Genomic DNA, 72,089 nt, shown 5'->3' on the forward strand with positions numbered 1-72,089 from the left:
GTGGAAGCATAAAAGGACGTAGGTATCTCCTGAGTCAAGTTTATTTTGCCTACATAAGCCAATAGCAAATGCACATGACCGACATGTCTACGGAATGGTTTATAGCAAAAAAAAATAATCCCAGCAGACACACTTAAGAGTGCTTACGTGGGGAAATGTGAAAGCATCATAACCCCTTTGTCGAAATGCCTTTGATTGATGTTTTCGACAACGGATAAAGTCCTTTCGGTGGATTCCCTTTGTGTGGTTGCGTATACGTTGGCATAAGCCCGGAATCATTCGGATCATTTTGATGCAGAACGATTAATTTTATTTCAAGCTATGTGATTCGGTATTTATAACGTCTGTAGTTTTGTCATCTCCTGTTGTTACAATATCTTTTTAATCATAAGAATATTTGACTGGCGTGTAATTGTGCACCCGCCACACAGCTGCGGCTGAGGTACACACGTCACGGATCATCCCGTATCGACAGCACTGATGAAATACGAAGCGCAAGTGACGCGGGAAGCAGCTTGCTCATTTTACACCCTCATGACGTGGCACATGACGTGGATCGATCTTTTTATTGCATTGTGGCCATTTTTAAAAGGTACCTAATGCCTTCGTAGAAGTATCCTGTATAGTGTGCTTCGAAGCACTCCTTTGATAAGTTTTCTAGGCAAGGCATCAATTTCACTCCACTTGACTAATTATACAGATGACTGGGCTTGACTACATCGCTCGCATTCCACGACGTCATTTTTCTCACCTTTAAGTCTTACGAACTGCCCTATTCCAGACAGCGAATGTTCGGAGGTCTGTAATTCATTCTTCAGCTCTGTATTTACACAGGGAACACTTCAAATATACCTTTTGTTTCATAATTAAGCTACCAATACATGGAACCAATTGAAGTCCCCTTGGAGGGCTTCTCTTATCTCATAACTAACCTTAAGATGTCTTCTTCATGTGGCATAGATGGTATAAACTCAACGATTTTAAAGAATACGGTAGAAATATCAAGCAAAATTATTTTTCACATATTCAGAGAGTCACTTGCGACTGGCCACCTTCCCACAGATTGGAAGATGGCGAAAGTTATTCCTGTATTTAAAAATGGCAACAGGAACTCCTGTGAGAATTAGCGTCCCATTTCACTGACATGCATTCCCTGCAAGTTGCTTGCACACATTATCGCTTCGCAGATTTACAGACATCTTGAGACTAACAAATGTCTTTTTAATAATCAGCATGGCTTTAGGAAGGGCCTTTCGTGTGAGTCACAGTTATCTGAATTTACAACAGACCTACACACTAACTTAAATTATAACTTACAAATTTATTTCTTGTTCCTTGATTTTTCTAAGGCATTTGACCGTGTCGCCCATTGTCACCTAATATCAAAACTCTCCGCCCTTAAATTGTGCTGTCGTACCTTGTCATGGCTCCGAAATTTCCCGTCTAATCGTCAGCAGTTTACTATTGCAAATAGCTACTCTTCCTCTGTAACAGACGTTTCTTCTGGTATACCATAGGGTAGCGTCCTCGGTCCCTTGCTTTTTCTTATTTTTATTAACGACTTACCTCAAAATTTTTCCTCAACCATCAGAATATTCGCTGACGACTGCATAATTTATTGCCCAATTAAAAATTCAGATGATGATCTCGTTCTTCAGGAAGACCTTCAACAAATCATTAGCTGGTGTATTAAATGGCTTATGACTTTAAATACCAGAAAATGCAAAGTAAAGTAGTTTACCCGGAAGTCGGCAACCTCACCGTATCTATCCATATTAACAATTACACTGTTACAACAGCTACACAATATAAGTATTTAGGAGTTCTATTCACATCGAATCTTTCTTGGACAGTGCATATCACGTCCATTTCAGCTAATGCCTCCCAATTGCTGTGTTACTTGCGACGCAACTTAAATGTCCCTTCAAATGTTCGCAACCTAGCTTACCTAACTCTCGTTCGTCCCAAGCTAGACTATGCAGCTCCCATTTCGTCCCCTAACAAGAAATACCTCATTGAAAAGCTAGAACGGATCCAGAACAGAGCAAGCCACTTCATCATAAACGATTACAGCTACCAGTCTAGTGTAACAGAAATAAAGCTTAAGCTTTCATTACAATTCTTGAACGTTCGCCGAGACATTGCCCTTTTATCACTGTTTCACAAATTCCTTCACTCCACTCGAACACCGGCATGCTTGAAACGACCCTACTCCACGTAGCATAGGCTTCATAATCATTTCAGCTACGCCCACCTTTACGGGTCTACAAAAGCATTCCATTACTCCGGTCTTCCTCGTGCTATCAGAATATGGAATTCACTCCCGGACAGCATTGCATGCCAGTCCAACTACGATTCGTTCCGTGATGCCTTGACTGAATGCATGACTAAAGAAATGGGAAGTTTTACATTTGTTGAACAATGCTTTCAATAATTGCACTACCTTTTACAGCTTATTGTCGCATTATTACCGTTATGTCGCTATGTTTACCGTTCCGTTGGAATGTCGCGTCCATAACTTTTCTGTAATTTTTTTGTTTCATTATACCTGTTTAACACTGTGATCTTGTTAATTACACGACTTCATTGAAAGCAATCTGTCCGATTTATTCCTCGTTATTATATTATGTTTTCTTCTTTTGCCTAGTGAATCGTGAACTAAATAATTCTTTTTTTTTATCTTGGTTGCACTTGCGGTTGTAGGTTGTAAAGAGATACGGTTTATAGATGTCTTGTATTCTATCTATTTTCTATGTACTGCCCCCCTTACTCAATGCCTCACTTTGAGGCCTGTAAGGTATTCTTAAATTAAAATAAAATAAAAATGTCAGCCATCTGCTATTAGGATCTTACGCTTTCTGTTCTTCCTTTTAAATGGACTGTTTGTAGTGTTCCTACGTCTCTGTAGTTCTCGGCACTATTTTGCTAAATGGGTGAATCACCCATTAACACAAGGCTTCGTATTAATTAGACGACTGGAGGAGTCTATCTTTGCCGCAAACTATCATAATATTGGAAATCAAGAACGTGATCTTGAGCATGCAAGGCACACGCATGCCAGAAGAGCGTAGCTTTGCTTGCGCGTCGTGTGCAGGGGCTATGCGTATTATGCAGGTAAATAAACGACGTCGTTTTCGGCAGTGCTAAAACAACATTTATTCTTTACACATGTTGCGCTTAGCAGGGCTGCAGACTGAAGTACGTTGCCCAGTTCTGCATTGGTGCAGGTATTTCGATCCACCATGAATGGTACTGCTTTAGCGTCCCTTTCCATCTGCAAAATGAGTTCAGCAAACTGTAATATTTCATCCCTAGATACTGCAAAACTCAGCATATACTAAATACCTTTTCTACAACATCAAAGATGCGACTGGAACTTTTCAGCGTGAAATAAGTCACATCGCTCTTTCGTAAAATAGATCACGCAATGCACAACGAACATGCTATGTTTTTCTCATTACGCAAACAATTGCGCACTACACAACTGCTGATCATTACGAAATTAGTGAAGGCCAAAGCCGACATCGGCAAAAACACACATGCAGAAGAATAGGAGTGCTCATGGAAAACGCAAAGCGAACTGGATAGTGTTATTAAGTTTTCTAGTCAATCATGATTGTTCAGTAGCAAATCTTGCACTGTTACAACGAGAAAAGTAACTAAATCCAGAAAGGAGCCAAAAAAAGGCAGGCGGTGGGACAGCGCGTAAGTTTCCCTGCCAAATTGCGGTGACATCACAGACTCTTACACTCACCTTGAAAACTATATTTGTTTAGCTATAAAAAAAGAAAGTATACCACTTTATTTTCATTGAAACAAATTGTCAACCTTTGAAGTTTGAACAAGGTTTCTTCGGCCAGAATGACTAAAATAGGAGTAAACTAGAATAAAAGGAGCCGAGGGTCCCGACTTTTATTATCCATATCACAACGAGCCAACAAAAAAGAAGGTAAATAATAGAATTGAAAGTAGTTTAAAATTATTCTGGCCACCGGTGGGATCCGAACGCACGTCTTCGCATTACACGTGCGGTGCTCTTGTCAAATGAGGTGCCACTGCTCCGTTTTCCCATCCACTAACTGGGGTATTTATGTTTCACTGCTAGAACTAACCCCGCGAGTTTTAGCCAGCACCGAGGGTATCGAATTCCAAGCATAACAAGGTTCCAGAATCCGGCAACATTTATGCCTTGAGGGAGCATTTGTGCGTTTATTGACCAGTTGCCGGTAGGGAAAGTAGGTCACGCACTCACGATGCCTGCGGCAGAAAGAATGTTCCACAACCACGTACTGCCAAGGTTTGCGAGTGGTGGTGCTGGCTAACTTCCCTATGGTACGTTTTATTAGTAAAACATAAATATACTTGAAAGTTGATAGGAAAACTGCCCTGCGGTAGCTTATTTAATAAGACCATCGCACGTGTAAGGCGAAGATGTGGTTTCGTATACCACCTGCAGCCAGTTGTTTTTTGCTGTTTTTGCTCCACATTCAATTGAATTGATTTATCATTTTTAACTCAATCATTAGGTAGAAGTAATTTCCTTTATTTTGTCCTTGGTGCCTTTGTTTGTAGGCCTCTTATATGTAAAATAGGAGAAGGCACTGAAGCACGCGGCATCCCTGTGACTATCAGTGCGGAGTACCTACGATGCGACTGAACAAAAATGCAGCTTATGTGTAATGCTCATGAGTGAAAATTGCGCCTTATTTGGACATATGATTGACAGAATTGTTACAAAAATACTAGCCCTGGCCGTCGAAACTGGCTAAACGTTGTTGTTTATCGCCCATGTAATACAAAAGGAAATTTCTCTACTGACTTGGTTCCATATAAAGAAGTAAAGATCGATAGCTTTTGTTGTCAAAACAATGTCTAATACTAGTATTTAGGGTTCGGAAACCCAGCGCGGGTGAACAGCCATGGTCAGTTTTCTGGCATTTTTCTTTTAATTTGCTCTATTCTCAATTATTAGACCTTTCATTGCTTGGCGTCTGTCTGTCAAGCGCACGTATAAACAATTACCAACGTGAAATAACTCACAAATGCCAACGAAACACTGCAAAGGCAAGGGAAATGAGAAGTAGCCCTGCTTGTCTACTTCACGGCAAGGAGTGATAACTCCCAAATGGGGAATTATTTCTTTTCTGCAGGAAACATATCTGCTTGCCCCTAATCGTGTTCACTGTAATATATACTGACAATATTATGCGAGAAGACTGCTCTCATTGCAGATCATTTGCCATCCCTATACCACAAGCGAAAATAGCAATTGGAAAACTGCAAACGTTTGAAAGCCTATTGTGTTGCTGATAGAAAAGCCATCACCATAGTAAAAAATGTTTAGTGAAGCCCATAAGAGGAAGCTAAAAGTAAGGCACTAAAAAGCCGCGCATCTACACTGCTCTCCCATAAACGGCTGAACAAATATCGACATGAACAAACAAACGTCATGAACAAATATAACAATCATAATCATCTTGGTAATTCAGGCAGGGTTCAACACTGCAGGTCACAAAGATGTGCTCACCATCATTTTACAGATCAGTAAAGTGGTCGGTCACAGGGAAGGATTTCAAAAATTTTAGGCGCAGAAAACTTACGAATGTGGAGAATACAAGCATCACATTACCACGCTGAGCACCTCACTGGTCTGTGTTCTCAGTCCGTTTAATCATATTTAGTAACGATAGCCTAGAACAAGGTGTTAGAAGTACAGGTGGAACGACGGAAAGCCGCCGCCGTGCACTCGCTGCGTTGAACTTCGGCACCTCCGCTCCATCACGCCACCAGATGGCAGGAGCGGTCATGGGGCCGACAAATCGGGCGAGCCGGCTCCTATTGCGCATTTGTGGACGAGCGGTCCCCGTCAAGTCGAAGCAGTTGGTGCCACGTTGCGCCCTTGTTTTCATTCTTTTTGTGCGATGACAAGCTATGCTATTCGTGTGAGCAAGCCGTGAAATTAGTATTAGTGTTGCGAAAGGTTTAGAGTTGTATTCTAACGAAGGTACACCGGGCCTTGAAAATGTCAAAGGCACTGTCGATTTCACAGTCCGAATTAACAACCTTTTTGTTGCCATGAATGAGATTAGGCGGAAAGGATTTTGAAGTACTGGAATCCTCTCTAGAGTGGCTTAATGATTGGGAGGAAGAGGTCAAGGCAGGACGAATTCTCCCTCAAAGTTTTGTCTTACAAACTACAGCTGAGGGATTGCGAGTGACTATTCTGTCGACAATTTAGCTCTCAAACTAATTGTTAAAGAAGTGAGCAAAACGTGAACAAGGTGAATACAGGAGCCAACGTTTCGACAAGTGGACTTGTCTTCTTCAAGGCACTTGTCAAGGCACTTGACAAGTCCATTTGTCGAAACGTTGGCTCCTGCATTCACCTTGTTCACGTTTTGATCATCGTCTTGAATTTCCATCTCCCGCATTCCCCGTCTTTTCTTTTGTTAAAGAAATGTGATTTCAAATATGTGTTAACTGTTAAATTTAACCAAGACATTCTGGAAAAGATTTTTGGTGTCATACGCCAAGCTGGGGGCCAAAATTAACATCCCTGCTTGGCGACGTTTTTGCTATTATACAGCATGCTATCCATTTACAGTCTCGTAAAGCCACCCAAGTACGGAAATTGCCAGTTACTGCCCAGTGAAGAGCCACGTCTCCTTAGCTTGTCTGATTTGACGTGAGCTTTTTAGGAGGATGTGCTCAGTCAATCACGGCTGGATGAGCTGAAGAGTAGGCTTGACGGATTCGTGCAAGATGGCATTGAGTGTGATGATGTACTTGACTCTGTACCTGCATCAGACAGCATCACCGACTGCATCATTTATTATCTATGTGGGTTTCTGTGCAGGAAAGTCCTAAAAAACAGAAATTGCTCACTGTGTAAGCTTGGATTGACTGCAACAGGTGATCTGTCAAGAGCTGAAGCAGCTCTTGTAGTTTTGCATACAAGAGGAGGACTGACACACCCAAATGCTGCCCTATTTCATCTTTTGAAAGAAACTGAAAGAAAATTTCAGAAGTACGCTGGCGATAAGCAAGCGTATGACTTAACTAGTGTTAGATAATTACAACCTGTAATTTTCATGTCAGGAACATAAAGTGGACATCATGGCACAAGTTCTTCACTACTATGTAGGAGTGCGGATGCGGCAATATTGCAAGCAACTCAAAAAGATTGAGAGCAACAAATCTCAAAAGTTGTGCAAGCTTTCGAAACTAGTCCAGTAATGTTGCTGCCTCAAAGTTGAAGTCATAGTTTTTGTTTTTCACCTGTGTTTTCAATACTACTCATATTTCTCACGTGTGATTTTCACGTGTGTTTCCATACTACTCACTTCGCTAAAATTTATTGTTTTAAGTGCAGCAAGCTAGCGTTAACAAAGGTTGTATTCATCACACATGTTTTATGCGTAATCAACGACCGCTTCGAATGCTTCGAATGTCCGAGACAGCAATCGACAGTACGTTTTGCTGCTGTAATACAGCGGCTAAAGCGTTCTTTTTGTCTAACTAGGTAAACATTAATTCGACAAACAAAACTAACTTCTGTCATATTTCAACGCGACTTATTCACTGTCATATTCCTAAATGCACGATTTCACATGTCCGAATGCGAAGACGTCCCCCTATCGCGAACATTCGAGGTGGTGAATTGACGTATTCAACAGATATGTATGGATATATCACCAAAATCACGTATTTGTTCAAAGTTTTTACCTTATTGCGCTCGTCATAGCGTGAAGGCTTAGTTCTTTTATTTGTTTCGAGTGGTGTTCACGGCCCCGAAGCGACCACGCATGACACCTCGCATCGGCCACGAGTACTGTGGCGCCATCTCGGGCCTTCTGCACAAGACGCGGACCGAAGTTCCCCCATTCCGGAGGCGCCGTTCGTCCACCTAAAATACTTCTAACACCGTGGCCTAGAACAAGTATTGCTATCTGGCTGGAAACAATAACTGAAAGCAAATAATGTCTGCAACGGGCTCACAGTATAAGTGAAATTCAATCAGCATCGCAAAAAAAAGTATTGACGTTAGCAGCAGCTTCTTAAATGGGCCGGGGCCCGTCAAGCGCATGTACATGTATTGTCTAAATTTAAAGCTTGAGGGACGAACAGTGATTTCCGTGAAAGAATATCATTTCTTCATGGTCGGTCGCAGAATTCTGAGAACCGACTTTAACATTTAGTGTGTGTAGGAGATACGGTTTATTATAGCTTCCCCCAAGCAATCCGATTGTTTCCGTATACAATGAGGCCCTTTCGTTATCACTTCAGAACAATGAGATGACGCAGAAAATTATTTTTTTACATAATATACCATACTACAGAAACGAAAAAAAGGGGATTAACCAATGGGCCCGATTTTTATTAGTCATATCATAAGAAGCCAACAAACACTTACACCAAGGACAACATATGGGAAATTACGCGTGCTTAATAAGCGAAATAAAGAAACGATAAATCGATGGAAATTAAAGTCGATGAAGAAACAGCTTGCCCAAGGTGGGAACCGAACCCACAACCTTCGAATTTCGCGCGCAATGCCCTACCAAATGAGCTATTGCGGCGCCATTTCCCTATCCACTTTCTTGGGTACTTATGGTTCCTAGTAAAGAACCCTGTGAGTGTTAGCCAGCGCCACCACTCACAGACCTTGGTGGTGGACATGGAACGTCCTTTTTGCCGCAGGCGTCACGAGAACGTGATCTTTTTGGGTGAACACAACTGCTCAATAAACCCACACATGCATCGTGAAGGCGTCAATGATGCCGGATTCAAGACCCTCGTTATGTAATAACGAGAAAAAAGGGGGTTAGCCGAGGGGCCCGATTTTTATTAATCATATCATGATAAGCCAACAAACACTGACACGATGGACAACATAGGGGAAATTACGCGTGCCTAATAAATGAAACAAAGAAACGATAAATATAACGGCAATTAAAGTGGATGAAAAAACAGCTTGCCGCAGGTGGGAACCGAACCCACAACCTTCGCATGTCGCGTGCGATGCTCTACCAATTGAGCTATCGCACACACGCACACACACGCACGTATATATATATATATATATATATATATATATATATATATATATTGTGTGTAAGTGCTTCAGATTACTTCACAGAATAGTAGACATTACTTACTGTGAAAGGGAGGTCCATAGGTGTAACGTGTTGTAGGTCTTGGAGTAGATGGAGGTGCAGGACGGTGACAGTTTATACCACTTTTTCCACGACAACGCGCTCCAAAAGCATATTGCCGGCTTTGTCCAGGCATCGGTAATAGCAGAAGGAAAATTGCGGCAAGAACAAGAAACATTTTTGCTCGAAGATATGGTTATACGGAAATGCCGTTCAAGTTGCAAAGTCGACCCGTCTATATGCCCCTTGGAACACAATGAACAAAGAAGATTTTCTAAGAAGTATTCCTCACTAATTTAACTTTTGTTTTCTTTGGGGATTTTCGACGTGGCACGCTTAGTTTCTTTGTCCTGCGGCGAACAGTATTACTTTAAAAAGAGCACGAGAAGATCACTTTCCAGAGCCGCACTTGGTCCGCATTGTCTTTAACCGAAAAACGCACGCGCAGCGAAGGTTCGTGATAAAATGAAATATTCTTTTTACCTGCAAGAAAGAGCCAGTTTCGGCCGAGCACGAGAAGATCACTTTCCAAAGCCGCACGTGGTCCGCATTGTGTTTAACCGAAAATGCACTCGCAGCGAATGTTCGTGATGAAATGAAATGTTCTTTTTACCTGCAAGAAAGAGCCAGTTTCGCCCGAAAGGACAGGCATTGATTGCGATAGCAAATTAGCAGATAGCTATACTAAGTAAATATAGTAGTCTTATCGGTCGTATGAACTAATAAATATTCGCCTACTAACTAAATTAACAGACAAGGTTGTACGCGCACAAAAGAAAACCTCAACACTTCTCACTCGAGGACCGAGCACAGTCTCTGAGAAAATGCTGGCGTCAGAAAGTGGGGCAGTAGCAGCAGTCGAATTGACCTTCGTGCTGCCTTTCACTTCAAAACGAACTGGGCAGCGAGAATACATTGCACGCGAAGCTATCAGCGCCACCACGCTCTGTGCCTATCACAGAGTGGTTTCAACATAGGGCCCTTGCGTCCGCGCGGTACGCATCGGCCGCTAGAGTAAAACTTTGTCTCTCTCTCTCAGAATGCCTAGCAAGCCAATAAAGACGGCGCATTACCTCCTGTCTTTTGTCCCTTGTGCACGCGAGATTGAGCTGCCACCTGAGTATTACGACTCCCGCATTCCTTCCCTCCTCCATATACGTGGCGCACGATGGAAGGCGGCGCGTTTCCTTTCCACTTTCATATCTTGCATGTTGGAGATAGAGACACCATTGTTGGCTCACTCCTGCTTGCTTTCATTCATGCGTACAGCACACGGCGAGCGTCCACGATGTTATTTATTACCCTTGGGCTTTTTACTGAAGATCACGGTGACGGGATTGCATAAATGCACTCGGAGACTGTAAATTTTTTACTGCAATAAAGTACTTGCAACATTTCAAAGTGATAGCCATAACAGCAAATCCTAAACGCTCGAGTTGTATAAGGCGTGTGCTGCAGCGACAATACTCTTTCTAGATTCCTTAAGAACTCTCGCCACCTCCTTGCGCCGCCCTCGCGAATTCGGGGCGTCGCATCCAAAATGCAAACTGGACCTGTGCGTGCGAGCTATGCGAAACGCGTCATGATGCGAACAGACTGCTCTCTTGCGCTTGTTTCTTGACACGACGCGCCATCTGGTTACACTACTGTGAAGTTTCACTACATGAGAGACACACGTGGTGAGCAGGTGCTTGCGAACGCTCGGAATAGTTCGCTGGATTGCGACACACTCAGTATCGCTGACTCTGTGACCGAAGTTGGAGAGATGTTAATAGAAGAGCGGCATCTTGGCAGTACATTTTTGAGCTACCTGTTGAACTGTCGGCTTGTCAGTGAAGAAACCTTGTGACATGGGTATGGTTCCGCTCTGCCTCATTAATATTCGAGGCATCATTTTCATCTTTACAGAGCAGTGCATTCCCTGTGCACATAACTAGCTACTCAAGTTAGTGCCTAAGACTTTCATTAAAAAGCGACGCACGCCTACTGGCACCATACCCAGTGACCCAAGTTGGCATCAAAGTGGTTCAGTAAAAAACTGCTGAGACCGAGTGGCTCATATCCAGTGCTCCTGCTTGGTGTGAGGGTTTCTTCGAGTAACGGGTACCAACCCAGTAGTGCAGCTGCAGTGGCCCCCATGTAGGCGTGAGGTAGGTAGTTGAAGCGTGGCACTCGTGTACACACTGCCGCATAATCCTTGTCCCACGTTCGTCCCATGATTGGTTTCTAACCCTGTTCCCTCAGAACTGTTCCCCCCTGTTCCTCCACGACACATTTTCATGAAATTGTGTCGACGCAGTCAAATTCATATTTACTTAGTCACGCACAACTCCGATTCCGGCATTACTTCGGAAGAAGTGGCAATAAAAGAAGAACAACAAGAAAGTAAAGTGTAAATCCATGACCTATATGCAAACAAAACATGCAAACATTTTAGAAATTTGTTTCAGTTATTATTATGATTATTATTATTTTATTATTTTCAATACTGCCAATCCCATCAGGGACCATAGCAGGCAGGCATACAAAAATGAAATACATGGTAATGAAGGTCCGCGTACAAATCGCGTGTCAATAAGCCAAACAAGAAATGCAAGAGAACAAGGTAACAATACACTGCAAAAAAATTGTCTTAGTTTACAGGAAATCTGCTGATAATGTGTGACGGAACGTTTTTCCATAAATAAGGAACTGCCATTTTCGTGGAACGGACCGCTGTAACTGAGAGACCGTAATACAAGACACGAGTGTTCTTGTTTCAAGAAAACAGAAGACTCTGTATGCTGAACCTGTACTATAACCGTTAAAATGCAGGTGTTTCCCGTATTCAGAACACAAATGACTTTGCATGCTGAATCTGTACTATATCCGTTAAAGTACAGGTGCTTCGCGTATTTCGTCTTGCAGAGCATATCCATTGTTTGGAGAATATACCATTGGGGAAGAAATTGCCCAAGACGCGCATGAGTCGACCGAATTTTAATAATGCGCTATTCGCTGGGAACAGTCGTGGTAACATCTGCGTTCGAAATGTGCATACGTGACCCACTAAGATGCAACTTGGTCGACGCTCACACTTCCAGGGTACTTTTGTGCACGATAGTACATCTCCTTTAATGCAAATGTCATGAAGGCAGCTCATAGCTGAAGCAGCAGGTCACCATTGATAAAATTGTCTTGGTAACACACTGGTATAGCTGCAGAGATAAAACCCTTCGCACTTTTTGATAAGAATGCATTGCAGAGCATAAATACTAAAAGGGGCAAAATTTCAGCTATCAAGTTTTTAGATCTCGTTGCAACTGTATTTTCTTCAATCACTCGTCTTGCACATTTTCCTGGTGAAAGTTGTGCTTGACCACATACGCCTTGCAAGGATGAATTTCTGCTGTTGCGAAAAACATAGTATTCGTGAATTTTCATCGTAGAGAAAGCGGCAAAAAAAGCATAATCACAGAACACAACAAACCAGTACCTTCTGTGTTAGAAAAAACATATACGTAGACCAACATTGTTCGAACAAGGAATGTGGCTGTAGCCGGCATTTCCACATAGCTGAAAGCAGGTGCAGGTAGTCAAACGAGCGTCCAGGGTGTGCGACTGCTTTTCCGTGCGAAAAAGATTTGTCCCATGTTGTGCCCAGCAATGGGTGGGCGAGGTGGAGACCCGACCATATTTGAGGCCATCCCGGCCCACTGTTATGGTGTATGGTGCCAGTCGACGCTGTCGTTCTGCTCAATGCCTTCTGCCTCTCAACAGATGGACGGGAACTCAATAGGCACGTCTAAACAGCATGAGGACGTCGCACCACACAACCTTACAAAATAGGGCACGTAAATCTCAAGGAAAGGTGACCACTTCTGCGTTTAGAGCGCAGGGCAATGCTATTTCCTTCTTTCACAACGAAAGGCGCTCATCAGAACCTTTTAATAAGCAAACACGCGACAAATAAGTATCTCGTAAAAGATTTTGTCTCATCCTATATAGCTGCTAGACAGCGGAACACAAATTAGCAAGAGAATACGCACCGGAGTTTCTGTTACACAACAGCTGCTTTGACGAAACAGTAGACCATGCTAAGGCCTCCATATTCTGCATGGTTTTTAGTTGGACGCGCCGGCTAACTGCAGTGGTAAGCGCAACTAAACTTCTGAAAGTTATGTCGGCATTGGCCTGACTCTTCAGTCTTTCTCCAAGTTTGAAGGCAACGCAATAAAATCAGAGAACGATGCCCACTTGAGCAGAAACGCACGCGCTGTACTTTCTACGCGCCTACATTGTCCCACCTAACGAATATACCGCAAACACAGTTCGAAGAACATACGAATATGGAAACCCTTTGATGGAGCTGCGGTGCTCCCTACATGCTAGGTGCGATTTCTCCCCGTCTTCTAAGCGGAAGCGCAAGAAGAGGATGTCAAAGCAAGCTGAATGTAACACGAGACCCGACCCAACTTTTGTTCCTCGTGCATGTGCTGCTACGTTCTACATTCTCATTTCATGTGAACAAAAATACCTCCAACAAACAGGCTCGTGTCTAAACATCGAGCTTAAAGAGCACCACAGCTCCTTCAGAGGGCCACCATTTTCGCATCTTGCCGTACACTGCAGAGAATGCAGATGCCAACTTGTTCTGCGAGCACATCAGCCTTTTTCCGGCACTGAAATAGGATGACTAGGGAGGTTGTAAAGGCTTTTTACATTTAGAAAAAATGATTTCACGTGCCAGCTAGCCCTCCACAAACCTTCACGCAAGTAGAATACCCTATCTCCATCCGTCCTCTTTTGCAGCCAATCCAACGCTATCAGTGGCATCATAATTAGGATCCGAATCAGAGCTAATTTCTATAAGCCTTGTGCTTTAGGAGCTTTCGTTTTGTGTGTATCTTTTTTATGAGCACAGCCGTGTCACAATTACTTCTTGTAACATCCCTAAAATGTTTGGTGGTTTGGAGGGTGCTTGTGTAATGATGTACTTTGCTTTTGATCGGCGTCGAATAATGAATAGACGTAGCTTTCCTAGATTAAGCTGTAGTTCGAAGTAGTGCTCTTCCTGTGTGGCTTTCTTTCGTATCCTCTTCTTTTTATAGTTTAAGGCAACCATGGATTCTTATCTCGTCCACATTTCAGTTCTTTCAGGAAATATAATTATTGTCATTTACGAAACGACGAAAAGGATCATTTATTGTGATATTTTTTTTTATTTACGAATACTGTTGGCCTGTCGGCCGTTACAGGGTGGGTCAAAGCAACACTTGGACAATCAGTACAATACATGGTATTACAATTATACATATAGCAACAAAACAAAAAACAAAAAAACCAAGTTAGTAGCAGTATTTCGGCAATTGGTACCGTACATGAAGTCAGTACATGAATAGTGTTTTAATATGAGAACATAAGTGAACAAAGAAGATACATAAGCGAAATATAATGCATATACTCCGATAAATATGACTATAAACGCAGTGTTAATAAACGAGGTCATACACTCCCCCCCCCCCCCAAAAAAAAAAAACGAATACGTGCGAGCTTCTTTCAATGTTGCCTTAAGTTTTTCTCGAATTCTTCCGCACTGAGGCTTTCTCGCGTTAACACCGGTAACTCATTCCATTCTTTAATGGTTCTTGGGAAGAAGGAAAATGCGTAGGCGTTAATGTGTATCTGAGGTATTTGAAAAGTATTATGTTTGCTTTTCCGTAGTGTTCTACCTTGTCGTGCTATCAAATACTGTTCGCTATTAATGTTGAATGTGTTTTTAGTGAGAAGAAAAAAGAACTTTAACCTAGCTATGCGCCTGCGTTCAGCGAGCGTAGGCAAGTGCAGCAATCCGAGCATTTCGGAGACTGAATCTGTGCGAGAATAGCGCGATAGGATAAACCTTGCTGCTCGACGTTGAACTCTTTCCAGTCTCTCAATTAGCCCTGACTGATAAGGGTCCCAGATTATGCTGGCGTATTCTAACGTGGGTCGAACGTACGTTAAATAAGCTGTTAGTTTTACTGACTGTGAGGCTAACTGCAATTTCCGTCGTAAGAACCAAAGCTTCCTTTCCGCAGTTTGGCATATTTTAGTAACATGGTTGGACCAGCTTAAATTCGCGGATATATGTATGCCTAAGTATTTGAGCACGTCAACCGTGGAAAGCACCGAAGAATTCACTGTGTAATTAAAATCAAAAATATGATTTACTTTATTCGTTATGCGCAATACAACAGTTTTACTCTCATTTATTTTCATTTTCCATTTGTCACACCATTTTTCTATAGCACTAAGAGCGTCACTGAGTAATTTCTGATCTTCTGTGCTATTAATTTCTTTGTATAGTAAGCAATCGTCGGCGAAAAGTCGCACCGTGATACCTTCGTCAATTGCTGAGGAAATGTCATTAATATATACTAAAAATAGTACAGGGCCTAACACAGACCCCTGAGGGACACCAGACGTTACGTTCAACGGCTTTGATTTAGTGCGTTCCACTTCTACGTATTGGGTTCTGCCCCGGAGGTACGCGGTTATCCATTTTACTATTTTCGCGTTTATTCCCATATTAGTCAGTTTCACAATCAATTCTGCATGTACCACTCTGTCGAATGCTTTCGAGAGATCAAGACAGATGGCATCTATCTGTTTCCTATTGTTTAATGCACTGGCAAAGTCATGGATTGTTCCAAGAAGCTGTGTTGTTGTGGAAAGGCGCTGTCGGAATCCGTGTTGGTTGGGAAAAAATGAGTTCGCATTTTCGATGTACGTGTAAATTGACTTGGCTACAACATGTTCTAGGAGCTTGCAGCAAACGCAGGTCAGCGATATTGGACGATAATTTTCAATTATCTGTCTATCTCCAGATTTGTGCACCGGTACAACCTTTGCCGTAAGCCAGTCATCAGGGACTCGGCCTTCCGCAAGTGACACGTCAAACATAATTTTTAAGTAATGCGCAACCCATTCCGCATACCTGCGCAGAAATGCGTTGGGTATGTCATCGGGGCCTACCGATTTTTTGACGTCAATGTTTAGTAGAAGCACTACAATTCCATCATACGAGACTTCAACGTCTGACATCTCTTCCGAGCGAAGCGATGGGGAGAGTATGGATTCAGTACTGGATTCTGATGGAGCAGAAAACACCGACTGGAAGAACTCATTGTAAGAAGAAGCAATGACTCCAGGATCAGTAACTACAGTGTTATCAATTACAATGCTATGCGACTCGTTGTCCTTTTTCGACATGTGACGCCAAAATTTATCGGGAGACGACCTCATGAAATCTGTCAATGTTTCTTTGTAATATTTACTTTTGGCTTCAGTAATCATAGAACGCATTTGTGCAGACAACTCAGTTATTTTTGCGTGGTCTTTGGTTACTTTCCGTCTCTGGCGGCTTATTCGACGTTTTAGTTGGATGATTTCCCTGTTGATCCAAGGGTTCCGTTTAGTTTTCTTTCTTTTACGAATCGGCACAAATTTGCTAATACAATGGAAAATAATATCCTTGAATGACAGCCACATGGTGTTGATATCACTTTGAGAATCAAAATTGTCCAGTGCAAATGACAAGTAGTCAATGATACTTGTGTCATCAGCTTCCGAAAAATTTGGCCCAAATGTAACTGCCTCTTTATACTTTGACTTTGTCTCGTTATGTGGTATCTGAACGAAGACAACTTCATGGTCTGAGATACCCTCCTCAACCGACACTTCAAACTGGTCAAAGCGCCCGTCAAGAAATACCAGATCCAGGATAGATGGACATTCCCCTGAATTTCGCGTACTTTGACGAACAATTTGTGAAAGGTCGTAAGTGAATGCAATGTCAAGGAGCAAATCGCAGTGTGCCTGTTCCCGCAATTCTGTTGCGAATGTATCCCAGTTAATTGCAGGTAAATTGAAGTCCCCGGTTAGGAGTAGTCGGCCGTGGCGCTTTTTGTTTGCTTCTAAGTAACTCTGTATCGACTCTAAGAATGAAAGAGGCGAGTTTGGGGGTCGGTAAATTGTACCCAGAAGGACTCGTGACGTTCCAATATTCATTTCACACCAAAGACTTTCGTGTTCTGGGATACCATTTAGTGTTTTGAAGTCAATATTTTCTTTCACTATTATTGCAACGCCGCCTCCTCGAGACTGTCGATCGCGACGTACTATCTTGTATCCGGGAGGTATTATCTCATTATCTTGAATTTCTGAACGCAACCATGTCTCTGTGATCGTAACAACGTCCGGATCATAATTCACTAAAATGTACTCTAAGCCTGCAGTCTTATTCACGATACTTCTAGCGTTAAAGTTGACTAGGCGAAATTCATGATGTCCTCTCTGTTTCGGTCAGTCCTCGCTTACAGCTGATAGAGTACTCTTATTACGCCTGAGCTTGACTCGACGGTTTTTTTCGCCGTCCCAACTGTACAAATCACCATCAATGAACATTTTGTCATAGTCAAGACGCACGCGCTTTCCTTGTTTTCGTTCATCCTGCGCAGATTTCCAAAGAAGCTTGCGTTTGGTAACTGTTTCCTTGCTGTAAATGTTCCATCGTCACGTCTTGCTGAATCACTCATAATCGATAGTATAAACAAGATATTTATGAGCAACGATGGAAATTTTGACCTCATTTATGTGAAGTCACTTCATATTGTACAGTAAATACTACAGCTGTAACAAGAACGACATTTTTAAGTTCTAAGCATACTGTCCGTTTCGCCACCGATGAACTTATTTTTTCCTTTGTTTCGTCGGTGAGGATGCCTATAGTTGGTACAATGAAATTACCCCCCAGTACAAGTGGAAGAATATCTAGAATTTAACTGCCAAAAGAAAATAGACATCATGTTTGGTCCGCATTGTAGGTATAATGTAATGTTCATGTTGGTAAGAAGTTTGGATGTATATTTATTATTTTGATTCAGTTTATTGTTTTCTTTTGTTTTGCATTTGTTTATCACTTTTTATTTGGCGAATATAACATATTTTTCACACGGCTGAGGTAAGCATAGTCCGCAAGGGACACATTATTTTGTTGCTATCACCACGAGAGACCTGTACAAAGAAAGCGTGAAGCGTAACTATAAATATTTACACCACATACACTGAACAAAATAAGCAGGGTTGGGGTTGTCTTCACTTGCCGCTAACGCTAAAAAAGTAGATTTATCTTATCTTAAACGGCAGACAGTCCCGGGAAAAGTGCTTTCATCGAAATACTCTGCTACATAGACCGCTGATGTATACAATAAAAGCTCTGAATAAATAGGATGTATTATTCCTCATCCTATTAACAATGACAATACGCAGAAAACATCTATGCTTTATGCGCATTCTACGTCTTTATCCACTGCGTATGGCAGAAATGCGCCTGGGTCCTAAGAGGACTTTGAGCGAAGTGAATTCAGTGTAGCACCTTTTTTGCCTTAAATCTGACGCACAGCACCTTTGTAATACAGTTTTGAAGCAACCCAATAAAATATGCCAAAAAATATTTACTTACCTGAAGCATCAGCGTTTCCAGTAGCATTGGAATGGTTACAAGAACTGGGTCTCTTTTGGTTTTTACGTATATAAGCCAATAGCATTGCTGACGACCAAGCTATCTACGGAATGGGTTATAGTAAAAAGAATCGGCAGACACACTTAAGACTTGTTAGATGTGGGAATGCAAAACCATTATAGTCGCTTTGGTGAAATGTCTTCGATTGATATTTTCGACATGCGTTCAAGTTGTTTTGGCGGATTCGGTTTGCGTGGTTGCTTGTACGTTGGCTCCAGTCCTGAAGCAGCCGCATCAGTTTGATGTAGAACGATTATCTTTATTTCAAGCTATGCGATCCCGTATTTTATGGAAGGTCTGTAGTTGCGCCCGCCTTACATCCACCAGACAATCGTGCACCCGCCAGACAGCTGTGGCTGAGGTAGACGCTTCAGGGTTCATCGCAGTGGAGACTGCACCGATGAAATCAGAAGTGCAAGTGATGTGCGCGAGGCAGCTCGCTTAGTTCATACTCATGACGTGGCACCCCCCCCCTTTTTTTTTGCTGTGATTTCACGCGCCCACTGACGCACATACTATGCACACCTTTGGTCAGCCAGAACTGTGGAGCCTTCTGGCCTTGGGGAAGCCTCCTCGTGTCGTATCCATACCGAAAAGTAGAAAGGTTTCTTTGCAAAGCCAATAATTTGCTTTGCTTAACGGAACCTGTATGACAAATTTGACGTCTGTCTGAACATTTGTGACGTCCTTTTACTACTTGCGCCATCGGATATTTTTAGTACCATCTGTCGGCCACGCCGCCGACGGGGAGCCGGACTTTCGCGTGATGAGGCATCTAGTGCTTTCGCACAAAAAACAACCAAAACCACAAAAACGCCGCAACTTCCAATTTGAAAATTTTTCTCACAGTAGAGAGGCTCATAAACAAAATATCCTGCTTGGTTAATAACACTTTTACATCCCTGTCTGTACACAATGCATATTGAATAAAAATATGCTTGCTTCTGCCCTAGCGCTGAAATTTGAATTTTCATGTTTATATACATGTTCTTCCGCCGATTTACGGCTTTCTTCCCCATAGAATGTTTCATGTCCTATGTCTTCTTGTTATTATGTGGTGAAATAAGCAACGTCATGCATTTTAAGTCGTTGAGGTTGCAGAGAACACTTGGGAAGACAAACGTTGCAAGGGTGAACAGCAATCGTACAACAGCACCTGGTAGGTACCTAAGTGCTCTGGCTTTATAACTTACTTTTCATAATCGGAGCGTTAACTAAAAAAACCACAGTGCAGAACAACCACACAAAATGGATGCAACTAGAAATGGTCTAATTCATGCCGCTTCCTTTTTCATCAACGCATTTTCTTGACATCACGCTACCGGCGTGAATGCAACCTGTAGCAATTAGTTGGGATTCATACCTTTGCAACAGGTATATGTTTCATGCGGTGACGCTTCAATATACAGGCGTTACTTCCGTGATAAAATTATAGTGCAAATTTATAAAAAACAATTCTTTTATAACTATTCGATCAATTAAAATATATTTGGCCACATAGTGCTACACTCATGTAGCACTGAATTTGGAAAGTATACAAAAAGTTGACCCTCAGATCGCAGCTCTCGAAGCTAGGCAGTGTTATAACTGGTGGCTACATACCGCCATAGTAGATAGTTTTCCAGACTGTTTGCGCTTAAAGTTTTAAGTGAACTCATGTAGTACTTTTTCGTAACATTTTGATCGAAACTATTTGGCGATGTTGCTTAAGAACAAGATGTAGGTGACACTGCTAGGTGTGATTCTAACAAAATGAGGCTGGACTGTGGTTCCAAAATGCGACGTATCAATTTGCATGCTGAAGCATGTAAAGCTTCCGCGTCTCTGGCAAGCTCACGAAAAAAAAAAACATTTTACTTTACCAACGATGTTGCACAATCCATGCACCACAGGTATTTGTATTATCACTTTTAGTTGTGTGTTTATTGTGCTGAATAGGTGCCTCCATTTGGCTGCTTCGGACTACAATTTCACCGCCTTCCTTCAGTGCCCACACGGCGTCCCGGAAGATAGATCGCAAAACTGTATTTAGCCTAGCATGGTTCGCTTTTGGGAAAATATTACTAGAAACACATGTAAATCTTCAGTGACTTTCACCGTAATTTGTTCTAGCTGTATTCAAAAGACACCACTTCGCAATCTATCGTTTCTACCGTTAACGTATTGAATTCCGCGTTCAAGCCCATTCTTCTTGCTCCCAAAGTCGATGTGGCTTATATGAAGAGCACGCTTGAATGTCCCAGTTACGATGAGACCGTTGAAGCTACATGTTTGGACTAAATTTATCCACTTGGTTTAATAAGCGAGAATAATTAGATGAATGATCACGTATAACCCACACCCTATCGGGTGCCACCATTGGCGGCCTAGGAGCCATGGTTTAACTTAAATGTGGCTATTTTTAAATATTGACACGTGCACTTATTATCTTTTTCGAGTAACTGCTTTTCACCGTCGACCACGTGTCATCCCCTAGCGCGCGACGCGCTTGCATGTATCGGACATTTCACGAGTGTTATTGATGGTTTTTTCTGTTGTCTGTTGGTACTGGAGCTCGTGTAATCTGCTTGAGTGTGCGACGCGAATTGTGTGATGATTTGTGGAAGACACGCAGGCACCAATGATTACTCTGCAACCTTCCAAGCCTCATTTATAAAAGCCGACGCACTTGATCAGCAAATCAGATTTCGACAATCACCGACCGTGTTCGCCGCTATCGCTGTGTTTTCAGTGACACTTGCTAATGTGGGCACAAGTTGGCCCAATAAAAAGTTAGTTTCGTCATTCACAGTTTCGCCAGTGTATTATTCACCGTCCCTACTAGGGGACAATATTAGTCTTCGTAGGAACACACCGCATAGAGTGCTTCGAAGCACGGCTTTTAAATATTTTCCAGGCCATGCGTCATATTCACTCCGCTTGTTTTATTTATACAAGTGATTGTGTTTGACTACATCACTCGCGTTGTATTCCGCTATTTTTGCCACCTTTAATTCTTGCAAGGTGGCCAACTAACCAATTGCTATTTGAGATCTTACGCCTTCTGATTTCCCTTTTATATGGACTGTTTCCTACTGTTCTTACGTCTCTGTAGTTCTCAACTGTATTTTGGTAAATGCGGTGAATCACCAATTAAGCCAATGCTTCGTATTAATTAGACGACGGGAGGACTGTATATTTGCCGCAAAATATCATAATATTGGAAATTATACAGGTGATCTTGAGCATGCAAGGGATACGCATGCCACAAACTACGTTTGCTACGTACTATGCAGGTAACTAAACGTGATCATTTTTAAGACGTGCTGAAACAATATTTATTTTTTATTCATGTTATGCTTAGCAGGCCTGCAGACTGAAGTATATTGTCGACTTCTCCATTCGTGCAGGTATTTCGATCCACCATGAATGCTTCTGGTTTACCCTTTGTAGCCATCTGCAAAATGAGTTCAGCAGACTGTAATATTTCATCCCTAGACACTGCAAAACTGAAAATATACTAAGCACCTCTTTTACAATATCATAAATGTAACTATAACTTCGAAATCTGGAATAAATCACGTGGCTCCTTCAGAAAATACAGCAGGTAGTGCCCAACGAACATGTCATGTTTTCGTCATTAGGCAAGAAATTGTGCACTACACCACTGCTGGTCATTACGTGATTAGCCAAGGCCAAAACCGACAACAGGAAAACACAAATGCAGAACAATGATAATTTCCACTGAAAACGCAAAGGGAACTGCGAGAAGTGTTACTAAGCTTTACTAGTGAATCATGATTCTGCAGTAGCACACCTGGCTGGGTTACAACGAGAAAAGCCACGAAATCACGAAAAGAGCCAAAAAAGGCAGGGGGCAGCACATGTAAATTTCCCCTCCCAATTGCGGTGACGCCGCAGATTCTTACAGTGCGTAGTTACAGCTATCTTGTTTACCTGTAAAAGAAGAAGGTATAAGGCTTTTTTGCTGAAACAAATGTTTAACCTTTAAAGTTTCAGCTGTTTATTCCGCTGAAATTAGCTAGATAAAGGAGTAAACGAGAAGAAAGGGAACTGAGGGGCCAGGGCTTTATTAATCATTCACAAGGAGCCAACTAACCAAGGACGGCATACGTTAAAATATTTGTACTACCAATTGAGTTAAAGAAATGATAAATAATGGAAATGAAATTAGATGAAAAATCAATTGGGCGCCGATATGGGATACAAACCTACGTCTTCACATTACGCGTGCAGTGCTCTGACCAATTGAGCTGCTGCGGCGCAGTTTTCCCATTCACTTTATGGGGTGTTTATTTTTCGCTACTAGAACTAGCCCCGACAGTTTTAGCCAACGACGAGGGTCTCGAATCCCGAGCACAACAAAGGTCCATAATCCGGCAGCATTAATGCCTCAAGGTGGCATGTGTGGGATTATTGACCACTTGCTATCACCGAAAGTAGGTCACGTACTCAAGACTGCTACCACAGCCAGAATGTACCACAACCACCGCCAAGGTTTGTGAGTGGTGGCGCTGGCTAACACTCCGTGGGTTACTTCTAGCAGTAAAACATAAATACCCTAGAAAGTGGATGGGAAAGCGGCGCCACGGCAGCTCAGTTAATAAGACCATGGCATGCGTAATGCGAAGGCGTGCTTTCGTATCCCACCGGCAGCCATTTGTTTATTCATCCCCTGTCATTTCCATTAACTTATAATTTATTTAACTCAATTAGTACGTACAAGTAATAATCCTTATTTTGCCCTTGGCACCTTTGTTTGTAGGCCGTTATATGTGAAAAAGGAGCAGGCGCTGCAGTGCACGGCATCACTGTGACCATGAGTGCAGACTATCTAGGATGCGACTCAACCGAAATGCAGCTTTATGTTTCATGCTCCTGAGTGAAAGCTCAGCCTTATTCAATTCAGCCATAATCGACACCACGTTTACATAAATACTGGCCTTAGCAGTCGAAGCTGGCTAAGAGTCGTTGTTAATCATCTATGTAATACAAACGATAATTTCTGTACTACTTGGTTTCATTTAAAGAAGTAAATATAGAGAGCTTTTGTTGTCAGAAGATTCTCTAAGATTAGCCTTTAGGGTTCGCAAAGCAAGTATCGTTGAAAAGCCACCGTAAATTTCTGGATTATTTTTTTAATTGCTGTGTTCCCAATTAGAAGACGTCTTATTGGTTGGCGTGAGCCTTTCCAACGCATATGTAAAAAAATACCAACGTGAAATAACAGAAGTGCAGACGGAACGCTTTAAAGGCAAGGGAAATGAGAAGTAGCCCTGCATGTCGACTGCACTGAAAGGAGTTTCACCTTCCAAATGAGGGATAATTTCTTCTCTGCAGAAAACATCTATGCGCGCCCCTATTCTTCCCTACTGTAATCTATGCTGAAATTACTGTGCCAGATGACTGCTCTTATTGCAGGTCATCTACCGCAACCATAGCAGTAGCGAAAATAGCACTTAGAGAACTGCAAACATTTCAGAGCCCCTTGTGTTGCTGATTGAAAAACCACCACCATGGCGAAAAATTTTTAGTGAAGCCTACAGTAGCAAGGTAAATTGTGTCGTACCAAACTGGCACGTATCTATATGGCTCTCTCACACACGGTGACGACATGAACTAATATAATAATCATAATAATTTTGGAAATTCAGGAAGGGTTCAAAGCTGTAGGTCGCAAATGCGTCCTCACCAGCATTTTAGAGTCTGCAAGTTAGCCAGCCACAGGGAAGAATTTTAAAAATTGTTTGAGATAAAGAATTTGCGAATGAGGAAAGTACAAGCACCACATTATCACGCAGAGCATTCCACAGGTCCATGTTCTCTCCATTCATTTTTGTTTAGTAATGGCACCTTGGCGCAAATACTGCTATCTAGCTGGAAACAATAACGGAAAGCAAATAACGCCTGCCTACAGGCTCAAAACTTCATTATAAGAGAGGTTCAATAAGCATTAAAGAAAAGCAGTGACGTTATCAGCACCTTCTTAAAAGGAGCCTGTGTCTGTCAAGCGCATGTACATGTATTGTCCAAATTTAAAGCTTCAGGGACAACCACTGATTTCCCTGACAGAACATAATTCTTCATGGCCTGTCGCAGAATTCTGAGAACCAACTTTTACGTTTAGCGTCTATAGGATTTATGGTGTGTTCCGGCTTCCCCCAAGCAATCTCGAGTGTTCAAGTTAACAATGAAGTCCTTTCACTATAGCTTGAGAAAAGTGAGATTATGCAGGAAACTATCTCTTTCTCATGAAAATCAAATACCACAGAAAAAAATATACCGCCAAAAAGCTATACCAGTGTCATGGAACGCAGCAAGCACGACAACCAATATAAACCATTCGAAGGCAAACCCCTGCTTGTGCATGTTCATTTTAGTATATGCATATTTTGAGTTCTACGTGACATCATCATTCAAAGAAATGTTCTGATGCGCCACTCCAGCTATGGATGATACTGGTTAATGCTCTACGAGCTGGATCTTGTAACCTCCATATATGATAGACGATAAATAATAGCAAATCTACATAATCCGGAATGTACGCCCCACAAATCCGGAGTGTTTAGCGTCAGCTACTATTTTCGACAAGTTCTTGTTTTGTGCAGTTTCATTTCCCTCAATCATACGAGTTCTACAATTGCGTTGAAAAGCAACAAAGTTTCCAGAATGCTTTAAGTGCCGCAGGAGGAGGAGAAACATTTATACAAAAGAAAGGACAAGCAGGTGTCTTTCTGCTTGTACGGGAGGCGGCCTTAGTCCAGGGCTCCTGCGCCTCTTGCTGTCTCCCAGGCCCACCGCACCAGTTGCTGCTGGTTACGAGGGTCCGAACTAGTCAGCACGGCCTCCCACTGCTCGGGTGTGGGGTTGGGTATTTGTGGGGCCGCCTTGACCTTGGGGCAAGCCCATGTGGTGTGATATAGGGAGGCGTAATCATTACAAAGGGGACATTTGTATGAATATAGTGTAGGGTGTATTGCGTGTAGTCTGCTTAAATGGGGGTATGTGTTGGTTTGTAGTTGTCGCCTTGTTACGGCGTCTTCACGTGAGAGGGTCTTGTGTGGAGGCGGGTATTGTCGTCTGTTCAATCTGTGGTGTTGTAGTATGGCGTTGTATTGTAAAGGTACGGACTCCATGGATGCGGCTGTATCCCTCTCTTGTGGCGCCCGGGAGGCATGAGCTCGGGCTACAGCGCGCGCATGCTGATTTCCACGGAGTGACTCGTGCCCTGGGTTCCACACTATTTCAACGTCCGTGAATTGGGAGGCTTGTTTGAGGAGTCGGTGGGCGATTGAAGATATTCTGCCTCTCGCGTAGCTACGGCAAGCTGCCTGGGAGTCAGTAATAATTGTGACGTACTCGTTGTTACCACCTCTTGTAGGTTATAGTCGACAACGCTGGCCGTCATGGCTGCTTTTTTGGGGTACTACGCGGCATCTGTGTATAGTGTGGTGGGGAGACTGCCATATTTTGTCTGTGAAGTTTTTGCGCGAGCTTGGCGACGATCAGCATGATGTTCCGCGTGCATGCTTCTGGGGATTGGGGCTACCTTGATGTGTTCCCAAAAGTTGGGGGCCAGATGAATTGCTTGTTCGTGGCCTTTGCCGTGTGTGGGGTAGCCTAGGCGCGCTAGGACTATTCTTCTTGTTGGTATGTGGGCGTCTATAATTTCTCTTGTAGTATTATGGACTCCTAGGGCTTCATGCTTGAGTGTCGCTGTTCCTGGTGGTAGGCCGAGCGCTTGCTTGTAGGCTTTCCGAAGAAGTACGTCTAGTTGATCTAGTTCTTTGGCAGTGAGGGGCAAGTTCGGGACAGCGTCGGCAATGCGTATGATAATCAGGGCCTGGACGAGCTGTATTATGTCATCTTCTTTCAGTCCGTATTGTTTGGTGGTGATGCGGCTGACCATTCGCATGATTTGGAAGGTGGTCTGCTTGAGACGTTGGATGGTGTATGCGCCTCCACCGTCCTGTTGTATGTGGAGTCCGAGAATGCGGACGCGGTTTACTGTGGGTATTTCTTTGTCGTCGAGGGTGAGTGTGATGTGGGGTAGTTCATTGAGTTTTCTTCGTGATTTCTGTCGAACGACTAATAGTTCTGACTTCTCGGGGGAGCACCGAAGACCACTTGTTTTTGCATATTGCTGGACGACGTCGGTGGCTTGTTGAAGGGCGTCTTGTTTCTCTCCTTCGGAACCAGTGGTGGTCCAGATAGTGATGTCATCGGCGTATATTGCATGCCTGATTCCTGGTATTGCGTTGAGTTTGTCAGGTAATTTCATCATAGCAGTATTGAAAAGGGTGGGTGATAGAACAGCACCTTGTGGTGTTCCTTAGTTGCGAGTAAGTAACGTCGGGGTTCTGAGTGAGCCAATGCCTATTGTGGCTGTGCGGTTGCTTAGAAACGCGCGTATATAATTGGAAGTATTACGACCACAGCTCGTGAGGCTTAGGTTTGTAAGGATGGTATGGTGAGCCACATTGTCGAAAGCGCCTTTGAGATCGAGTGCTAAAATCGCTCCGGTGTTGTGCGTTGAGATGTGTTCAAGGACTTGTTCCTTCAGCTGAAGAAGGATGTCGTGGGTAGAAAGGTGGGGCCGGAATCCGAACATTGTTTCGGGAAAGTGGTCGATGGATTCTAGGTAAGGTTGAAGGTGGTTCATAATGACATGTTCCAGAAGCTCGCCTAGGGATGAAGTCAGTGAGATTGGTCTCATATTTTCTAAGCTGGAGAGTTTGCCTGGCTTCGGAATGAGTATGATGTCCCCGTGCTTCCAGTCTGCTGGTAGCGTACCTGCTTCCCAGTGATGATTAAAGAGGTCAGTAAGAGATTCAATGGTGCCATCATCCAGATTGCGCAGGAGCTTGTTATTTATTTTGTCCTTGCCTGGGGTGGTGTTTCGTCTGAGTGCATGGAGTGCTTGTTGCACCTCAGTGATAGTGATCGGCTTGTCGAGGTCGTAATTGTCGCTCCCGCTGTTGGTTGGAGGTTGTCCTTGTGCGGGTTTGAAATCGCCTATGTACCGCACCCGCAACTCCTCCAGGATTTTGTCATCAGAACCCGGATGGTTGTGGAGGATACGTTGAATTGTTTGCTGGCTAATTGTCTTGCTTTGTGTGGGGTCAAGAAGATGGCGTAGAAGCGACCATGTTTTGGCCGTGCTAAGATTACCCTGAGTCTTGTTTCATAGTTGTCGCCAGTTGTGACGGGTGAGCTCCCCAGCATAACATTCCGCGGTTGCCGTGAGTTTCGCTATATGTAGTTTCAATTTACGATTATGTTTTTGGCGCTTCCATCTCCTAACAAGGCCTCGACGTGCTTCCCAGAGGTGAAGAAGGTGCGGGTCTACGGCCCGTATGTCTGTGGTGAGTGTGATCTGTTTTGAATGTCTGGCTACGTCTTATTGGAGCTCTAGTACCCACTGCTCGAGATCCGTAATACCGGTTGAGGAGTCATCCACTCGCTCTTTGCGAAAAGCTGCCCAATCTGTGAGTGTTGTCTTTTTTATCGGGTGGCGTGCATGCGTAGCGTTCAATGTGGTGGCATGTATGCAGTGGTCACTGCCCAGAGTTTCCTCCGTGTTGTGCCACACAGCTTGCTGTATCCCTTTAGTGAGGGTGAGGTCAGGGCTCGTATCTGAGGAGACGCTGTTTCCTAGACGTGTGGGGCATGCGGGGTCTGTGAGGATGGTGAGACGGTGCTGCTGTATCGTGTACTGGAGTGCAGTGCCTTTTGATGTGGCTGTCGTGTAGCCCCATGCCTCGTGAGCCGCGTTGAAGTCGCCTACAACCAGCAGACTATTATTTTTGGCTATGCCAATCGCTTTAGTCATCAAGTAGTCGAACTCGGTTTGCTTCTGCTTGGGTGGGCTGTATATATTCAGTATGAAAAGGCTCTTTCGGCCTCGTTGGAGCGGCAGGATCTCAATTAGGTTATTATCGACATCACTGCCGTCTATTGTGTGTTGTGTGGTTGTGAGCGTTTTAGATGTAAGTGTGGCCACACGGCTTTCAGGCGTGGTGGTATGTGTGTTGTAGCCAGTTTGAGTTGGGTGTGTGCCTGTTTCCTGTAGTGCGATTACGCTTGGTGTCGTTTTGGCGTTACTTATCTACTGTCTCAGTGACCCTTGCTTGCGTTTGTAGCTGCGACAATTCCTTTGCCAGATTATGAGTGTGTTTTCGTTACTGTGGTTGGTTTTGCTATTCGTCCTGGCTAATGGGTGGATCGGCAGGGTGCCCCTGCTCTTCTTCCTGTTGTACTAGTGTTCTTCCTTGCGTCGCTGATCTTTTGCGAGCCGTGTTTCTTCAATAACACTTGCCAGTTGCTGGATGCATTGTTGCATTGCTAGGAGCTGCCGTTGCAGTACATCAACTTTCTCCTCGACTTGTGCGATTTCTGTCGTTTGTGCTGATTCCGCGAAAATCATCGGTTCAGAACGTTCCGAAGATGATGGCATTGAGGGTGCGATAATTGATGTGGAATGCTGAGTGGCAGTACGAGTGGCGTATAGTTCTGCAATCTGCGTGCGAAGTTTGTTGTTTTCTTCATGAAGGCGTTTCTTTTCATCTCTGATGGCTTTAGCACAGCTAGAATTTGCAGTTGAACATCAGTATTGTTTATGGGTGAAGAATTGTGTGAGGTGGGTGCTGTATGTAGACGCGATGACAGGGTGTTGTCTTGGTGGGCTGTGTGAGAGGGGAAAGCCGTGCTGACGAGCTCACCGCTTTTGATCCCGGTACAGCAGGTCCGCTGAGGTTCCGGATCCGTCCTTGTTGGTTCCGCGAGAAGGAGCGAGACCTGGAGCGGGAACGCCTCCGTTGCTGGTCTGTACGTGACCGAAGCTTCGACCGTGAGTAGTCCCGGCGGCTGGTCCTTTGGGATGCTGAAGATTCCTTCTTCAGTCGATCAGGGCACTCCTTGGAAGCCCTAAGATGAGGCCCCTGGCATAAGGCGCACCGGGGGTGGCAGGAGTGGTCCTGAGTGGGGTTCCGTGTACCACACTGGGGGCATACGTTTGCTTCTAGAGTTTGGTATACATCGGTCCGGTGGCCGACTTGGTGGGAGATGCGGCAGAAATGCGTGGTTGGTCGGTATGGTTTGCATCGCACTTCACCGCTGTAGTATCGCACGTAGAAGGGTACAGCCTTGCCAGTGAATGTGATCACTGCCGCAGCGGTTTGTCCGAGCATACTGGCATGTAAAATTTCTCGGCCAGGTGCATAGAGTCCGTTAAGGAGAACTTCTGTGGGAGTTCCTGCGGGAATGCCGTGAATGACCCCTTTGACGGAGCTGTCGGGTACCGCCACGTATGCCGTGACTGCAAATTCTCGGCCGGCCAGGTGAATCGTAGTGATGCGACGGATGCTCATAGCTGGCTCTTCGTTTGGTGTGCTAGCAATAGCGATGTTTTGTACTGGGTCCATTCTTACAGTAAGGGTCCGTACGTGCTCAGTAGTGGGGTGCTCACATGCCAGCTTGATGCCTTCAGCAACAGGTGGCGTGGTCCAGGTGGCAAGGTTGAGTCCTTCTTGGGGGCGGATGATTACCTTGAGGTCACTTCGGGGTAGCGGTGGGAGTCGGGCTTGTCGGGGAACCGATGGGTGTCGGGGTTGGAGGGGTGGATTGGTGGGAGTCGATGTTTTCTTCCGACCGTACTTAACAGTGAGCCAGTCTCCGCCGGCAGGTTCATCAGGAAGTGGGATTTGTGCGTGCTCGAGATTCATCTCGGTGCCATCATTGGTGGCCATTGGTGCGCCGAACTGGGCCAAGGTCTTCGGCTAGACCGTACTCGTCGTTAGGCTCAGCTAGGCGGACGCCTCTTGCGAATTTCAGAGTCCGGTAATTCGTCAAGCAAGCGACTCACAGTATAGCTTTGGGTGTCCCCGTGTTCCGCTCGACGTAAGGAGTCGAGTGAGGCTGGTTGTGGTGGCGCTGACGTCAATTATCCAGGGTTTAGCGATGTAAAGGCGGAACCCATGTGCGGTGCAATCGTGCGCAGCCTCTTCTTCTTCTTCCTCCTCTCCTAATTGCCGCAATTTTTCTTCACGGGGCTGTGATAGAAATAAAATTGGTCTTCTTTTTCTCCTTCTTCATAGCAAGTGTGCATCCTTTGGAATGTTTATTGACATCGGGTAGTATACGAAGGATTACTTTTCACCAGGGTAGGCTCCTGAAGTTCACGTGCAGGACATCAGAGGTAAGAAGGATTTTCTATTTCCACTGCCATGGCTTTATTTGGCACCAGCCTAAAAATTTAATTATAGGGTTTTACGTTCCGAAACCACTTTCAGATTATGAGGCACCCAGTTGTGGAGGGCTCCCGAAATTTTGACAATTTGGGGTTCTTTGTCGTGCACCTAAGTCTAAGTACACGGGTGTCTATTTAGCTAGCGTAACATAGCTAGCGTAAAGCTAGCGTAACATCAATGAAGGACAATCTATCTCTTCCATCACTTGCATCTCGTAGAACAATAGCACGTTTGACACTGTTTCACAAATTTCATTACCATCCCTCCCTTCACAGTAACTTCATTTCTCAGCCTCATTACCTATCGAGCCGCATCGATCATCGCCATAAGGTCGGACTTCAAACAGGCAACACTAACACTTTCTTTCAATCTTTCTTTCCCAGATCATCACGGCAGTGGAACCACCTTCCCTGTGAAACTGTATCTATTGTCGACAACAAACTGTTTCGTAAGGCTTTAGCTAACATTGTATAATTAGGAATTAAAAACATGTTATTTCATTTACTTGCCGTACTTACAAGCGACTAAGGACGACACTGGTTAAGAATGTACTACCAGGAATTATCAAAATGCTACTTTGTTTACATTGTCTGTCGTACTTACAAATATTGGGCAAGATATTACATAGTATTGTATAATTAGTAATTACTAACACACTTCATTGTTTATTTTCCGTACTTTATTGTTATACTTCCCGTTTTCCCACTCCCCTCTGTAATGCCTTCTGGCCTTGAGGGTACCATAAATAAAAAAATAAAAAAATAAATAACTTATATTCATCTTCGGGAAGGATGGAAATTCAGTGACTTGACTAAACATCAGCCTAGTGTCGTTGTCGCTGTCAAATACCGATTTAAAATATTTATTAAAAGCTTCAGAGATAACAGGTGGTTTAGAACATCGTTTACCGTTAACAACAAAAGATGAAGAACAACGACCAGACGGAGTAATTGTTTTGCAGAATTTGTGTGGGTTGGCTTTCATGAATGCTGTCAGTGTGTTCTCATAATAAAATTACCTAGCATCATGCATTTTGGTTCATAGAGCAGTTTTCAAGGAAACTAGAAGCGCACCATAACTTCTATGTTGCGACATTCATCGCTTGCGAAGTCTCTTTATGCGGCGGATAAGTTGGATAATTTCCCTGCTGTACGAGATGTGTTTCGGATTTCTTTTAGCACACTTCTTGGGCACAAAGTTACACAGACAGTCATGCACAACTTTATAAAATCACTCGACCAACATGTCAATATTACAGTGTTCACTACAAAATAAAAAATCATCAAAATCTGACGCCAAAGCACTTAGTATCGTGACATCACCAGCACGAGGGAAGTCAGTAATCATCCTGTATTCTGGTCTTTTGCGTTAAGGTGCAATATTCAATTTAAGAACGAATGCTTTGTGATCAGACAGCCCATCACCAACCTCACATTCGAACCCACATTTAACCAACTGCTCATTTAAAAGCACAAGATCCAGCAAAGTCACCACGCGTAGGAGAGTGGACAACTTGTGAGAAATCGAAAGAAACTGCTATCTCAATGAGCAAGTCACACGGTACCTTGTCGCTACCAGTCGATACGAGTGAAGCCCAATTTATGCATGGCAAATTGAAGTCACCAAACAGAACCATTTTGGAGTTATGTAATCTATGTGATGCGATATAATCATTCAGAGCAGGAAACACATTGTGATCGGCATTTGGAGGACGATTTATAGCGCCTAGCTATAACTAACGTTGAGAAGAAAATACTAATTTTGCACTAAACTGATTCAGTTTCTGGAAGCTCGGGTAGCAAAGAATAGTCGATGCCGTCTTTAATAAATAAGGCCACACCGCTAACGCGACCGGACGATCTATCTTTTCTCAAGACGCAATAACCAGATGGTACGAATTCTTCATCTAAGTTTGAGTTATTGAGCCAAATTTTTGTCACACAAATTATATAACGGTGGTGAGTTTCTATAAGCCAGTTGAAATTAACCATTTTGTTCAGTAAACTGCAAGAAATCACTTTTAAAAGCGTGAGGCAAGGTATTTCACTTCGAGCATTTTCGCTAAGTAATCTGGTCTCACACTGGTCACATCATTCCCGGTGGAGCGATTCACCATCTTGGTTGTTTGCAAGCCTAACACGAGCGTTATACTGCGAATCCCTCGTATAAGCGGCACGATCGATAAAAAGTTTATCGCGCACCAGCTTTTTCTTCGCCCCATTGCGCTTTTCTTCTTGCGCTGATCGCCAAAGCAATGTCCTTTTTTGCGCAGTTTCCCTAGAGTAGTCGTCAGAGACACTGTAATTGGTCCCTTTCAGTTTGCTACATTGTTTGAATATGGCTGCTTTTTCATTGTAGGCATATAAATTCATATTTACTGGTCTGTGTCCCTCTTTTTTCCTATGACCAATCCTGTGAATGAGCTCCACCGATGAAACCGCCACCGCGTGACTGGAGAATCAGGCCCAAGACTCTAATTTTCTCTACTATTGGTACCTCTTTACCCGCCACTTTAATTTTGATCTCCGACAGTGCCTTGCACTTTAAGTGTTTCGGATTGTATATAAACAATTCTGATTTCTGCGGCGAGCATGCTAGGCCTCTCTCGGCCGCGTTATCGACTATGATGTCGGTGGCGGCTTGGAGCAGGCTTTCGACGGCTGAATCACTTCGCCGGTTGGCCCAGAGGGTGATATCATCCGCATATATACTAAATTTTAATCCCTCGAGCTTTGCCAATTGCTCGGGGAGCTCTCTCATAGCCACGTTGAAGAGTAGGGGAGACAGCACTGATCCTTGGGGCGTACCCTTACTCCCTAGCTCAATTGTGGGGAATTCCAGCATTTGGAACCTCCAATGAGTCATGTCTGAAAGCGGACGCCCTTTACCCGCATATAACATTCCCGACAATCGCCTTCTTTTTTCGCCCTATCGTTCGGTTTCAGCGTTACTTGTTTAGCTGAGCCTAAGTGCGCCCAATAAGTAGTTCAATTTGTGACTCAAATTTAGGCGCTGCCTTATTGAAAAAATGGCTGTGGCTTAGCTAAGGTTAAGCCCAGGATGCGAAGCATACTAGCCTTTATTTTAGTTGTTGAACCACTGTTTAGCCTGGTGAACTGGTGTTGCTTGGCTATATTTGGTTCGGCTAGATGAAGAAACAACTCATGCGTTACTCTGCTTCGCCTTCAAGAGTGGAACGCGACAGCGTTCCCGTCGACACGCCAAGGGGTGTAAGACAATGGGCTACAGGGCAACGACTACGCGCCCCGCATTGGACGCGGTGAGCGTCGAGCAAAGCAGCGTTCGGCGCGGCAACGAAATGTGCGCCTGAGCAAGCGACGCACGCCTGAGCCTCAGAAACAGCTCGTTTCTAAGGCAACACCGCATTCACTAGAGGCGCTTTTGTACCGCTTTGAAGCATCGTACTCGTGGCTCAGTGGTAGCGTCTGCGTCTCACACTCCGGAGACCCTGGTTCGATTCCCACTCAGCCCATCTTGCAAGAGTTGAGCCAAAGCCACCTAGAAACAAGCGCAGCTGCTTATATACCGCCGCCACGCCGCGAGCGACGGCGCGAGTTGGAGCCCCGTTTCTCCTCTGTTGTGACGTCACGGTGTCACGTGGTATGGAATGGGGTCAAAGGTCATTGAAGGCGACACCGCCACGCCTGAGGAGCTGGGTTGAGCTCTCGTAATATGCTTCGCATAAAAGTTATGGGGTTTTAGGTGCCAAAACCAAGATCTCATAAAGAGGCACACCTTAGCAGGGACCTCCGTAAATTTGGACCCCATCAGGTGTGCCTAAACGTGTGCCTAAATCTAAGTACACCGGTGTTTTCACTTTTCGCCCCATCAAAATCCGGCCACCGTGGCCACGTGTCGATTCCGCGACCTTGTGCTTAGCAGCCTAGCATCGTAGCCACTGAGTAAACACAGCATGGGACGTCACTTCATTCGTCATCGGCACTCCAACGTGACCATATATATATATATATATATATATATATATATATATATATATATATATATATGTTTTAGAATATTTCAGAGAATATTAGACACTACTTTGAAATCGAGGGTTAACGGTGTAACGTGTGGTAGTGCTTCGAGTAGTTGGAGGTGTAGGACGGTGATAGTTTCTGCCAAATTTCGAACGACAATTCACTGCGAAAGCAGATTGCCGGCTTTCTCCAGGCATCGCTGATAGTAGAAGAAAAATTGAGACAAGAACAAAAAACATTTTTGCTCGAACATATGGTTATACGTAAACGCCGTTGACGTTACAAAGTTGCCCTACCTATATACCCCTTGGAACACAATGGACAAAGACCTTTTTGTCGGATGTAATCCTCACTGTAGTTTTTCTGGTTTGTGTGGAGACCTTTGACGTGGCACTGGCGTTTTCTTTGCTGTACGGTGGACGCGACTGTTTTAAAAAGGGTACGAGAACAAAACTTTGCAGAACCGCACTTGGTCGGAATTGGCTTTGTTCGAAAAATGCACTGGTAGCGAATGTTCGTGATAACATGAAATAGCTTTTTACCTGCAAAAAAGTCCCAGCTTCGCCCGAAAGGACAAGCATCGATTGCGATAGCAAATTATCAGACAGTTACACAACATAGGTAGAGTAGTCTTATCGGTCGTATAAACTCATAAATATTCGCCTATTAACTAACTTAATACGTATCGTCTTACGCGTACACAAGAAAACCTCAACACTTCTCACTTGATGACCATGCGCACTCTATGTGTAAATGCTGGAGAAGGAGACTGCGGCAGTATCAGCAATCGAATCGACCTTGGTGCAGCCTCTCACTTCAACACGGGCTAAGCATCGAGAACACAGCGCACACAAAGCTATCAGCCCTACCACACTCTGTGCCAATCGCAGGTCGGTTTCACCATAGGGCCATAGGGCTAGCATTAAAGGGCCTCCCCCTCTCTCCCACTCCCCACGTGCCTAGCGCACCAAGAAAAACGGCCCATTTGCTCCTGAGTTTAGTCCTTTGTGCACACGAGATTGAGCCACCGACTGAGTATAACGAGCCCGCATTCCTCCCCTCGTCCATATACCTTGAGCACCATGAAAGGCGGCGCGTTTCCTCCCTGCTTTCCTCCGTTGCCTGTGCGAGATTGGGCAACCGATAACATTCTCGACGTGTGCCGTATGCTGTACGTGCGAGTTAAAGCGCGCCAGAGTGAGCCACCATTGTTGGCTCACTTTGTCGCGCTTTCACTCGCACTTACAGCACACGGCGCTTTGACGGCGTTATTGCCCTTGGGCTTCGTACGGAACATCACGGCGACGGCGACTGCAGAAATGCACCCGGAGGGTTTCTATATTTGCTACCACAACAAAGCAATTTCATCATTGGCAAGCTATAGCCACAACAGCAATAAATACATCTGCTAAATCCAATAGGGGTGATCAGACCACCAATATTGGTAGGTCTATTCTGGTTCGCTGAAACTAACCTTTTTTTAAATGTTTTAGTGCTTTATATGATAATTTCTATAGTAAATAAAAGCAGAAATCACATGTACACTTGTATGGTAATTCCTAAAAACGCGGGGCTCTCTTTGTGTTTGACATGCCATTGGTTTTGTCCGCATGTTCCATCATGAAACCTATTCAAAATTAGGTATCTGCTTCTCATTTCGCAATGACGTTTCAGTATAAAATTTGCCTGTTTAGGTGTTACAAGGCTGTAGGTACCTGTTTACTTCTATTGACTCGAATATGAGTCAATCCTGCGCGTCGCGTCCAAAATGCAAAGTGGGCCTGTGCGTGCCAGCGCTGCGAAACGCGTCAATATGCGAACGTACTTGCATTGCAGTGGGACTGCTGTGAAGGGGCACTAGATGATAAAGAAGCGTGGTGGGCGTTTGCTTGCGAATGCTCATAATTGTTCCTTAGATTGCGACACACTCAGCATCATTGAATCAAGTGACCGAAGTTGGCGAGAGGTTCATTGAAGAACAGCTTACCGAATAGTTCATGTCCCAATCGGTGGATCCTTGGCATAAAAGGCGTTCATTTAAGAGCGGCATCTTCGCAGAGCCTTTTTGAACCTGCGTGCTGAAGTAACGGCGTGTCCGTGAGGAAACCTTGTGCCATGGGTTTGGTTCCGCTCTGCATCGATAAAAATCAAGGAATCATTTTCGTCTTTATAGAGCAGCACAGTCCCAATAGCAGTTAACCAGTTATCAAGTTAGTGCCTAAGACGTTCATTGAAAAGCGGCGCACGCCCACCAGCACATACCCAGTCACCCAAGTTGGCATCAAAGGGGTCCATTAGAGACAAGCAGAGACCGAGTGGCGCATACCCAGTGCTCCCAGTCGGCGTAAGAGTTCTTTCGAGTAGTGGGTGGCTGTTCTTTCCTGCATCCACAGTGGACTCCATGTAAGCGTGCAAGCGGTAGTTGAAACGTGGCACTCGTGTACCCATTGGCGCATAATAATTGACCCAAGTTCATCCCATATTGGTTTTCTAACCCTGTTCCATCAGCCCTCCAGTCAGAAGCGCTACCTGTTCCACCAAATACTACCCATTTACCCAAGGTGGCAGACTAACGATTAGATAGAAGCATACAACGCTACAAACGTAGACGTAATGCTAGATTCATAGCCCCCGTTAAATGCTTGAGGTACTGTAATAATGCTATCTCATTAAAACACAGTAAGGTTTTACAGGACGAGATTAGCCCTCACTACCTGTCTGTTTCAGTTGCTTGCTTCCAGGGTGCTTGCTGCCAAGGACAAAACTCGCGTCTCTTCTTGTCAAAAAGAGTTGAACTGGAGGATCCGAGCCAGTGATCAAGCCACCGCACAATATTTTACAAGTAATACTCCTTTCAGCAGAGTTTACATACTTCAGGGATATTTCTTGCGACATCTTGCTGTAAGTGTATCAAGAGGATATGATTCCACACCGAAAATATATCTCGCTCCATAGAGGGGCCCACCGAATGGCAGGGTAAGCATCAGGGAAAATACAATCGAAACGGGTGAAAGAGCGTAGTTACCCGATTAGCTTAGAACATAGATGGCGGCTTCTCATTTCAGCGGCTGTACCATGCGCACATATTGCAGCATCGCAAAACTGTATGCCGTTTTGCGAGAATCCCCTCATTGGCTCTATACCATGTTGTGCCGTGGCTGTTCCTTTGGTGGAGCGCTTTACGAAGTCTCGCAGTCTACTTAATAGACAGCGAAAGCGACGAGCCTTGTCAGTCAATAAAAATTCCCCCCCCCCCCCCGCAGTTATACAGACTGCGGAAAGCGTTACGTTGACAAAAGAAACTCGACAGTTTCTTAACCTAATACTAGAGTGCAGCACTCATGCGCATATAATGCCTTATCCAAACAGAGGTGAAAAAATATGCAGAACGCACCACACGATACTATGCACAGTGTTGAGCTTCGCATATAACTTACATAGCGATTCAACGTATTGCCACCACTAAAAAAAAGATGTCCTACGATTACGTACTCCCTAATGCAAAACTTGTGCGCAGCTTTATAGGTGTTTTCATTTCGCCATATATTGAGGCGAATAATTCGCGACCGAAATTACTGCACTGACTGGTACTGGGCCAGTGCCGTCAGTGCCTTCCCAGAGGCATAGGCACTACGGGATCACTGACATGGGCATAGGCACAGGAGCCAGCAGTGGAAGAAGGCAACAAAAGACGTGCCAGCAGTAGCACACGCGCGTTCGACTTGTTACACCCACGCCGACTCGAACGCTTCTAGAGGTACACTCTAAAACAAGTTACATATGAGGCACTTACTGCAGCGGCACTCATGTTTCGTGCTTTCCGAAAAGCATTCGGCATCATCTAGAGGCACCACATCAAACCACGCACCTGGCCTCCGAATCCAATGAAAACAGGTGTGTGCAAACCACAGATCAAAAAACAAAAACGAAATTGAAGAGGCCCTGGCGTGATGATTCTCTAGCCAAAAGTGTGGCCATCGCGGTGTGTTATTCTCCCACTGCATATACAATAAATTTGCCGGAGAAAATGGGCGCGAACTTCGAACTTATTTTAATGCGCTATCCGCCTGCAGTACGCGATGCTCACACGCGTTATTGCGAAACCTACGTAGCTTCTGTAAGAGTTTTGATAAAGTAAACGTGCCCCCTGCCTTTTTCCCTCGTAGATTCAACCCGACAAAGAACTGTGCCGTTATTGCGTGAGAGCCTTTCTTTCTTGATAACAGTCTAGCGCCTTTCAAGAGTTATCGCCCTTGAGAATAAACCTCTTTATACCGTGAAAAACTGGGCTTCTTGCTTCTGGTTAACTGGATATCACTACAGCGAGAAAATAACACAGAAGAGAGATTGTATGTTTCTGTTAGAGCAATGCCCACTCTTTACGAAACTACGGAGCGCCAGCTTCGTGTTTGGTTTCGTCTCTAGTCCACAAGTGGGTGCCAACTGCAACTAGTGGCTATGGAAGCGCGATGCCAAGCTGTTGCGTACATGGATGTAGATAGCGCAAGAAAGTCAAAAAGCCGAACATCATTTTCTACAATCAAATACTTCAAATTTGTCACTTAATAAAGAAAAAAACTCGCAGTTTCATCCAAAAGAGGAAGCAGCGATTGCGATAGCAAATGGGGAAACAGCCACACCATGTAAGGATAGTACATTTATCGCCCGTATCAACATGTACACATTTGCTTGTTAACTAAATTAACAAGCATGGTGTCAGCCAGCATAGCAAACATGGACACATCACACTCCATGAGTGCATGCAGTCGCTCTCAAAAGAATGGCGGGTGGAAACGGGCCAGCAGCAGCGAGCGAAGTGACCTTCGTGGTGTCTATCCCTTCAACGCAAACAAGACGCCGAAAACAGACAGCACGCATAAATCCACGAGCCGCTGACGCACCTAGAGTGCCGCAAACGCAGATCGCTCTCACGATATTGCTGCTTGCCCGCGCGAAGCTATCACACGCGCAGTTGCTGCCACAGTGGAGCGCCGGGCCCTACCTCGCTCACGTTGCCCCGGTGCCTCGCAACGTTGGGGTCCTCGAGCGCGACAGCAGGCAGCGCGCTTCCTCCCCTGTTTCCTTCCTTACGCGCGTGCGAAAATGAGCTGCGATCGTCGGCTCTCCAAGTACGCGTTCACCTGTACGTAAAGCGTAAGGCGCGCAGATATGGTGTTAGCACCCCTGAAATTTATAAGGAGCATCAGGGTGACGGCGCCTCCGATGCCGACGGCAGAAATTCGCCTGGAGCGTCCATATAATTGCTACCGCAATAAAATGAAATATTATGGATGCATAAGCTGGAAAATGTAGGCGACGGTTGTAGACGTCGTCTGCATGCCTAACACGTATTATCTCGTACGTATCCCCTTTTATACCCCATTTTTTCTTACAATAACGTATTTGCGCTTGAGGTTTCCCAGGGATTCGCAACGGCGCTAAGGGTTTACTGATGGAATACAATATTCGGAAATAGTTTGTAAGCTACTGGAGTTTGCCTGTGTATTTTCCAAGCACTTCGAGCAGCAGCACTTGCGGGGAACTTCACCTTGCCTAGTTCGACTACGAAAAGATACAGTCCCTGCTCTTTGAGTGGGTAATATATGTAATGTCACTGACGTAACAGAATGCAGTGATTGAAATGACACTTGTTTTGTGCCATTCCTTAATATAACATGAGCACAGATAATCAAAACGCTCCATAAGCGATCGGGTAAGCTAGTGCACGATGTCCTTGCCAATGGGTGCCAAGACAAAAATAACAGCAGAAATGAGTAACGAGCAAAACATAAAATTTATTACTCGTCATTATTGTTAAATGTGTGCTCAAGGGAGGCTGACATCATAGGTGATGTACACAACAATAAATGTGACCTACTTATTACATAGAAAGCATTCACGATTTCAATTATTTTTACTAGTGAACGAGAAAAACACGTGAGAGCAGCTACGCATAGTACTATCTCTGCAAATATTCTAGTATCGCACATTGCCGTCAATAGTAATCTAGAAATCAGCTGAGTGTCTCTAATAGTTAGGCACCAAAAATACCCATTCGCGTTGGTTACCATCCGCCCAGGTACACTAATACCTTTGTCGCGGAACTTCAAGACAGTATAAATCATGTTATCGCTCGTTTTCCTTTAACCCCCATGTTCTTATTCAGTGACTTTACCTTTCCTAACATAATGTAGAACACAGAACCAGCTGTGACGTCACCATTTCCCTCTCAATCTCACGATTTTTTAGAACTATGCTTTACGTTTTCTTCATCGCATTTAACCACTCAAGCTACCAGAATCACGCCCTCTCGACCAACATCCTTAATCTAATACTTACAACTAGAGCTGACCTTGTTTCTAGTATTTCTTATTTGTGATGTATAAGTGATCATACGTTACTCTCCTGTTTCATTATTGCGCAAATTCCAAAAAAAAACGAGCAAAATGCGCAAAATAATTCGCGACTGTGCTACAGCCAACTTCGAGGCAATCAACAGTGACATATATGATTACACTAACGCATTTTTCACTAACTTTGACGAGCGTCCTCTTCAACATAACTGAGACATGCTTTCAACTATAGTAAAGTATTTAATTGAAAACTACATCCCTGCTCGCATTATCACGTCTAATATTCCAACACAGTAGTATAACACCCATATCAAATGGCTTTCTAACTATAAAAGCATCTATGTCACTCGGCCAAATTATCATCCTGAAATTGGCGATGGACAACCAAGAAATCGGCATCTGATAAGTAGGTCGCCGCATTTAATACCTTACCTTCACTTCAAGCATGTAATGTTTGAAAATTTTGGCGTATAATTAACGTCAATTATAATAACTCCACTGCTTTGATAGACGCAGTTGACAACTCCATTTTTCCTACTATTCTAAATGACACTTTTCGAGTAATTTCTCCGTGGTTGAAAATACACATCTTTCAGACATTTTTCATTAGCTATCCATTCATGCCTCATATTTTCGTTAACACGGCTGCAATTGCGAAACACATCAACAATATAGAGCACCATTCGTCCCCTGGCTATGATTGTACTTATCGCAATTTTTTGAAAAATACTTGTGTGTACAAATTATACATACTAACAAATATATTTCAGCAATCACTTGACAAGTGAACCCCTGCAGCTCAACGGAAAATTGGGAATGTGATACCAATATTTAGGTCGGGCAATAATTAAAAGTTCACCATTTAATTATCGGCTCATTTCTATTATTACTACATGCTGCAAACTCTAAGAGCACATTATATTCTCGAATCTTGTCACCTTTCTTGAATCTAACTCATTTTTCTCAACAGCTCAATATGGGTTTTGGAAATAATTTCGTGCGAAATACAGCTAGTATCTGTTACTCATAAACTACACCATATTCTTGATCGTTCTTCTGTAGCTGACTGCTTTAGATTCTTCCAAAGCGTTCGACATGGTCTCTCATATACTTCTATTTAATAAAGTTAGTTAACTTCATATTGATCATAATAATATTCTTGTTGATCGATAGTTTCCTTTCAAATCATTCACAATTAGTTGTAGCAGCAATGAACATTCTCCTGACCAATGTCCTGTTCAGTCTGGTGTCTCACGATGGTCTGTATTAGGCCCTTTGTTTTCATTATTTACATTACCGACCCTCCTTTTCTAATTTCTCCTGATATTTATCTTTTCGCTGACGCTTGCGTAATTCTTCAAGAAATAGTTACTGATAATGATGCTCACATTCTTCCGTCCGTGCTAAATTCTATACCTAACTGGTGCAATACTTGGCTAATAGAAATAAATCATAACAAGGGCAACGTGATGCGTCTCTCTCGCACAACAAGTAGCCCTTTTACCTATTACCTGAACAACACTAACTTAGTTACAGTTTCCTCCTTTAAATATTTAGTTGTTCATATCACATCTAATTTAAGTTGGTTTTTGGATGTTGAAAAGATAATGAAGAACCCTAATCGTACGTCAGTTTACTTATGCCGTAATTATTCTACAGCTCCTTCATATTTAAAACTCTTTATATATAGTACACTCATGCGATCTAAATTGGAATACTCCACTCAAGTATGGGATCCACGCACTAACAATTTGCTTACTTCACTAGAAGTGGTACAAAATTTTTCTACTCGCTTCATCCCTGCATGTCATAACCGCACTGCCAGTGTAACTTCCATGAAATTGGTTATCTCTGTTCCGTCATTAGCATCCTGCCGAAAAAATGTTTGCTCGAGCTTTTTATAGGCTTCACAATCAAACCACCCTCCACGGCGATTTAATTACTCAGTCACATTATCTATCGGGCCGTATTGACAATCGCTTTAAGGTTGCTGTCTAGGCATGTCGTACTCAGACCTTTGCTTACTCTTTTTTAACTTTTACTTCACAAGATTGGAATGAGCTTGCTTTGGACATTGCTTCCATTTATAACAATACCCGATTAAAATATGATTTAGCTAACATAGTATTATTAGGAGTTCCCTTACCTTACTATGCTTTGTAGCGTTCCTAGTTAAAGGACACAATAGACGTAAAGCATTGCTGTGAAACTGGCGTCCATCTTGTCTACCTTTATTCTAACCTTATTCTCCTCTTCTCCTCTGTCGCAGTTCCTGCGCTTCTTATTTTCTATTCGAAGGCTCATACCGCTTCATGTTTGATATATTATTCTGCACTATGCTTATTGTCTACCCACTCCCCTCTGTAATGCATTGGCCATGAGGTTAAATAAATAAAATAAATAAATAAATTTGCTTTCGTAAGAGATCTTGCTGGAAATGATGGAACTGTTATAGTGGTATCACGGACACCAGCACTACTGTGAAACCTCGAAACCACAAGTTTGTCTACTTTCACAATTACAGTTATTCGACCCGGTTTTTCACCCAATACAGCATTCAGATCAACCGAGCCACATACGTTTACGTTGCCAGAGACTTTCTCACAAACTTCCTTTTTATCTTTGCACGGCTCGTTATTCTTTTCAAAGCCACTCCTGGCGCACAAACTGAACATGACACATACTTTTAAATCCTATAGCACCTGTGTCCGATATTTGGGCCGTCTAGGCGGCCATGACTGGCAAGCACAGCGGAAGCGTCAAGAAGGGGCACTCACACAGCGGGGACGCACTTCACATTGGGCCACTGGGTACACCACACTAGATATGCACGGTAGTATGCGCAAATACTGCACTTACCATGGGGGCATCCATGGCGACAGCCCCTTTGATAGACACCTCTGATACCAGCTTCTTGTCCCAGTGAAGAACAGTTGATGAGTTCCTTCTTGCTTAATAACGGATAAAAGTTCTCAGAGAAGACATGCGCCCGTTGCAAGCTTGAGCCGGACTGTTTATCGTGACCGCATCCGCATTGGGTACTTGATAGCTCAATCAACGATGTCGAGCTACGCGCAAAATGGGCAATAGCAAAATTTGGCCTGTTTATACCGCCGACTTAAGTAATATAATGCCTGTTTGTTAGGTTTCGCAACCCACGAAATTGTTAGGAATCACTGGCAGCCTTTATGGAACGACATGTGTGAGAGTGTTAAGTAGTGCCGCATGGCGTTTATCGTAACTAAAGAGACGTCAAACAGGGGGCGCCGGGAGGGGGGGGGGCAAACTTTATGAGGAGGCACATCACACGTGTTTGAGTTTTCCGTTTGAACAAGATTTAAAGTTCACTTGGGCTCTTGCAAATACGTATAAGATCAGTTCATGATTCACCACAGTTATTTCTGCATTCATGGTTTAATACAGTGAAGCTCGCATACAAGCCTATTTTAATCAGTAAGCTAAGAGCATACTCCCAATTGTGGGGCAGTAATAATGAGTAACAAAGGCCCAGTCTAGCAGCTGGCCGTATCACCCACCTTCTCGCAATATGGCTATGAATCTTTCGTAATAAAGGCAGAGGTAAATTCTAGTGTCTGAGAATGATCTGAGCAAAAATACTATCTTTGGAAGAAATTAGCAAAAATTTATTTTACTATTAAATCGCAGAAGGCGCCGCTGAGCAACAAAATGTTTGAAGGCGTAAAGGTTCTCATCCGTGGTATTATCGAGATAAAAAAAAATACCATTCTTGCTGCATGTTGCTCCTCAGCCCCCTGCAAAATACGATAAAATAAGTGTAATGATTAAAGTCGGAAGTATTACACAAGAAGAGCGATAATTAGAATCGGAAAGAAGATCAATTATTGGTATTTTGTAACTCATAAGCAGAAAAGAAGAAAGACTTGCCACATGCACTCCAAGTATGATGGCTTCAACGGAGACGCCAATTAGGTTGTTTATCAAGAATAAAGTATGAGTGACGGCCCTAGTTATCTGCAATTGAATATGCTATTGCAGAGTGGTCTGCCGAAAGTTTGCTCACTGAACGTGTAGCTTTTGCTTCAAAACAAGCACGATAAGTATGCTGAAACGTACATAGGGCGAATCTCGGAAGGTGTGTACTTGCACAAAAAAAGATAAACATATTGTGAAATGACTTTCAACTTTCGTGAATTCTTTCAATTAAAATTACAATGATGGTACCAAAACAATTCCTTCACTGAAATGTCGTGCACAATCACGAAAAACATTTTACCTTTTACCTTCTGTTGCAGGTAAGCCAAAAGAGTGTGGCAATTACACATGCTATGCTGGCACTGATTCAAGAGTATTTTTATGCCTTCTGGTTTAAGAGCAGAAAGGCTGATGTCAAGTAAACGGAGAGCACGTCCTCCAGATATCTCGCAGCAGTTATATGTTGTATAATTCGGAAGCCGCGGCTCTGAATATATAAATGAATCCTGGGAATACATGAAAGTTTGGCGTGCACCATTGACGAAATACAAGTGTAAGTTTAACTTGTCATCAAACGATGTAACCACTCTCAGCCTAGTGAGATTGCCTAGGTGTAGTGATCCATGCGATTCCGAGCAATTCACGCGACTACCACCAACAAATAAGATAGCTTTCTTCAAAAGCGCCTCTAGGAATCTATAAAAATACATTTCGGCTCGTGCAGGTAAGTGATAAATACTGCAGCCATTCAAGAATGGGCCATGTTCGACACTTTGCATGACCCGCAAGGAGTACAGCACGAAATATTGCGAGCTGAAGAAGGAAGTATTGTCAACCAGGCATTGCTGTCGGTGTTGAAACCTTGTTGCCTACTGTAGCACGTGGGCACTAAGGTGAGGCACATTCGGGAGACAGCAGCTAATGGATTTAAAGAAGCAGTAGTTGCCACATACAGAACCAAGAACTAGAAACTCCAGCCACAAACTCATTTCTGCAACAGCTAAAACTTCTGTCAGTGTTCGCGTGATTCGTCTAATTTGCTGCGCCTCGTGAGTGAAGATTTTTTACTGCCGCAGCCTTAGTTGTTTTATACGTAATCGCAATTCTGCTGAGACAGCTGAGACGCGCAGTGGAATGAAGCGACCTAGGTAGTGATGGAGAGTGGAACCTGCATGCTGATAATTCTTCAGTACAGAAATTTAGAGGCTATATATAGTGATGATGCTGAAATAACGTTTAAAAATTTTAAAGAGATACATTTCTCTTCCTCTTTCGCGTGGTGTCGTGGTCGTTCCTCGTCTGAGCGCACATGTAAAACCCTATTGGATGGCAGGCGTCGCAACGAAGACGAAATGTAGAGGGGGCATCGCGGAGGCATAAAAAGGTGATGCAAGGACAGTGTATAAAATGAAGCTTTTAAGTGCCTTCGAAATGATTCCAGAAACAACCGTAAAATATTTTCCAGAAAACATCGATGATCATTGTCAATGAAAGTGCAAAGTTGGCAGTCACTTTAGGTATCGCTAATGAGGATGACGAAGGAAGCCCGGGCGCTTGCGGTACATTCATTAAATTAGATTACTTTGACACTCTCATTCCAATGCGTTGTTACTTCCCATTGCTTGTTTTGTGTGTACTTCGCGCAGCTTCATTAAATGATTTGTTGTTTATTTTATTACTTTCATAGATGATTGTAGCTACATGAACTTGTATATGTTGTCCCTCCTACTTTTTTGTCACGCAGGGAGTACGAGAGGGACGCGGAAAGGGGAAATTATAGAAACATAAAGCACTAACGTTAAACAGCAAATTTATTTCCAGTTCTCCAGGCTTACTTGCACTATTCAAAACGTCATACGACACGTGTACATCGCTCCTAATATATGAACAAAACGGGGAAAACAACACCCAGACACTTTTGTGGCCCCACTGATCATCTATAGGGGTGTCCGTTCATTTCGAACAGAGGGAATGGAGCTGTAATAGTGATAAAGAAACAGATGGCTTACTGGCGCATGCGCTTGTATTTCGGTGCCATAACGCCGGGCGGTCGTCAGATTTTTTTACTCATGTGCCATATAAGGCTATCGCCTTAACAACTGAGCGTTTCTAGCAGGCCATTTGCATTATTTGCTGGTTGCAATATTTGCAGTTCGGTTTAAAAGCTATTCAATATGCGCTTGACATTATATAATTATTACACTGATGATATTCACGTAGCGTTTGTTGTTTCAGTGCATATTGACATAGAGAACAAATTCGTTAGAGTATAGAAAGGGTGCTCCACCTAATCACCTAAACATCCATACATTTCGAAGCTCTCGCGCGTCAGCACATCGATCTGAAATAGGTGCAAAAGTTTGCGTTTGATGACGAACAAGCCCCGTCAAAATGTTTCTCGAATGCACCAGACCTCTTTACAAGTAGTTAGGTTTGTTCAGTAACAACACCTCCCTCCAAGCTCACACAAACAGGCGAAGGAACTAAATAAAGCTATTTACATAAAAATAAACACGTATTCCCTTAAGGAGCCTATCTAATAAGGTGTAGGTAAGTTATCAGCAAAATAATAATACCAATATCTTTGTGCACACTCAAGTATTGCAGAAAGCAAGTGCTGCCACCATTGTTGCGTGCCTTTCGTCAAATACATATTGAAATTTACCACAGAAGTGGTTTGTCTCAATATGGACCACTGACTTTCGTTTCACAGAAACGACGTTATTGTCTCAACACAGGGCATCAAACATGTATGATGAGTCGGTGCATACGTACAGCCATTGGTACTGTACATATGGAAGGGCCAGTTGCAAAATTACGGACACAAACTATAAGCGCCACATAGATATCCTCACTGATTGCAATACACCATTTCAAGAGCACGGATCGTTTAACGCATGTGCTGTTGTGCGAGAGCTTTGTGGCCTCACGGCCGCCCTGGAAAGCTTGCAGTGGTGGCATCCGAAAGTGTAGGTGTGATCAGCGGTGCGCTCTACCAGACGTCTTCACCGCCGCTAAATGTTTTCTGCCTTTTGGTTCATGCTTTCAAAATGTAGTCTTCTTCCATGGGTAATAAAAATTTTAACATCGTACGCTTTGGAAGAATTTTTGTGACAACATTCAAGCTTCATATGCGAATCATCCACCGCACCTTCATCGGTAACCATGGGTGGGTACAGAAATGAAATACCAATAATATTTTAGAGCACTGCTCCTATGCGCCCGTTACTGCGTTGAGCTTTGGTGTGCGTCATCCTCCGATGGCCTAACACAGCGAACAAATGCAGCGGCGGATGAAAGACGGCGAGAGCAAATAGAGCACGAGAAGGAAAGTGGACGAGGGTGCAGCGGAAGCATGAGGAGGTAAGTGGAGGAAGCCGTCAGCGAAGGAAGCGGAGGAAGCCGATGCGCGCTCACGTACGTGCATCCGCGGCAGCGGCTACATCACGGGGGAAAAGAAATTGAAATAACCAGAAAGCTCACCTTCGTGAATATCGCTTGCCGCAAGCTTTTCCCCGTAAAAAATTACGGATGCATAGACTGAATTCGCCGGGAAACGGCAACTGTGCGGCCGGTCTATACAGACCGCCACGCGTCGCAGCTCTGCCAGTCGGTGCCGTGATGGGTGTGATGCCTCAATATATCGCGAAATGAAAACACATATAGAGCAACGCTAAAGTTTCGCATTAGGGAGTATTGTAATCGTCGGTGAAATCTTTTTGGTATGTATATGGAGTTGCTTAATTTCTTCATCCTTTTGTTGAGGCCGACTTCCGTGTATTTTTGACTCTCGTGGTTATCTGTGCATTTAGGAACACCAGTTTTGTTGCTCACTAGCGAGTTCGCAGTCTAGCGCGTGACTTTGCCAACTAGTTAAGAGTAATTAAAGCGAAAAAGTACTTACAGGAAGGTCTCGGTCGAGGAGGATTTCGTGGAGGGGTTGGTCGAGGAGTTGTAGCAAATGGCGTAGTAAGGCCACGGCTAACGCGTCCTGGCTTTTTTCCAGCGCTGATTACGGCAGCAACAGCAAATGTGCTCGGTCCTTGTATCGTGACTATAATAGTCAGAAGTGTGAGAAACACGAGAAAAATGGTAGACGTGAAGAGCTTCATCACTGTTGAGTGCCAAACAAGCATGAATGTTTCGGCTAGCATCCACAGGTGATTTTATACGTTTGCGAAGAGAAAAAAATAAAGAAAGGCATACTTCCTTTTTATTACAATTTTTGTCCTTCAACAACTGTGCTGATGTAACCATGCTGCGCAACGAAATACAGTCGCTCATTTTTTTCTTTATACGAGTATGAAAATCTTTTCGTGTCAAGAACCGCATAATAACTTTTTTTTTTATGACGGGCTGCTCTAGGGTGAACGAAGCATTCGGAGACAAATGCGCTCACATTAAAAAAAGAAATAACTGCTTTAAGGCGTGCTAGTTTACAATGCCATAACACTGCAGACCCTCAATCATTGCTTTGATCCAGATGGCGAGGCTGGCTTCTCGTCGAATTCGTAAATTGGGAATGATAAAAGTGTAATAATTGTTCAAACTGACCTACCTTATGCTAGTGTTGTTCACTGCCAGGAGATGCAACCTGAGCTAGCGATCACTTGTCATTTTAATACATTTAGGCAATAATACGTTGCACAGACGTGCCCTATATGAACACACTATAGAAAACCAATTGCTAACAAACCCTACAAAACGAGTACACAGATAAGACAACTAAGCATGAAAGTATTTTCTTGCTTCAATAATGGAATCAAGTTTAGTTCTAAAAGCTTGCCCTCATGTAAAGAGAATGTGAGCGCTGTATAATTTCGAGAAGTCGCGATATCGGTCAGTGTATGCGCAAGTGCACAAAACACATTGTATTTCGAGTGCAATTTTTTATACTGCTTGTTTTAATAATGCAACTGGCCTTCATTTGTTGTCCGGGAGGCACCATCGCTCAACATCTTAAGTACCCATGCTGACGTATTTGCAATCATGTTTTCTTTGTGTGTGGGAGAACGTCTCACCTGTGCTCATAAATCGTATTCTTTATTCTTTTGTGTAAAGGTTGTAAATAGGAATACGGTGACTCACAAAGGCTTGCCAACGGCTCGATAGGAGGATCTACCTACGTCAAAGGCGGCCATGTCATACTCGACAGGTTAGCTTTACCATGTTAGTAGAGTGACGTCACGTGCTGTTGTTGTCGGTCGCGGCTGGATGTGAAGGGAGAGACTAAAAAAAAGCCTTGTCGCTTCAAGCCTGTAGGCGTGGTTTCCTAGACGAGAGTACAAGATCGGGTGAGTGGGATGATAGCCTCATAAGTTCGGCGTAGGCGTCGTCATGGCAGTATACAGAAGTGGCGCGAGACGTATACAGAAGTGGTGGAGACGCCGACGAAGGTATTCTGGCGTGTGGGACATTGTGGTTTGAAACCACCTTCTTATTATGAGGCATGCAGTTGGGGGGGTCTACGAAAGTTTGCACCACCTTGGTTTCTTTAACGTGCAGCTCAATATAAGCACAAGGATATTTTTGGTTTTTTGCCCCCATTGAAATGCGGCTGTCGTAGCCAGGTTTGGTCCCACGACCTTCTGCTTAGCAGCTCAACAGCATAGCCACTAGGCAACCAAAGCGGGTCAAAAAAGGAAGAAAGAAGGAAAGAAAGCAACAGAAATTCTGAGAATTGTTCACTAACGCGTAAGCATTCTTTCGCTACGCTGCTAGTTCACTTTTGCCTTATTGTTTGCCTAGCCTATGCATGTCTGCTCATCGCTGCCTATCATCTATTATAGCACTACTATAAGAATTATTGTGTGTTCACTTGACCAATTGACTTGACAAAGCGTGCAGCTAAGGGCAGCTCAAGCTGCCTCACTGCAACTTTTATCTTACACTCCGCCATTGTATTTTTAGCAATGGAAATAAATAAATAAAGATAAAAAAGTTCTCAATCGGTGGCGTCAGCGTCTGTCCGGCTCATGACGTCAGTCCAGAGTGCACGCCCATTGGCGGAGGCTCATGTGCAGCCGTCTTTGAGAGGCAAATGCCGCTGCCGTCTAACTGATTACACGACTATAGCTGACGCCAACTGGAGTAACTGGGCATGTGCCATGACGCATGTTCCGCAATGCAATGTCAACGAAATTTCTTGAAAATTCCTCCGGCAGCTGGCGGAATGAAAAGCGCGCCACGCGCCCACTTCGCGGCAGCGCCCCTAGTTGGCGCAGCGTGTGCGCTGGGAAGCATGTCTGTAGGCCCTCACAGCATACACGTCTCGTCGTAGGCAGTACTCTAAGTCGCTATATTGCATCGATGCGAAATGCAGTAACCTCGAAGTTCATCGTGAGACGCGTTCTGCCAGATTTATAAAGCCCAGTTGTGGGACTTCTTGCAGTTTCGCTGCGGTTGACCGGTCGGTTAATCCAAGGGATTCTCCTTCTTACCTCAAAAGCTAGAAAGGTGGTGGGCTTCAAGCACCTAGTTCGTAGAGACGACAACGGCGTGTTGATAATGGTTACAATTTTGAATTAATATTGTTTTATCCCACGCAAACAAGGATCAAGACTCCGCCAGGCTACAAGAAGCATTACGCAGCACGGACCTGGCGAAGCAGCTCTAGGCCGTCCAGCGAGCCCACGATGCGGCCAGGTAGTTACAACTCTCGGTCCCAACGTGGGAGTAGCCCGCTCTATGGGACCTTGCGTCCCGTAGCTCGCAGGACCTCTCATTAAAGTTATTCAATCCAAAAAAATTTTGTTGAATTTACTTACAATACATTATTATTATTCGGATTTATTATTGGATCGGTCATGCAGAGGCTGATGTTTTAAATACGTAAGAAGAAATGAAAAACTGCTAATAAAAATTGACTCTCCATCCTGGCCCTGCGAAAGCGGATGCCTAGCGAAGGTGTTGCAAACCCACACTACAATTTATGAGGGTGGTATGCAATGCTGCAATCAGGCATGCAATATACGCCGATGACATCACTATCTGGGCCACCACTGGTTCCGAAGGAGAGAAACAAGACGCCCTTCAACAAGCGACCGACGTCGTCCAGCAATATGCAAAAACAATTGGTCTCCTGTGCTCCCCCGAGAAGTCAGAACTATTAGTCGTTCGTTCGCGCGTCGAAGTCGGCGGAACTCTGGGACTACAATGCATTGCGCGCGAAGAAAAAGGCGCCAACACAACTCCGCAGACGGCTTTTGCGGACGGCGCGCGACTTGGCGAACCTTCTGCGCATGCTCCGAAGATAGCAGCCTACGGCGCGCGCGTTGAAGTATAGAGGGGATGGCATCTCGGCTGGCGCAGCGCAACCGACGTAGCGTGACTGACCGCGAACGACGCTCGCCCGCGCGCCGATAACGTCGGACTATAAACGGGCCTTTACTGCTTTTGGCGACTAAATTGGTGCGGGTTACTTCTTGTAGTTTCTACGTTAGCATGTTGACTGTAGGGCGGGAACGTTTAAACGCGATATTATTAAATGCCCCGTGTCGCAAAAAATTCGGCGTGGGCATCCGTCGTTGAGCATCCTTTAGGTGAAAAGCATTCCGAACCATGCATACCGAACCACGCAGGCCCTCCACGTAGCGTAAGTTAATTACTGAACTAACTGAATTTCCGAAAGTAAAATACTTCAGTAAAATTGTAAGGTACAAATTCCACGCAGCCACAAGACAAGAGAGTGCCGGATACACGACACGTAATCTTGATACACGAGAAAACGTTTCTGTTAAGCAGAAACTGAAACACAAACCCATTTATTGGCGCTTCTCAAATTCATAAAGCGGTCATGGCCACCGATATCTGCGCGCGCTGGCAAGCTCAAATCGCTAAGGCCGTAAAGGGGCGAGCCCGATTCCTTGCAACACCTTTAGAAGGCGCTCGCGTCCACCGCATCATGGCCCACGGAAGAGGCTTCGTTTCAGCAAGAAATATCGCCTTCCTGCATATTTTTCGCCACCAGCTTTTCTCAGTAAACATTACGGTTACATAGCCTGCAATTACCTAAAAAATTGAGAAGCAGTGTGAGATATTTGAATGCTATCGTGTTCCTCTCTAAAGGCGAAACCTACGTTTCCTCCCAATTTTTTGATGATTTCGCTGTGAAATTAAGAACGTCGCATGCCACCGACGCCCTGCGCAACAAGAGTCCGAGCAAGCCGCAGCAGCACCGAATGGGGCATTTTTGGCTCGCACGAAATTGTGCATCGATGAGTCCCAAATAAGGTGCATGATAAACCTTGGGGATTCCTCAAACGCATATTTCGCTCTTTGAGGATGCCTGAGTGAACGACTTTTATCCCACTATATGGCGGTCAATCGAAAATAACTTTGAAATGCGTAAGGCGGAAGGGCGTGGGATGCTTGACTGCCTTCGAATACCTATTATACGTGCATGAGAGAAAGTTAGTCAGCTAAGCCGTAATTTTTAAGCTGTTTTGAAGAACTACACAGCGGAGTTAGCAGCACCTGTCCAGTGCACGTCCCACGAATTCGAGCCATGCTTCTAGCATTGGAGACACATGTACCCGTTGTACCGGTGGGTTTGCGGCAGTGCTTGGATTCGAACCAGCGACCCGCGGAAGCCAAGACTGCGCCCTAACCACCACGCCAAGACTTTGGGAAAATAAAGAAAACATAATTGTGGCAGCCTTACAATTATTTACATTCAATAGGGGATTTGTCCCAAATCATGTGTCCGACTAGCTGAATATTTTGTTTCCAAAAGTCCCATTGCATAAATGATTGGAAACAACCTAAAAGTAAGCAAAAGTGACAGTTCGGGTGGAGGACACTTTTTCCTCTCATGAATCTTACTCGGAGTCTTGGGCTCCAGCAGAACTGATTAGCCCTATTCTATGTCCCTGTGTTGCAGACTGTCAAATATTTTGGTCTCGTTCTGCAATCTGCTAACTTCCTATTCAGCAGAGATAGTTGAGCACCTACCGCGGAGACCCATTGTTTCTGGTTCTGATCTCGTGGCGTGGAAAATTTCTTTCTTAAAATGCGAAGCTTTTGCTCAGAAAACGTCCCATGGATTTCCTTTGCAGCTTCATGCTGCAACGAGGTGGATAACGCCTTTTTGTTCATTTCAACAAAGGCAATATGCTTTAGCTCCATGGACCCGCGTTCGCCTATAGGTATCGATGTGTATTGTGCGCAAAGGAATTGCGGGATCAGGTGCGAAACATGTAATTTCAACATTTACGTAGCGTTTTAATGCTGCGATATTTCTAAGAACTGTCGTTATGCATTTAGTTCTATTTTATATGTTAGCTGTGACCCCTAAAACGTAATTTAAGATTTCGCAATTCTTCCCTGCTTCCACTCTATGGGTAAAGCAAATCGAATTTGCGTCATTGCAGTCTTATGCTTTTGAAGCAACCTTAAAAACTGTATTATGAATCATGTGTGCGCAGTTCACTTGCAATTATTTGTCTCCTAATAGGAACATGCACACGTATAAGTGTCTTAGCCTCACCAAGTCTTGCTCAATCCAACCTCTGTTGCAGATTCAGGCATGAATTTTCTGGAAATCGGTCATTTTCGATGTCACAGAATCCGTCTAAAATTGTTATCTGCCTTGTGGAGGTATTAAACACACACGCACGCACGCACGCACGCACATACATACATACATACATACATACATACATACATACATACATACATACATACATACATACATACATACATACATACATACATACATACATACATACATACATACATACATACATACATACATACATACATACATACATACATACATACATACATATATACATACATATATACATACATACATACATACATACATACATACATACATACATACATACATACATACATACGTGTGTGTGTGTGCGTGTGTGTGTGTGTGTGTGTGTGTGTGTGTGTGTGTGTGTGTGTGTTTGTGTATTACATCTCTGCACGCTATACATGTACGGCGGAGCAATGGCATCTCTCCTCTAAACAGCACTGGAAAAGTGTGGGGCATGGGTAGTTATCTCCAAAGATATAGGCGACAATGCTATTACATGTTTTAGTGTCATAGCTAGCGGCTACCTGTGACCGATCTTAAGCACGTTGCACGTAAAAATAAAAGGTACGCACCCATTTCGCTGTCATTGGAAGAAAAGTTACTGCGTTTGAGATAACGTAAGAATCTGTGCGAATGTAGTAATAGTTATGGAGGAGGGAAGCAGTTGGCTAGTTAACGGATGATTAGTCATATGCCTAGGTTGTGCTACGGTGTTGCGATAAGCTGTCCAGCTGATATATTAATGCGCTTCAAAATAAAGCGCTGTCGTGCCACTCTCTGTAATGGAGGCTACAGAAGATCGCTCAGGTTTTACTTTTCTCAAGAATCTTCAAAAGAAACGACTGGAAAAAATAGACAACTGGTTGGTAACAACTTTATTTATAGTCCTGCAGAGCTTTCGGCAACGGGGCCTTAGTCCTCCTACAGGGGGATGCCGAGGTGTCGACGTGCACTGTGATAGTCCTTACCGGGAACACAAGCAGAAGACGGCCAGAGTTGGCCTAAATTTTTTTTGTATTTGTGAAATATAACAGCCGACTTATTCCAGCGTCCTATGATGTCAATATTTCTACAATTCGGAACAACGAACGTTATCAATGTTAGAATGAAAATAATGCAGTAGCAATTGTAATGCACGCATATGAAGTGAAAGTTGCGTAGTCAGTCCTAAGTTTTCTTATTGGTATTCATGGTTTTGGTAGCGTAAATAAATTCGAAAAATATGAGTTACAACGATGATTAAGTTAGACCGTTCTCTATAACATTTACGTGCGTCCGGCCGCGTCCGGAAATATTTCTTGCGATCGGCTGTTGCTATGGCTTCACTTGAGAAAATAATATTTAGCACTGTTCCGAATGGCAGACAGTGCATTGTGTCACGTCTAGGACTGCGAAGAATGCTAACGCTGTCCTTTATTCTATTCACAAGGACAGAAAGGTCACAGTTTCACCACCGAAGGAAAGCATTGATTGTAATCAATGCTTCCCCTGTGTAAATATAGTAATTCGTTTCATCAGTTGCAAAAGTGACGGCAAAGATAAGCTTACTAACTTAACCAGCAACTTGTCACGCACGCACATGCAAACAAGAAAACATCGCAGTAGTTGACCGCGGGCATGAAGACGTTGGTGTGATGAAAAGTGGCAGCAGCAGAGAGCGTCCTCCCCTTTCTGCAGTCTCTCGTTTGACTAGTGTGCTTTTTGAAGCCAATGAAACAAAACGAATGGCTTTTCCAATATATAAGGGAAATCATACTTAGGCAATTTAGTTACCCTATCAGCTCATTGGTCGAAATACCAGAATAAAACTGTATTTGACTGTAAGATCTCACATCCAGTAGCTAAAGTTTGAATCATTTTGAGCTGGTGACCATACCAAAAATAAAGATTTTACTAATTTAGTATTATGTTTCAACAAACATTATATTCATAAGTTGGCTTGGCGAAACCACACGTGTGGTTGAGCATTGTTTCATGGAAAGGTAAAGCATAAGCCAAAGCCGAGTGAAGTTGGAAACATAAGCATACTTAGGAAAAAATTAGAAAAATCCCAATATTTATTGCAGGAAAAGACTGAAAGTCTATTTTCGTAGCTTAATGACCGTATAATAAAAATACGACTAACACCAAATTATTCAGAACTGCTCTGAGAGCTTCTAGAATATGCTTGGCGTTCTTGATACGCTCATGCTGCAAAAAAAATATAACTCTGATTTGTGTGAAGCTCTCAGACAGGTCCGTAAGAGAGACCAATGTTACTGCGCTGGTCCCGTTTTACAAAGCTGTTTTAATAAGAACAATAACAAAATATGGCATCTTGAGACATAGGAATACTGTCGCGTCATGGGCCTTTCGTAAGGCAAGCATGATATATTTTGCAGATCGGCGTTAGCGCGCAAAGCATTGAAAAAAAAAACTGAGGCATATAAAAATTTCACATATTGTATGATAAATAGTAGGACAAACGAACAAAAATTTTGTCGTTCAGGCGAACAAAGTGGCCTTTTGCAGCACGAAATGCACGCCAATTGCAGGATTTGACAGAAAACGTATTCTCTGGGTGTAACTCTGCAACGACAACTGAAGTAACTCAACTGAAATGAGTTAATATTTTCTTGTTTATTCGCACCCTTAAAGCTATGCTAAAAAATAATTCTAGACAATTTTAGATTTTCACGCATGGCAAAGCACGCAGCTCAATTGTTTTGCAAACGACGCAACACCATCCTGTACCTATCATAGGATGCGTGTTGGTCCTAAATGACCCACTCATAAAAGAATTTTCGCGCCCAGTACGTACCAATGAACAGCATACCTTGACATAACCTCATTACTTGCCCATGGCCTCCATTTTTACTACTTCTGAGTGTATCCGCACCACCATGAAGAAACTTAAACATTAATCGTCATTTGTCTTTGACAGCATCAGTACGAAAATGAGTTAATCTGTTGAATAGTGTTCTATCATTATGTGATGCAGTTTTTCACAGTTCCTGTAGCATTATAACCTTGCGGAAGACTGGCTGGTAGGGAAGATTGTTCCATTTCACAAGTCTGGGGTAACACACAATCCGTCAAACTTCCGTCCGATTTCACTCAAATCTGTTGCATGTAAAGTTTTTGAACACAATATATTCACTCACCTTGTTAATTTTCTTGAGTGGAACCACTTTTTTACACTCACACAACATGGCTTCCGCAAGGTTTTTTTTTTCGATACATAGCTTCGGGTCTTTACTAATGACCTGTATCATTTGCTCGAATCTGAATTTTCAATACATTGTTTTTTAATTACTGTAAAGCATTTGACAGGGTTAGTGTTTTTCTGTTTGGCCAGTTAAATCTAGATCTTAATGTGCTTAACTGGAATTTAGCTTTCCTTTCTAACCGTACTCACTGTGTTTCTGCTGATACTGTTGATTTCCATCAAACCAGCACTATCGGGCGTTCCCCAGGGGTCTGTATTGGGACCTTCACTTCTGCTAATTTTCATGAATGACCTACCTAGTAACATTTCGTCAAGGGTTTGCCTATTCGCGGATGAGTGTGTAATTTATCAGAAAATACATAAGATTATTATTAGGTCAGACAGACATCATTACATTCCTTTCAAGAGCATTTGAATTGATTGCTGTTAATTGACCTTGTCGCTGTATTCTCTTGTTGAATCTCTATGTGCAATTTTGTTTTCTTTGTGTCTGTAATTCTGTATCTCACACAATGTATCCCACCTGCTATGATCTTGTGCACAAGATCGCAGTATTCATAAATAAATAAAAATAAAAAGAAGACGTTGCCTTACTCCAGACCGATTTAAATAACATACTTATCAGGCGTCAATCGTGGAACATGGAACTAAATTTTTCGAAATCCAAATCAATGCGCCGATCTCGCACCTCATTAGCGTATCCACACTATCTTCTTGCTCATACATCCCTTGAGTTTGTTTCATCTTACAAATATCTCGGTGTTCATATCTGTAGTAACCTATCATGGAAGCATCATGTAAGATACATCATCGCCAAAGCTCACCGTTCTTGAAGAAATTTCTGCATGACACCCCCATCATTTAAACAGCTTCTCTACACTACTTACACCGTCTGTCACTTGAATACGCATCATCTATCTGGGATCTCCGTGGTACTAAACTGGCAAGCGAACTTGAAAGAGGGCATAATCGTTGCATTGTTTTGACCTTATCTAATTATGACAGCACAGCCAGTGTCACCATGATGCAGTACCTGCTTAACCTGCCGGAACTTACTATTCGGCGTAACATAACCCGGCTCACTTTTTTTAATAAATTTATGATCACAACTACAATCTTCGTGAACAATTCAATAAAACCCCTCCTTCGGTATCAGCTACAACTGACCACCTCCAATACATTGATGTTCCTCGTTGCAGAAGTGTGACCTGTTCACATGCATTTTGTCTCGAAGCACCTCCGAATGGAATCAGCTGCTAGAATCAGCTACCGCTATGAGGAGTACATCAGGCTTTAACTGTTTTTTAATAACATGCTTAACACTGCGCAATTATTTACACTCAATTTGTTCTTCTGTGTAGCCAGTTTTTGTAATTATTAAATCTTGAAATTACTCTGCATTTTTTAGTTGCAACTGTGCAACTGTGTAGCGCACTTAGGCAAAATTTGCAAAAACCCATTATTGCTGGAAAAGCCAGAATGTTCATTTGAGTAGCTTAATGATCGTATTTTAAAAACACGACTAACGACAATATATTAAAACACTGCTCTCAAAACTTTGAGAATTAGCTTGCTGTTCTTGTTACGCTCATGGTACAAAAGAACAATGAAAACCCTGATTTGTGTAGAGATCTCAAGTACGTCAGTAAGGGAGACAAAAGTTAGTGCACTGGTCTGATCTTACACAGCTGTTTCAACAAGAAAAGAACAAACTAAAATATAGTGTCTTTAGGCATGAGAATACTTTCGCGTCGTTGTGCCTTTGTAATGCAAGCATGAGATATTTTAGCGTACTTCTTTAAAGCAGATATGTCATCCTGCGCCAAGCATCGGAGAAAAAGGAAAGAAATCCGAGACACATTAAACCACCGCATGCTGTTTCCTAGATAGTAGGACAAAAGATTCTGCTATCCTGGCGGACACAATGGCGTTATGCAGCACAGAAAGGCATGCAAATTCGAGAATTTGAGAGTCAGACGTATTCTCTATGAGCGTACTACAAAAAAACCAGCAAAAAGTATTCTGTGCCTCACAGGATATACTGGTTGAATAAATTATTAAGTACTGAAGCTACAACTACGAGAGTACACAAGAAATGCTGTAGAGGCACAGATCTCTAGAATATCAACACGAACCCTTACCACCGTCTTTTGAAATGTCAGATTATTATTAGGTTAGTCATAGCATTTTTATATTAAAAATGTCCTAATGTTCGCAGCTTCGTAAGCATGTTACAAAGTTTGGTAAATATACAGGGGAGCCCACGTCGCGAGAAATGTCGGTGTTATTGCGATTAGCCTTGAAGCGATGTAGCGACACACTACATTTGCCACTGCTGAAAAGTGTTATGTAGTCAAGTGTTCGACGAAAACTCGTCTGGCAAGGAAACATATTGGTGCCAAAAAATGTGCGCTCGCCAAGAATAAAATAAAAATAAAGAATAGACGTTTAAGGCCCCGTACGGGTCCCTTGATTACAATGAAGATGTGAGCATGAGTGCGCGGCTACTTATGGAATAGGTGGCGCAGCGTTCGGGTGTATATCTCGGGAAGATTACAATGCGACCTGGTTATCGTGTGTCTAGTTGATTGAATGTAAAATGATTCTCAAAGCAAATGGGCGGATAAGTGTTTCTCTTTTGCGATGATGGCTGCCGAGTACCAGTGAATGATGTGTCCGGTTAGTTCGCGATGTTTCGCCAGGGCGTTCGCGACTGTGTGGCCCTTGGCGACGTTGTTCATGTGCTGTTTCAAGCGCCATTTAAAATTTGCGCTCTCGCCTATGTACGACACATCACACTCCTTGTATGGTATCTTGCATATCATTCCCGGATAGTGCGTGTGTTGCAAAGGAACTTTTGCGCGAACCAGCTGTTGGCCAAGTTTTCGGGACAGCATGTGGGCGAAATGTTCAAAGTAAATTGAGAAACGACCGTGGCAACAATTTTCAGCTTATTTGAACCTATCGTATTTAGGTATGGTTGTTACGCGACTCCTCACCCCCCTCCCCCCCAAAAAAAGAAAAGCATCTTAATCTTTCCGTTATCTTATACCGCCACGTAATCGTGCTGTCGCCTTTGAATTCTGATCGTAACACTATAGGCATGCCATCGTCATCATTGCGTCCTCGTCACACAGTCATTGTCATGCATTCCTTGTCACGTCGCAATAATGGTGCCATCCTGGTCGATCCGTTCCCTCACTCCAGCTTCATGATGCCCCTTTTGTCATACCGTCGTGGTCGCGCCATCTCCACATGCACCCGTCGTTATCCTAGTGTGTTCTTGGCGTTGCTGTCACGCTCTCGTCGTTTCACTATCGTCATGCTTTTTGTGTTGGCATCTCATTCTCGGCATGCGTTCGCCGTCATACCACCTTTTTCATTCTTTCTAGTTAATTTGTTCATCAATTCATTGTCGTCACGGCGTCATCGTAACACATTCGCAGTCATACAGTCTTTGTCATGAGCATGGCCGAGTCTGTCGAGTCATTGTCATAGCAAAGTAAATAGATAGTTGGGCTACTTGGCAATCCATTATTATTAAAACCGAGAGTGCGGTAAACACACAAGATGTAGAAAAAAAATAAAAAAATAAAGAACGTGTGTGGTGTGTGTTTTTCTGCGTTTTGTGCGTTTGTAGCGCTCAAAGTGGTTTTAATAGTAAATTGTGTAAATCCCTGAGGCAGCGGGTGTCGCATAGAGTATAGACAATGCTCAGGATGTGCACTACAGCAGATTTTAAGTAAATGTGTGAGCAGCTTGAAGGCTAACCGCGTTGTCGCCGACGTTCAGCATATGTATGTTGTCTGGACGTTAATAGTGGTTTTATATTGGCGCAACCAGTAAATATATATATATACATATATAGAGATGTATGTATGTATATATATATATATATATATATATATATATATATATATATATATATATATATATATATATATATATATATATATATATAGGGTGTTTCTTCAAAGTTCATCACCCAGGACCCGACTTAACATACGCAGGACAGAGGCTACTAACTTTTCGAAAGACCGTTATTCAGAGTACGGTACTACGACGGAGGCTGGTCCACCAGCCGAAAGCGTTCAGTACATAAGTCTGCTTAAAAGTTCGTCGTCTCTTTCCTGCGTATATATATATATATATATATATATATATATATATATATATATATATATATATAAAATATTTCAGGTGGTGCTGGGGAGATGACCTATTCCTATAGAAAAAGAAATGTACCCAGTTGTACTAGGCTTCATATAAAGTTAAGCGCGCAACACATATATATGGTAGTTTAGTCACAAGGCTGTGATTTTGTCAATACTTTCTGTAATAAAAAGGTGATTGCATCTGATGCTTCACCGGCTGCTGAAGCCAACCAGTTTATCGCCACCTGCATGGATTTTGGTTTAGCACAAGTCACTGCTTCTCCCACACATGTTACTCCGACGTCTTCTTCCCTTCTAGATCTAGTACTACCATCATCACAAGATACTCCATCATCCGTAATACATACGCCTAGCCTAAATGATCCCCATAGCTCGCATTTACCGTTAGATTTGTCACATGCACCATCATCAGAACGCTCCGAGAACCTTAGAGACTATAACCAAGCTAATTTTTTAGCCATTAATCACAATTTGGTTTCCTTTTTAGATATTTTTAACGAGTTGTCTTGAGCGATCAGTGCAAACAGCTGTATTTCATTTCATTTTATTACCTTAAAGCTCCAATAAATGGATCCTTTAAGCTCCATTTATTTAAGCTGTATGTTCCGAAATAAAGTGTCCGAACTGATCAGTCCTCATATCCTTCTTCGGCGCTTGTACACCAGTAACCAAGCTCCATCGTATAACAAATACAAAAACCAACTTTGTAACAAAAAGAAAAAAAAGCTTTTTCGAGCTGTGAATTGTTCAATTAAACCTGGCCAGTGGAAAGCGTACTAGACAACTGCTTCAGCATATTAACCAGCACTAAAGTCTACTCAATCGTCCAATTATTTCGCTATGTATCCCATCGTGTTGGACTAACTTGATGTACTAATTGTCGACAATTTTAAATTAGCATCATGTAGTGGAATTAAGTCAATAGCAGCAAATATTTGCTTCGCAGCTTCGAGTAGACCAGCTCATAGACTATAATTGAGCTATCTGCCACAATTAACATGTAAAAACGTTTGAAAGTGTTCACTGAAGCGCCCTGTATATGTCATCACTCAGTCTATGCGGCCCAACAGGGTTGAGATGATCGATCGTCTTTTTTTCTTTTGGACCCCGCTTGACAAAAGTGGCAAGAATAAATTGCGTACTGCAATCTGTAAACCAGGTGACAAGTAATTGAAGTGCAACAAAATTACAATAACAAGTGTTAGGGTCTTGCAAAGCCCATTCAATTTAGGCTGGCACCACCAGAAATCTAAACCAGGACCTGCTTGCCACCACCTTGATGGAGATACCTTGCCCCGTAAAAGGCGCATGCGGATCTAGAGTAGATAACTTGCTTGCAACGAAAGATCTTTAAGTAAATGGTGCAAGCATAAAGAGTGGATACACATGCATCTTTGTACAAACAGTTGGGGTCCTTTATTTTTATTTGATTGCGCAGAGGCACGCCGTAAAAAAACAACCTCCAAGTTTTAATCTTCATCTGTTGCAAACAGTGGTGCACTCGCAGGTCATCCTCTTGGACCTTTGTAAACTGCAAGAGAAACATTTGTAACTGTGACTGTGAATTCCTAAAAAAAAACGTTAGGCAACAATGAATGAAACACTTATCCTTGATGACTGTTTTCTGTCATTCGAAGTATTGTTAAAAGGTGTAGACGCGTACAAATGTGGGAATAAATTTTATTTGCTGTGTGCTATTCCGAAATGCAGTTTTTTGTGCTTCTGCAGCCCCATAATTGTTACAAAATCAGATAATAGCGGCGTCTTCATGCTCAAGTGCAATATGTACTTCCAGGTGACTAGTTCGACAACTCTGGGGAATACTTGCTCGATGGACACCGGCACATCACGGTGGACACGGTAATGGCCTTTAGGGTAGCTCCCAGCACTTCATCTATGGAACGGTGGAACCAATGGTTGGAGGGCTGAGTGATGAAATCCCCTGTCATGATTATGACACGCTTTATCTCTTTGTAGGAGTACAATTGCATAGCGCAAGATGCCTAGAATGCCCAAGAACGACAAATTATGTCCGCATTTCTCGGCACTTAGCACGAACCTAGCACTGCCTATCGCAAAATTGGCTATGTCAGAGATAGGCCGCCATTTATTCCCGGCAAATACGGTGAATCCATGAGCGCGACCTTGTCCTAAACCCCCCTCTGACTAGGCAAAGAAATACTTCGCAAGTGATAAGGCCATTCTCCACAGGAATAACTATTGCCAAGGGAGGAAGCTGGCTGTAGTAAACCAAGCATATTGCTGAAATAAAATGTGGTAATCGTCACTCAGAAAAATGAATTTTTCATTGCGAGACGCGCACATGCAGAATTCTATTCTCTGATACCATCAGGCGGTGAAAAAGAGCGGTGTGGTCCGCACCTCGAAGCTACCGCCTGCTGCTGCTGCTACTGCTCATGCGCTGCGACAGAAGCAATGATCAGGGCTTGAATTTTAAGAGGCTGACAACAAAGCCTAGAACAGGCCGGTATGTAACTTCAAAGTTAAGCAGACGCTGTGCTAGCGCGCTGCTCCTTCCATCACGTTGATATTGCATCAATGGACACCCGAAGTGGGCTACGAGCGCAAATTTGAATAGGTGCCTTAACCCATTAAAGACCAGCGTGACCATATGGTCACGTTAGTTTGCACAGTGGATTTCAATTTATTAAGATTGACAAAACGGCACCAAAATCGCCTTTGACGTGCCGTTTGATAGATTAGAGTTCGCTTTATGAATACCAAGTGGCAGCAGCTGTCAGTCGTTTTGTGGGAGCCCCTCGCAAAGGCAGGAATAAGTGTCGCTCTGCGAGTAGCGTTGCCATGCATCGCTCCAAGGTGTAAGTGTGTATTTTTTTACTACTTGTTTAAGCAATAGTCAGATATCCTTACCTCCATACTGCTCTTTGAATATGTGACCTTCGATGACCATTTGTGAAAGATGATAGTTTTATTCATCCATGAACGAGCGCGTTATCTTGCGCGTTGCCATATGGTCACGCTGGGCTTTTAGGCTACCTAACTTTTTATTTTTTTTAACTGCATTCTCATCTCGTGCACGGCTGCTGACGCGTTCTCGCAGTGGTTATTCCTTATTTTATTGTCTGAATAGGTAGGTGTTGGAAGAAATAGCGACGCAGTCGTAGAGGAACATGACGACGTGTCAGTGATTTGTATCAAGCCGCCAGAGGCTAGCACCTATTCGGATGAAAACTCGGCCGATGAAGTCTCAGGTGGGCTCATTGACATTCTAAGCAGGTGGTAGCTATTAGCTGGCGCTGAAACTGTTTTCTCTGACGGACGCCGCATTAGTGTATGCGACTCGGACGATGACAACCCCGGCGAGCAAGGTGACAGAATATAAGAGGTTTCTTCTATAGTTGATGCGGCCATTCCGGGAAAATTATCCACTGCTTCTAAGTGGACGAAGGGTGATCTCCAGACAAGCATTGGCATATTTCGTGGCTCAAACTTTGCTGCTTACAGGGACTTTTCACCTGTTGAGTTGTTCGATCTTTTTGGCAACGCCGTACTCGATAGGGCGAGTACTCGTATGTTGAGAAGAAGCGAATCAAGGTAGCCCATCCAAACACTGTTGCTAAGTACAAGATTTATAGGAGTTACGGAGCAGATGGATGCAAATGAAGGCGCCTATAGGATTGCAATCCGTGGCAAAAAGTGGTGGTGGCCGATTTTCACTTCCCTTTCTGATGTATCTATCAGCAACGCTTGGGCGCTAATTCGTAGCACAGGGTTCAACGTCACGCAGGTGGAATTCCGCGCGCAAATTGCACAAAGCTACCTGATTCGATAGGACAATAAGCCTAGAGGACTTGGTCAACGCAGAATACCACAGACTGGTGATGTCCTCACTGTTACACGGTATGACCAAGTGGCCCACTTTGTTGCACCAATACCTAATGGCAAGAGGTGGAGGTGTGCATGAGATAATTGCAACAGCGCGGTGCACACACAATGCACAAAGTATGACGTCGGCATGTGTATTCCATGATTTAAACCATATCACACTAAATAAGTGCTCGACTATTCGCTATATATGTTTTTTGTGATGTTTCATGGCTTGAAATAAATGTTTTTACCTTCGCGTATTTTGCTGTAACGTAAGGGCCCACTGTGACCATATGGTCACGGGCTATATTTCAAAAACTAATTAGGCAAGAATAATAATTTCTTGCATGTGAATTATTAGTATAAATGTAAGTTAAGGTATGACATTTATTTCAAGATAGCAAGAAAATAAAGAAACCGGTCCCTAATGGGTTAATGTAATTAATTAGGAAGTTAATAGCCAATTTTTTGTAATCTTTTAGTATATGAGTACCAATTTCTCTTGCAATTAATGTCCAACTCTGATTAATCGAGCTCAAAGGCTAGAACAATCTCATCTGCCACAGTCGATATTTAAAAGTTCCATGAACTTTACGATTATCACCCCCTATATTTCACATCGTAATCAATATTATCTCGCACGCAGCTTTCTTTTACATGATCGTAACTCATTGTACACCGTGGAACTCATAGTACCTAATTAGCCACCCAAGCAAAAATTAATACATGGCACATCAGGGACAAAAAATTAATAACTCGACGTTCGTCCCCCGAATCAAATTATTATATTCCTTTGCCTGGACCTTGTGCCGTCATTGACCAAACCCTATTACACAATGTGTATAGCGTCCAAATTGTATTTCACGAATTGAGCTTCATGAAATGTGTCCTTTGAATTGTTCTTTCTTAAATTTCTTCTTTTTTCATTCTAAGTGCAATATTTTCCGAAATTGTATCGAGTTTTATTTATACTATAAGGGCAGCCATAAACGACAACAGGCGTTCAAACACTTGACGTTTATGGCTCATGCACTTACTGCTGTCTGAATGTCGAATGCTTTGAACGCTTAGGGTAAACTGCATCTACTTTCCACACGATACCTCTCCCACATCAGCAAATGAGCCAGAATTGGCAGTAAAGAAAATAAATGTGCTAAAGATGTTGCTTGCGTGCAAACTGTGAAGAAATTAAATGGTACTCAAACTACAGCTAGGTGATTGGAAAGAAACAACACTACCCGCTGTGGTTGCTTACTGGCTTAGGCGTGTGGCTGCTAAGCACAAGGTCGTGGGATAGAATCGCGGCCGCGGCTGCCACATTTCGATGAGGCGAAATGGAAAAACAAGCATGTACTTGATTTAGGCGCACGTTAAAGAACCTCAGTTAGTCAAAATTTTCACAGTCCCCCACAGCGGCAGGTCCCATAGTCTGATCGTGGTTTTATCTCGTAATACCCTATAGTTTATTTTATTTATTGAGACAAAATAATACTTCGTAATATACCAAAAATACTCATCAATGGCCGCATAAATTTTCTCCCACTGCTTCATTAATCATTCAATATTCAAAGCGTGTGGTCTGTTGATGCAGCGCGCACAAACCGCTCATGAGTTTTACCAATTTAAGCCATCTACGCACTCTTCAATTACTTATGTTCTGCTCGTTTTCACTGTGCTTGATATATCACCTAAATGTGTGTCTACTAAAGTGCTAATTACACAGAGTAACTCACCAGCAGAAGAATAGTACAACAATCCAGCTTCAACGAGCAATGTTATTGAATACACACCACACTTCCTTATTCGTACGTTTTATTTATGTCGCAATAAAGCTCTAGTGACTAAGCACACCGTGCACACGTATTAGTATAGGCAAACCATCGAATATGACACACTGCCTAAGAGATCAGCCAACGGAGCATTTTAAGTAGTTTCATCGCTTTAGATAACGCTGTTCATCAAGAGTATAGGAGGAAGGAGTCAGTTCATTACTGCTCCACTGCTGTATTTCAGAATTTTGCTTGAGGCCGCGTGTGTGCTGCAGACATGTGTTCTCACAGAAAGACATGAAAAGCTATACTTACTACCAGTTGGTGAAGTCGGCTTTCGAGTTGTTGTTTGAGGAGGCATGGGCTTTTGTGGATACCTGTTAGATCTCGCCTCTATTTGTACTTGTTGATGCGCAGCAAGAGCTAATGGCCGATCCCCCTCTTGTAATACGCATTGAAGAAACAGACACGTAGCTAAAGCAATCGTTATGTCAAAACTCCAAGCGTTCTTCATAGTGAACGGTGCGAAAGAAAAGTTAAGCATTTCAGCTAGCAGCAGCAGCCGCTTATATTCGCGCTGGAACACAATGCACACACAGACAAAGCGCAATCTCTTGTATTTCTTTGGGCTGTTATATCTATTTGGCATGGATGCCTTTTGGGTCTCATGATGACGTCAAAGTGTACGGCACAGTAAATTTAATGGTCTTCAAGGCATACTGTTTCTGTGGCAGTAATGGTGCTTCAGGACGCAAATCATTTCTCAAAGAAATGTTGTTCAAGCGCAAACGGAATCCTGCAGATCAAAATGCTGGTATAACCTTTTCTGGAAACACTCCTATGATATTTTCAGGATTTACTATGTCAGTATGTTGCAATAAAAATACTAACTGCGTGATTTGGGCTGGATTTGAGATGAAAAAAAAATTACTCTGACTTTCTCGTCTAATTATTCATGTCGAAATTCACTATTAGTGCTTATAGTTTTCCCTTGTCACTTCTGGCAATGTTCCCCATGTATTGTGCAATACAAATGTTGGCATACATGCCTCCTGTTTTCAGATTATATTGAAGGGGCATATCTTAACATATCCACCGTACTATGCTACCTTCAAAAGCTCGATGGATGTTTCCGGAAACACTCTGTTTTATTCTTTACGCAGTTATTGAGGGCACTACATGCTTCTTGCTACATGCTACATGTTCTTGATAATTGCTCGTAAACTTATACGAGGCCACTGTTGATATCCAGTGTGCTTTTCAATATGGATCTTCAAAAAAACGTTTGCAGAATTATTTAATACTGTAAGAACACTGCCATTGTCCACGGAAGCTGTTTTTAACACTTGCAATAGTAATCAAAAATATCTTGAATTTACCCAGATATTTTAAAATGTTCCTTGCGTGAGTCAGCCCTTTTAAACCTTTGCAGTACGCGAACCTTCCGAGTCAATCAATAGGGAATTTATTTGAAGGCTGTAAATTGCGCACATGGCATGCACTTCGCGAGCGCATTCGCCATTGCTTTCTCCTCATTTTTATTAAGTTTCACATCCGTGCTGTTCATATATTTCCCACAGTCGCCGGCGGCATATTGCACCTTTCGTTAATATCACTTGTCAAGTCCCGTATCCTTTGTGCACGCAATTTGCAGTTAAGGTAGTAATTCATAGACAGGCTTTGATGTTCGCTGACAGATTATCTATAACCTGGGCGTAATATCAACGAAATACAAACAAGGTCCCCTCCTAACTTCTGTGAAGTCTTTGTAACTTCCCGTATTTAAAAACAAATGGCAAATCTACGTAAGTCACAATCTGTTCGTGCACTGGGGGAAAGTCTGAATTGTGTAAATTTGTCGAGCACTTGCGAGTGGAATTTCTTAGAAAGGCTGTATTTTATCCGCGCACATTCATTCTTCCATACAAATTTGCCATGTGGTTCTATTCATTTTGCTGAAATTGGCATTAGGAGCATATGTAGTTCTCCCAGAACAGTAGGAAGGATTCTGTACCGCTATTCAAACTCATGTATATGTTCTGAATTGATTATGTGCATCATTTTTTTGAATTAGCTGCAATTAGCCGACAAACTTTGAACGTTGCATACAAATCAGACACGCTGCCCCTAATTTCGCATTAAAGAAGCACGGCTCTATTTATTTAGGCGAAAATATCAGAAAACCGTTCTTAAAGTATCGATCACCACATGAAAAAGTACAACGATCCTATTTAGGTAAGGAATGCCTATCTTTCAATTATAGTTACACATAAGTATTAAAAATTTAGAGCCCCGGATTGTTTACCCAAATGTAAGCATCGTGTGACAGAGTTCTCTCGACAGACCGAGAAAAAAATTGTCGATAGCCGATGAATGATTTGATGCCCTCAAAAATACTTTGCGAAATTAATAAATAACTGACACACTTGCAACTTTATGCATCAGACTTGTGTATTGAGCCTTGTTTGGCTCCAGTTTTCAGTGATCCTTTATTAGTTGGTTATGACAGGTCCCTGAAGGCTAACCTTGGTTAGAATTGGGGTATTCCTCTATGTTGAAGATCGTGTAACCATATTTCACACTGAACAGTGTGACACCCAGCATAACGTAAAAAAAAAATCTTGAGCCTTTTTCCTTCTAGTGTACTTAGATTTAGGTGCACGTTAAAGAACCCCAGGTGGTCGAAATTTCCGGAGTCCTCCACTACGGCGTGCCTCATAATCAGAAAGTGGTTTTGGCACGTAAAACCCCATAATTTAATTTTTTTTCCTTCTAACATAATGAACCGGATTCAGAACTGAGTTTCCCGCAATTAGGAAGCTGAGGTTTTTACGTTTAGAACTTTTGTTCATGCCTAAACAAGTTTGATGGCGATATGCACCTACCACACGAAAAACCTTGACCCCATTTAGTTGGGCACATTCAAAGCTTCCTAAGAGGCGATTGAAAAAGTGTGCACTAGAGCATTACTGTTGAAGTATTACCAGCACCAGTTTGAAACCAGCCTTGAAGGAAAAGTTGAAAGGCTCAAAGCTGTAGGCTTTCCTGACAACTTGCTCTCAGGCATAGAACCATTTCTTGCAAAGTTTACACGCATAGACGCTGTGCGGCGCACTTGTCACTCCGGGTGTCTCCTTGCTCGCTAGAACGTGTTTATGGGCAAGTTTACTGTGAAAGCTAGCAAATGCTCGCGTGGCTAAATGGTACAGTTGGCAACTCGCGCGCAGCTGGCCCGTGCTTTATCCTAGTGGAAACTGGACATTTTCTTCTCATTGCCGGCGATAGCTGTGACGAACAGTGGTGGTGGAGAACAAAGCTAACCGAAATTGCTATTTAGCCTTTCACTGCTTACGCTGTAAAAAGCTGAAATAGACGAAGATTGATAATCGCCACAATACCTATCAAAAATTTGAAGGACGTATAAGCTTCGCCTTTAGGAGTGGAACGCCCGATAGCATTCAAGGATCTGTGACTACGCACGCTTCCCGGCCACTGCATCTTATGTAACCGTAATGTTTACCGCGAAACGCTGGCGGTGAACGATATGCACGTGGGCGAGCATTCTGGCAGAAACGCCGCCTCTTACGTGGGCTGCGATGTGGCAGAGGCTAGCGCCATCTGGAGTAACCGGGTGTGCCATTTGACGGCCTTTCAGATTCACGCGCACCGGCGGGCGCAAATTTCGGGGGTCATGCCCGTTTTAGGAATGGCAATAACGCTGGAAAAGGGGCTTGCAGTTTGTGTTTCTGCGTAACAGAATTATGTTTTCTTGTATATTCAAATTAGAACCCAACGCTTTTATGTCTGTAGGTCGTGTGTAAGTTTCCTGGCATATTTTACCTTGAGAAATTCAATTCGTTCAGTAATTCCCTTGCACTACATGAAAGGCGTAGGTGGTTGGGCATACGTGGCTCTGAATAATTTTTGCCGCATCGAAGTTTGACACGAAACGCTGACGCCTGGTCTTCTGCGACAAGGGGCCCTTAATGCTATCGCGTTAAAACAAATTTTCTCCCATTTGAATAGTAACTTGCGGCTGAAATTCAAGCCTCATTAAAATCACTTAAAGAAGATCAAAGATACCGAGCACGGTACATGAAGCAAGTTTCATTGTAAGAAATGCAAAGCTCTTCAAAAATAAAATAAACTCTAAAAGGAAGTTGCACAACTCGAATTTTGTAAGGTGTTTTTCAGTAACGTTGTGCTCAAAGGATTTGATGTTTTTTTTTTAAGAAACACCTGCACTACGCTATAGTGACTTGCAATGAGAATATGTGCGGGCTGTT

General features: G+C 43.2%; 4 long non-coding RNA genes across 5 annotated transcripts; 1 reads left to right on the forward strand and 3 right to left on the reverse strand.

Moving 5' to 3' along the window:
* Positions 1-3,131: 3,131 nt before the first annotated feature.
* LOC135910287 (uncharacterized) lies at positions 3,132-9,510 on the reverse strand. The gene is made up of 2 exons (XR_010566994.1): positions 9,159-9,510; positions 3,132-3,274 (listed from the first exon to the last, which is right to left on the reverse strand). It is a non-coding gene; the product is annotated as an uncharacterized lncRNA (long non-coding RNA).
* Positions 9,511-10,868: 1,358 nt separating this feature from the next.
* LOC135910286 (uncharacterized) lies at positions 10,869-31,857 on the forward strand. Its single transcript, XR_010566993.1, has 3 exons — positions 10,869-11,009; positions 30,795-30,895; positions 31,331-31,857. It is a non-coding gene; the product is annotated as an uncharacterized lncRNA (long non-coding RNA).
* On the reverse strand, positions 22,006-49,369 carry LOC135910285 (uncharacterized). 2 transcript variants are annotated; one of them, XR_010566992.1, is made up of 5 exons: positions 49,157-49,369; positions 45,042-45,071; positions 37,208-37,326; positions 36,933-37,077; positions 22,006-22,135 (listed from the first exon to the last, which is right to left on the reverse strand). It is a non-coding gene; the product is annotated as an uncharacterized lncRNA (long non-coding RNA). The 2 variants fall into 2 exon arrangements; XR_010566991.1 differs by lacking the exon at positions 37,208-37,326.
* Positions 49,370-63,576: 14,207 nt separating this feature from the next.
* Positions 63,577-68,362, reverse strand: LOC135910283 (uncharacterized). The gene is made up of 2 exons (XR_010566990.2): positions 68,119-68,362; positions 63,577-63,716 (listed from the first exon to the last, which is right to left on the reverse strand). It is a non-coding gene; the product is annotated as an uncharacterized lncRNA (long non-coding RNA).
* Between the last annotated feature and the right edge of the window lie 3,727 nt (positions 68,363-72,089).

Source organism: Dermacentor albipictus, chromosome 8 (assembly GCF_038994185.2).
Source record: "Dermacentor albipictus isolate Rhodes 1998 colony chromosome 8, USDA_Dalb.pri_finalv2, whole genome shotgun sequence".
In the NCBI taxonomy this organism is placed as follows: domain Eukaryota; kingdom Metazoa; phylum Arthropoda; class Arachnida; order Ixodida; family Ixodidae; genus Dermacentor; species Dermacentor albipictus.